Source organism: Panulirus ornatus, chromosome 16, assembly GCF_036320965.1.
Source record: "Panulirus ornatus isolate Po-2019 chromosome 16, ASM3632096v1, whole genome shotgun sequence".
Lineage (NCBI taxonomy): Eukaryota > Metazoa > Arthropoda > Malacostraca > Decapoda > Palinuridae > Panulirus > Panulirus ornatus.
Genome location: NC_092239.1, coordinates 7187311 through 7259399, shown reverse-complemented (window position 1 = coordinate 7259399; position 72089 = coordinate 7187311). Strand labels below are relative to the sequence as shown.

The 72089-nt window shown below is 37.1% G+C and overlaps 3 protein-coding genes and 1 long non-coding RNA gene across 8 annotated transcripts in view; 3 read left to right on the top strand and 1 right to left on the bottom strand.

Annotated features, from left to right (window-relative positions):
- The window catches only part of LOC139754099 (BBSome complex member BBS7-like), a 29519-nt gene extending 17323 nt beyond the window's left edge, over positions 1 to 12196 (top strand). For all 3 annotated transcript variants that reach the window (XM_071671181.1, XM_071671182.1, XM_071671180.1), the window contains 9 exons: positions 588 to 693; positions 1230 to 1347; positions 3368 to 3520; positions 5623 to 5760; positions 6595 to 6807; positions 6988 to 7092; positions 8324 to 8425; positions 9756 to 9903; positions 11219 to 12196. In XM_071671181.1, the coding sequence (XP_071527282.1) occupies positions 588 to 693; positions 1230 to 1347; positions 3368 to 3520; positions 5623 to 5760; positions 6595 to 6807; positions 6988 to 7092; positions 8324 to 8425; positions 9756 to 9903; positions 11219 to 11361 (1226 nt within the window). In that variant the 3' untranslated portion in view covers positions 11362 to 12196. The remainder of the gene's footprint in view (positions 1 to 587; positions 694 to 1229; positions 1348 to 3367; positions 3521 to 5622; positions 5761 to 6594; positions 6808 to 6987; positions 7093 to 8323; positions 8426 to 9755; positions 9904 to 11218) is intronic.
- Positions 12197 to 16530: 4334 nt separating this feature from the next.
- snf (U1 small nuclear ribonucleoprotein A snf) lies at positions 16531 to 24474 on the bottom strand. Of its 3 annotated transcripts, none has more exons than XM_071671177.1 (6): positions 24020 to 24154; positions 22892 to 22976; positions 22478 to 22650; positions 20412 to 20574; positions 17659 to 17830; positions 16531 to 17333 (listed from the first exon to the last, which is right to left on the bottom strand). In XM_071671177.1, the coding sequence occupies exons 2-6, from the start codon at positions 22956 to 22958 to the stop codon at positions 17174 to 17176; spliced, it is 735 nt and encodes a 244-aa protein (XP_071527278.1). In that variant the 5' UTR covers positions 22959 to 22976; positions 24020 to 24154; the 3' UTR covers positions 16531 to 17173. The 3 variants fall into 3 exon arrangements, with proteins under 3 accessions (XP_071527278.1, XP_071527279.1, XP_071527280.1); XM_071671178.1 differs by lacking the exon at positions 24020 to 24154 and adding an exon at positions 24410 to 24474 and having other exon boundaries at positions 17036 to 17333; XM_071671179.1 differs by having other exon boundaries at positions 17036 to 17333; positions 24100 to 24118.
- Positions 24475 to 24518: 44 nt separating this feature from the next.
- On the top strand, positions 24519 to 45387 carry Vps26 (vacuolar protein sorting 26). The gene is made up of 9 exons (XM_071671176.1): positions 24519 to 24641; positions 28188 to 28331; positions 29564 to 29796; positions 32476 to 32640; positions 34840 to 34946; positions 38277 to 38488; positions 39903 to 40052; positions 42219 to 42386; positions 43017 to 45387. The coding sequence occupies exons 1-9, from the start codon at positions 24639 to 24641 to the stop codon at positions 43212 to 43214; spliced, it is 1380 nt and encodes a 459-aa protein (XP_071527277.1). The 5' UTR covers positions 24519 to 24638; the 3' UTR covers positions 43215 to 45387.
- A 23385-nt stretch (positions 45388 to 68772) lies between these two features.
- The window catches only part of LOC139753952 (uncharacterized), a 42407-nt gene continuing 39090 nt past the window's right edge, over positions 68773 to 72089 (top strand). Inside the window, exon 1 of the long non-coding RNA XR_011713792.1 lies at positions 68773 to 69016. This is a non-coding gene — a long non-coding RNA (uncharacterized lncRNA). The remainder of the gene's footprint in view (positions 69017 to 72089) is intronic.

The following is a 72089-nucleotide window of genomic DNA, read 5'->3' as shown; positions in this document are numbered from 1 at the left end:
TCTTGCTGATTTTGTGGCAGTTTTGAGGTCAAGAACATTTCCCTCTAGTAACTCTATTTAACTGATGGTATCAATCCTCTATGCTCAAAGTTTCAGAATAAAAGTGAGTACAACCTTCATATTGTCTTTAGCATGCCCTGCTGAAGAGATTTGAAAGTTGGTTGTTATCATCTGTCGACACCTGAGCAATATGATAATCTTATTTAGGTGGTTCCTTAGTTGGTAACTTTTGACATTCAGATGAGTATAGTAATGGTGGGGCAACCATATTATGATTTTATAGACTGCTTGTCATCTGTTGTTGAAAGGAGAGACTTGTACAGAATCAACCTCTTGTATCATTAGTTTGCCTTTGGAGAAGTTTCTTTGATTCTAAACTTATTCAATACATTTTCTCTTTGTCTTCATGACATTTGCGTGAAACTCACTCGAGATACGAGGAGCTTGGTGTAAGGCATTTGAATTACAGTACAGTAATCTTATTGGAACTGATATTTGTTTATTGTTAGATAAAAGTGTTTGATGCGCAAAGATGGTCTATAAAAGTAAAACAATGCTTCTAATAATAATCAAATATTAACTGCCAGGCTGGATTTTTGGTGTTACATCAGAGCCCATGGACCGCCACATGACCTCAGAGTCAGGAGTTGTTCACATTTCACAAGACTCAAAACTCAAGATACAGAGATTGAGGTACCTTTAATGGATGCATGGCTCCTATTCAATAATGTTTTGTGTTTTATTTTTCTTTGATTGTTTGGTTTTGTTTGTTTACCTGGAAATTCTTTGATTTTTGCTTTGATAGCACTCTTTGCTTGAAGTAGGATTAGTTGCACTTCCAGAATTGTTTATGGATATTGAGATTACTACTGTCATTTTCATATTTTTACCGTTCCTCATCTTAACTGAAATACATTAAGAAATGAAAACCGAATATCTTTGAGATGTGAAAAAGCTTTGATTCAAATATGTGTACAATATATAAAGAACAGGTGGGACTCAATGAGTTAACTGGAATCATGTTAGTATTATAGAGTGATTAAAGAGTAGAGTTTAAAAGTTAGTGCTTGCCTTGTACTTCATCATCATGTATTTTTGTGTTTCCATACCACCTGATGCTTCTGTCAGTTGATTTATTTGAAGGCACTTGTGCTAATAGCATTGTAAAGGAACACTGCTTCTTTAATCATTTTTATCCTATCTCTTCAAGATATAGTACTGTATTTCAGATCAGAGATAGATGATCTTCAACAGCAAGTCCTAAGAGAACGAGACCAATACCAAGCTGCCACTCAGAGTGCCTTCCCTGGCATATCGGCTGTTCCATTCTTCTCTGTAAATGATAAGGTAAAGGAACAATTACAAGAAATGATATGGGAAATATTTCATGACTTTAGTATTTCTATATGCCCCCCCACCTCACTGGCAATGGAGATATTATCTCAATTTGTACTTGTATATGTGTTCATTTATTATTTTATTATTTTGCTTTGTCGCTGTCTCCCGCGTTAGCGAGGTAGCGCAAGAAAACAGACGAAAGAAATGGCCCAACCCACCCCCATACACATGTATATACATACACGTCCACACATGCAAATATACATACCTATACATCTCAATGTACACATATATATACACACACAGACATATACATATATACACATGTACATAATTCATACTGTCTGCCTTTATTTATTCCCATCGCCACCTCGCCACACATGGAATAACATCCCCCTCCCCCCCTCATGTATGCGAGGTAGCACCAGGAAAAGACAACAAAGGCCCCATTCGTTCACACTCAGTCTCTAGCTAGAGACTGAATGTGTTAATATGCTTTCAAATTATTTTTCACTACAACTTACAGTCCAATATCTATTCTGTAGATCTTTGTACCTAGCTTCATATTGTTCAAAGGTTTTCCAGTCATTATTATTTTACCTGTGTAGCATGATAGATACAGGGGAACTCCTTTGTTTGTCATTGCTATCAGTTTACTGTATAGACATCCATCATCCATGTGTCATCTGGAGTCACAAACTGGTTTAGTAAAGGTGACTGTGACCTGATCTGTAAGGTTAGGTCAGATACACATAGTATTTTACTTTAAACAGCTGTTTCTCAATATTTAGATTATTGAAGTGTGTATGACCCATAACTAGTTTGAATTTTGTGGAGTTATGTGCATTATGAAAAAGTTTGATTTGGACCTCAACCTGATTCATGATTTTAAGAACTGACCTGTCCATTATCGGTTAGGTCATACACATCAAACTGTGTATTTTATACAGTTATTTCCCAGCATCTAAAGATCTGACTGGCATAAGATCCGTGAATAATTTTTGAATTTTTTCTAAGCTGTGACCAGTATAAAAAGATTTAATCTGCTGTTTGATTTGGCTCATAACTTGAAGAAAATTCCAGCTTTGGCCATGGAACTTTATACAGTATTTTTGATATATTTCAGACGGTATCTCCACCCATTTGTTTATCACTCCCAGTATATATGCAGTAATGCAGATTACACAAAGTTTTCAAACAGCCTTTTAGTTTAGTGTATCAAATGATGGCATTGTGAGTAGTCAATGTTTTTATGTTTGAGAGGTTTTCTGTCATCAGTTTTGCAACTGATGGCCCAATATACATCATAATAAAACGTGATTAGCTGTTTTTTGACGAAATTTATTTCCTTTGCAATGTTTCCCACAAGCTTCAGAAATATTCTTGGAGAATATAGTGGTCACAACCCTTTCAACCCACATGATTCCGACAAGGAGACACTAACCTTCACATATCCCATACAAACACCCTTAGGGTCATCATAGCCACTTGTTCATTATTTGGGCCTCCCCTTGGATTATCAGCAACTCCTCCCAACTGACATCTTTGACCCACTCTCTACCAAACGTTCAGAGCTCACATTTTTTCTTGGAATACAGCTGATATGCATTTTTGCTTAATAATGATGTTCAGGTTTTTTGACATGAAGAAATGTGCTTCTCAAATTTATTGTGAATTATACTCAGCAGCCTGCAAGGGCCTAGGAAAAAAGATCAACCTTGTATGCATAAGACTACAAAAATTTGTTTACATATCCCTTATTTTCCTTCAGGTTATCACCTTTAGGATAAGTTGGATGATTCCTCTTTATAAGAGAACACTGAAATGATGTTGACATAAGGTTCCATTCTTTGTAATGCAGTAAACATGGTGGATTTGTGAAATATGATTAAGTAAAAATTCTATTGCTAGCCTGAGGGTTTAGGGCTGGAGATCACAGTTTTACAGAATTAATCAATCTTAACATTATGATTTTAGGATTTTTAATTGTTTTGTTATTTGATATTGATTTATGATTGTATTTTACAAGATCACCCTAAATCGCAGTGATGCTTCATACTTACTGAGTCTAGAAGTTCAGACAGCAATAGACAATGTGCTGCTACAGAGTGATGTCCCTATTGATCTTCTAGATGTAGAGAAAAACTCTGCTGTTGTCAGCTACAGTACCTGTGACCCAGATGTAAGTATATTACAGGAAACAAAGTAGGAGCAGGAATGCGTAATGAAACCAATGAAAAATTTGAAAGATCATACAGGCATGTATGCATGTATAAGATACCTTTTTTTAATTCCCAATTAGTGCATATTATTAGGGAGCCTTACATACTAAGGCCCACATCTCAGCCTGATACCTTTATCAAACAGAATTTTGAATTTTCTAGTAAGGTACTCCCACCACTTACTATTAGTTCATTTAGCTTGTCTCGCATGTCTTTTGCTTATACCTAAAGAAGTATTTTCTCATAGCCTTTCGAGTTTCATCTTGCCATGTGAATAGACAAAATTCTTTTTTCATGTTTGTTTGTCCCTTCCTGCATTGCAAAACGGTACCAGGAACAGACAATTCAATTAATTTTCTTAACTTTTTTTTTTGCATTATTTTTTCTCAGACTTAATTCATCTCATAAACTTTTTCCTGATAGCTTTTCATAGTATGATTTATTCTTTTCCATAATTTCTCTTTGTACCTCCTGTTTCCATTGTAAAATAGTATTCTTATATATTCCATTCACTATTTCACATGCTGGAAAAATATTATATACATCCTTCTGCATCTCATTCTCTCTAGTTTGTTTTTCTGTCATATATTCATAGCTCCCTCCTGCTACTTCTCTTTAAGATTTTTACTGAATGTTTAATTGAAAGGGGATCTTTTGTGGTACTTCTTTTTTTATCTGTTAATTTTGATAGAAACATTGGTGTGAATAGAGATGCATTTACAGATTTCATGAATTCTATCTCTCTGTATCTCTGACACCTGATCCCAACTGGAACTCCCTCAATGGGATGGCCATGGTAATAGTGTCCATAACTAGTGAACTCCATTGTTGCTCCTTAGCCTTTAGTGCCTTACCCTAAACAGGCCAGTGGCAGAGGGCAACTCTGGTGCAGTGTTTTTCAGAGGTTCCTGCTTAATATTCCTGCTGAATACTTTTATTTAATGGTCCTGCTTAAAGTTCATGCCTGAATATTATAGTCTCACAAAGAAAAAATTACTGTTCCAAAGAAAAATAGAAGTAGAAGTAAAACTTCTTTTGGAATGAGAAGCTTCATCAATGATTGAGGTTATTTTTAATGTCCTATTAAGAAATAGAAAAATATATATGGGAGCTCTATTCATTTACAGAAAGAATATATAAAAAGTAACATTTTTAGACATAATTGCTTTTCTCTGTCTGTACATACCCATGATATTAAGTCATACAGTATGATGATAATTGTCATATAATGGATCTTGTTGCACTTGTTCAGCATTGAATTACTTCATTTTGTATTTCTTTAAGTGACTGGCTCTTGATATAGGTAAATTGTTAGTACTGTAACACAATATAGTAAAGGAGGTGAGATGTCGGGGTGACATTCTTAGTATGTGATTTAGTTGTTGTTTTTTGCCCAAATATAGGGAGTAGCAATATTCATGATCTTTCCAGGTCTTCAGGTGCTTCTTTAGTGGGTATTATCACATTATACCTCACAATATGCGCAGAAGAAAAAATTGAGAAATTATTTGCCACATAAGCACACCTTGTTCTGTCTTGGAGAATACTTATGTCTTGCTTTTCCCCGTCTCAAGGACTGGCGTCTGTTGAATTGATGTATATTTTCAGATGAATAAGTTTTCAGTGCATTTATTTAAGCATATTGTGTAACGAGTAAAGAGAAAAATACTGTATGTTGTAAGCTTGCTTGTATTTTTGAACATGGAGGGAAGCATGTATTGGTGGATGTTTAAATTGGGTAATAAAGACCCCCTAGAATTTTTGGATAGCAGTGCTGTTCTATGGGTATTTCTGTAATGTCAGTGTATGTAGAGCTGATTTTTGTTTTTCAAAATTTACAGGACTCAATGTATGTAATCCCCCTAACAGTAATAGTGTTGCAGTGATACACTTCCTCATTCAAACTCCATTGCACTTTGTATTGAACACTATTTCACAGTTTGAAATGTTACTCATACTGCATGATTCATTTATCATTGGAATAGAAAATATCAGATTTCTGGCTATATCTCTTTAAGTATGGAAAACAACTATGAAAGCATAATGTTTTTTTTCTTTTTAGAGTGGAAATTTTCTTCTTGCAACTTACCGATGCCAGGCCAACACCACTCGTTTGGAGGTTCGCATCAGGACCATTGAGGGTCAATATGGTACACTTCAGGCTTACATCACTCCAAGACTCCAGCCTAAATGTTGCCAAGTTAGTGTTATGCCTTGAAAATGACTTTTTATAATCAAGGTTATTTTTCGACAGTCTATATAAGGGTGTTGATTACTTGGTCCGAGGTCATGTGGTCACAGTTCCTCCAATACAACTCGGTTAGATATGCTAGTATTAACCTGGACAAGCCACACTTGGCTTGGTGGTTGACCTCTTCCCACTGTCCTAGTAGATCTTCTTCCCTTACTCTCTTCAGCTAGCTTATTATATTTGCTGTTACACCAAGGAGCTGTGTTGCCTGCTTGTCCATTATTATCCTATCTACCATCACTCCCTTGGCAATCTCAGCTCCTTTGTTACCAGTTTATTTATTTCACTTTTCTGTCACTTCTGTTAAAAGCTGTGTGCAACAGTTTTTGCCCATCTATGTTTCCTCTTACCATAGATTTTTATTTTAGTAAACTAGTTATTTAGGATGGGAGATGAAATAAATTTCAGTAAATTTTGGATGAAACTGGTCCAACAGATAGAGTATCATTCTGGTTATCTGTTTAAACATCAGTCCAACTGTTTGTCTGTCCATCTGTCTGATAATTAACTATGTTTCCATTTACATGGAGTGAAATAGTTCCACACATATTTTGTTTGTAGGAGTTGATCATGCAGCCACCCATCTTGCAGTCAGCCAAAAGGGTAGGGATGCCCCATTTCCCATAATAGACTTACTACCCGGATCCAGTTAGTAGTAATGCTAAAAATAGGTGCACATCAAATGTATTTGGTATTCCAGCATATAAGCATATATTATATGGAGTATACATTGCTTGACTTGTGGCTCATCTTTATTTTCATATTATCCTCCTTTTTTTTCAGGTTCGTCAGTACCGGATCAAGCCTTTGTCTCTCCACTCCCGTATTCATAGTTTTGATCCCAATCGGCCATATAACACTTTAACTCTGAAAGGACAATTCACTTTACCAGAAATACATGCATGGGTAGTTTTCTGTTTACCTGAGTTACCTGAGCGTACACCTGCAGAGGAACATGCAGAGTTCACTTTTGTCTCAACATTCCTAGATACTCAGGTACGTGGCAGTGCTTTGTGAACAACTTCAAGTAGACTTATGCTTCAAACTAATTAATTCATATGCTCTTAAGGTAGTGCTTTGATGAATTAATGGGTTCCATATATGAAGCTTCATTGTATATTTACATTTGAACTTCTCCAGATAGCTATATATTTGTAAGCAGTAATTTTTCTACAGCTGCAGTGTGTGTATGGAGCAGGAGAAGCTGTGTTCAAATCAGACAACATCTCCACAATCTCCATTCTTAAGGATGTGCTCACAAAAGAAGCAACACGAAAAAAAGTATGGTTCCCATTATTTTGTAAGTTTTGAAGTTCATTTTGCAGAGCCTATAGCATTACTTGATCAGTTTATGTGTCCTTTTACTGTAGATTTATATGCCAATAAAAGCAAGTTTCTGGATTCTATGAAGGTGATTGCTCTGACATCTTTATTTATTTTTACATATATCATTTTGTACTTGTTCACCATTTCCCACATTTTCAAGGCAGCACCTGTGACAAACAAAAACACCCCAACCAAAGCCTTTGAGGAGGATGAGCTTTTCTTGTTTAGCTCCCTTTGTTCCAACTTTTAGAACTTGAAATACAAGAAAGGGAGGGTTACCAGCCCCCTGTTCCTGTGCCTTTTATTTACCTCCTATGATGTGCAGAAATGAATTGGAAATATAATTTCTCCCATCCCTATGGAGATGTATACTTTATTTTTTCATCTCTTCCCATTGATGGCATGTTGTACCCACATCACTACATTTTGTTCTATCCCTTGCATGGCTCATACCCTGCTCTATGTTCAGGCCTCAAATACTTCAAGCATCTTGCACTCCATCCTTTCACCTTCTTGGTTTCCCGCATTTTCTTGTTTGCCCCACCTCTGATATGTATATCCTGTTTGTCTTCTTTTCCTTGCTCATCCTCTCCATATGTCCACATCATTTGAGCACATCCTCTTCATTTCTCTCCTACATACTCCTCTTACTGTTACACCTCTCTCTTACCCCTATCATTTCTTATTCGGCAAACCTTCCTCACACCATATATTGTCCCATGACATTTAATTTCCAACACATCCACCCCCTTTACATTTTTATTTGAGGCCTATGCATCGTGTCCATACGTAACTGTTAAGACTACTACTGTGGTATCACATATACCCTTCTTTACCTCTCTTTCCACACATTCCTCAGTGCACCAGGACCTTTACTCCCTCACCCACCTTATGGCTCACTTCTGTGTCCATGTTTCCATTTGCTACCATAACTTGCTTACCATAAGATGCAAAATTCTGTTTTTCTGTTTGACATTTTAAGAAGCGAAAGTGGCTCTCTGGCAAAATGTATGAGGAGGATCTTGCATCTGCCACTCAGCTGTGAATCTGGGGGAAAAGGTGTCTTAAATATTAGTTGATTGAGGTCTATCATTTTATCTCAAACAACTTACCATATAACATAATTACCTCAGATATTGTGTTTAAAACCACTAGTTAACGTACTTCCATTGATTTTGTGTTTAAGGTACGGCTTGACATATCATGTGAAGTTAGTGAAGAAAGTGTTGTTCATGCCCTTCATCTCCTCCACCCCCGCCTTGAAGCACAACTAATGCTAGCAAAGCAGGTATTTACTCACAATACTTTGACTATTTGACTTACTGATTACAAGTGGCAATTTGTGATTTATTTCTCACTTACAGAACCAAATGGGTATACAGTTAAGCACTTGCTTGATGGGGGTGAAATTAAGCTCATCCATGAGGATTCACTCCACTTGACCATCATAAAGTGCATGAAGCTGGCAGATGCTCATTCACAGCTCTCAGTGATCATACAGCTACCTGTCTAAGCCTATAATTTCATGGCACTAAGATGAAGTGTAACTCCCATTCATTACCACTTACTCTAGCGATGTGTGGATCTCTTGGCCATGCTGGACATCAATTTGCATTATATGAACTTTTATTGCTATCCATCAGCAATATCCGATGGATAGTGTTGTATTTCGTTCATGGGCTTTCCATAACACTAATTGTATGTGTTTCGTTATGTCTTGAGAACTAATGTATCCAAAGCCACTAATGGCATCAGCTGCCATGATATGGCAGTCACCTTAGATTTTGTTTAGATGTGTCAGCCTGACCACTGCTTTTTGTTTTTCTTGTTTTTCCTCTGTTTTAGAATGGTTCTAGATCTGATTCCATACAAGCATATGTAACAACAAAGTTCAAAATTACTTGTAGAAATGGGTGCCATAATCTGCAGATATAGACCATAACTTGGTTTGAAGGATGCTTACTGGCATATGCCAAACACTGTCGCTCCCTAACCACACAGGAAGTAGCATCCCCCACCCTTCAGTGAGGTAGCGCTAGGAAAAGACAAAAAAGGCCACCTTCGTTCACACTCAGTCTCTAGTTGTCATGTGTAATGCACCTAAATCACAGCTCCCTATCCACATCCAGGCCCCACAGACCTTTTCATGGTTTACCCCAGATGCTTCACATGCAGTTAACATGAGATGGCTGTGCTTAGGGCATTCAGTAGCCTGTGTCATCTTGGTTACCTTAAAAAATTTGAAAGGCCATGTTTCACACTGACACACTGAACTTAGGCTAAGGATCTACTTCATCTATTTCAGAGACCACATGCATCATTAAGCTTTTTGATCAGCAAGGTACACTTCCAATTGAATCAGGGAAAAGGTTCATTTACAACTGGGACTAGAACATATGGTGTAAGGATTGACTATTTTGAGGAACATTTCATTGGATAAGTTGAGCTAAAGGAGCCTTTGGGATCTCACAAAAACTTATTTTCAATAATATCTCTGTTTAGGTCCTGCTGACCTGAACACAGGATACAGTTGCTCATAAGGCTTTGTCTACAAAATCCATATTTTCATCAGAGATTTATCATATATTGACATTCATTGATGTTTCTTGACTCCTCAGGTGTCACTTATAGAGGCTCTTCGGGAATTGGGATCACATGAGGCAGACACCAGTTTCCTGTCTCCAGAGTATCAACACATTCTGGACAATGCCGATGAACTTCAAGCACAATATCGAAAACAGCCATGTCATTTGGAGCGCCTCTATGGTTAGATTTGTTTCTTTTTCTTACTGTATCAAAGTTGAATTGCAAACAGGAGCTAGAGGGGTCTGGCAACAGTGATCCAAACTTCACGCAACTCTTCACCTATATATAGGCATTTAGAAATAAATAACTTTCAGAGCAAAGCTGGTAGATAACCCCACCTCACAGGACACAGCACAAGTGCATGATGGAAAAGAAAAAAAGATAAAATATACATTCTCTCTCCTCATCAACTAACAGATGACTGTGCCTTAAAGGGGAGAATCTTCGCTTGGCCTCCTTCTCTGTTCCTTCTTTGGGAAAGTGAAACAAGAGGGAAAGATTTCCAGCCTTTGCTCACACTCCTTTTAGTTGCCTTTTACGACATGCAGAATAAGTGCCAGGAACAGATGAAGTGGCCTCAATTGCTCATATCCACTCTCTAGCTGTCATGCATAATGCACTAAAACCAGAGCCCCTTATCCACACTTAGGCCCCATAGACCTTTGTATAGTTTCTCCAACTGTTTCATGTGTCCTAGAACATGCATTGACAGCATACACATCATCATTCCAGTTCACTTTATCCCATGCACTCCTCACACCCTCTTGCATGCTCAGGCCTTTAACCTTCAAAGAATCTTTCACTTCATCCTTTCACCTTTCTCTTTCTTCCAGCACAGCAGATTTGAGTGCAGAAATACAATGTTTTTGATAATTTTCCTAAATAGTGAGTTTAAGGAAAAGGCAAGTTTGGAAATATAAGGCACCAAGCCCAGAAAAAAAATTAAAAGAGAATTACCATCATGCTGGGTAAATGCACAGTAAACTTTTATTGAAATATGAATTAACTCTTCCTTCCTACTTTGCCCCCTCTAAGGTTTAGGTAAATTGCCAACAACTTTCAAATATTTTTAAGCCAACAGACTTCTTTTTCTGGGTATTTTCTTTGGTCAAAGACTTGCACAATATTATAGGTTCTATCATACAGCAAAATGTATTTTTGTAATTAGGCTTGTGTTCACTTACTGAGGGTGGAGAAGGGTAGTCCACTTTTAAGAATTTTGACAGCCTCTACCCACCAAGGCCCAGCTTTTGTTCTGCATGGTAGAATTGTGCCCTTTGATATATTGCAGTGTATTTTAATGTTTAAACTTGGCACATAATATTAGGTTAAAGGCCCTGAACTAGTACTGTTCATTAATCTGTTATTGTTAATATCATTCCCTATACTTTCACTTCTCTACACCCCTCTAATGAAATATATGTAAACATCATTAAGTTACCATATATATAAATTGCTCATTGGTTAATTAAGAAGTCATTTGTGTTTGTTTCAGGTATGATCACTGACCTCTACATTGACAAATACAAATTCAGAGGTGTTAATGTGAAAAGCCGTGTACCTCAGCTCCTTGAAATATTAGACAATTATGGAAGCCTCAACATACAACATCTTATAAACTTCTTCCAAGCACAGTAGGATTACAATTACCAGGAACTTCTATATTAAGTATGTGCAGTGTGCTGAGCTTTTATAATTTTTTTCATACTTGTACACTGTTTCCTACTTCAGTGAGATACAGCCAGAAACAGACACAAGAAAAGGCCTCATTCATTCACATCCAATCTCTAGCTGTCACATGTAATGCACCAGAAACCACACCACCCTATCCACAAACAGGTCCTACCGACCTTTCCATGGTTTCCTCCAGCTGCTTCATATGCCCAGGTTCAGTCCATTGACAGCGTTGCCCCATGTATACCACATCACTCCAATCCTCTCTATCCCAGACATGTCTTTGACCCTACTGCATGTTCAGGCCCTGACCACTCAAAATATTTCCACCCTTCCATCTCCAGTTTGGTTATCCACTTCTTTTCTCCTCCACTTCTGACACAAATATCCTCTTCATCAACCTGCCATCTCTCATTTTCTCCACATATTGAAACCATTTCACTGCTTCCGTTTCAGCTCTCAACCACACTTCTTTAATATTACCTACTCAGTTAAACCAATTCGCACCACATATTGTCCTTAAACATTTAATTTCCAACACATTCATTCTTCTTTGCACATACCCATCTATGACTTACCTCACATCCATACAACATTGGGATTACTTTACTGTCAGACATACCCATACCAGTTTATTTGATACATTACTTAACTCTCTTCCTTGTTCTAGAACCAAAATCTAGCAAGGGAAAGTTGACTGTACTTAACTGCATCGCTCTTGCTAAAATCTTATGCTTCATGTTTATGGCAGAAAATGTTTATATATTCTTAATAAGAGTAAAGCATTTGCAGTTTATGACTTAAGCTATTACTTCTGAAAGCCCCTCACTAAGGATTGTCCTATGGAAAGTATTTACTAATAGTGCCAATAATTAGGTGAATTTTGGTGTCTCCATCATATTTTTATTGTTTAAGAATTAATAGTGTTCTTTATATCTTTTCGAGCACAACTGAACTTGAACATTTTTCCATATTTTCTTTTTTTTTTTTATTTTTTTACATTTGATTGCCATTTCCCACATGAGGTAGCACCAAGAATAGATGACGAAAGGTCACATCTGTTCTCTAGCTCTCATGTGTAATGCACCAAAACCAAAATTTTGTATGTGGTATTATATCAAAAACATAACTGGCATATACTGTATGTAGGCAAGTTCTCTGTAGTGGCATGAGAAGAGTGGGAGGTGGGCTGTTTAGAAAGGGTAGTGAGTGGTGGGATGAAGAAGTAAGAGTATTAGTGAAAGAGAAGAGAGAGGCATTTGGACGATTTTTGCAGGGAAAAAATGCAATTGAGTGGGAGAAGTATAAAAGAAAGAGACAGGTCAAGAGAAAGGTGCAAGAGGTGAAAAAAAGGGCAAATGAGAGTTGGGGTGAGAGACTATCAGTAAATTTTAGGGAGAATAAAAAGATGTTCTGGAAGGAGGTAAATAGGGTGCGTAAGACAAGGGAGCAAATGGGAACTTCAGTGAAGGGCGTAAATGGGGAGGTGATAACAAGTAGCGGTGATGTGAGAAGGAGATGGAATGAGTATTTTGAAGGTTTGTTGAATGTGTCTGATGACAGAGTGGCAGATATAGGGTGTTTTGGTCGAGGTGGTGTGCAAAGTGAGAGGGTTAGGGAAAATGATTTGGTAAACAGAGAAGAGGTAGTAAAAGCTTTGCGGAAGATGAAAGCCGGCAAGGCAGCAGGTTTGGATGGTATTGCAGTGGAATTTATTAAAAAGGGGGGTGACTGTATTGTTGACTGGTTGGTAAGGTTATTTAATGTATGTATGACTCATGGTGAGGTGCCTGAGGATTGGCGGAATGCGTGCATAGTGCCATTGTACAAAGGCAAAGGGGATAAGAGTGAGTGCTCAAATTACAGAGGTATAAGTTTGTTGAGTATTCCTGGTAAATTATATGGGAGGGTATTGATTGAGAGGGTGAAGGCATGTACAGAGCATCAGATTGGGGAAGAGCAGTGCGGTTTCAGAAGTGGTAGAGGATGTGTGGATCAGGTGTTTGCTTTGAAGAATGTATGTGAGAAATACTTAGAAAAGCAAATGGATTTGTATGTAGCATTTATGGATCTGGAGAAGGCATATGATAGAGTTGATAGAGATGCTCTGTGGAAGGTATTAAGAATATATGGTGTGGGAGGCAAGTTGTTAGAAGCAGTGAAAAGTTTTTATCGAGGATGTAAGGCATGTGTACGTGTAGGAAGAGAGGAAAGTGATTGGTTCTCAGTGAATGTAGGTTTGCGGCAGGGGTGTGTGATGTCTCCATGGTTGTTTAATTTGTTTATGGATGGGGTTGTTAGGGAGGTAAATGCAAGAGTCCTGGAAAGAGGGGCAAGTATGAAGTCTGTTGGGGATGAGAGAGCTTGGGAAGTGAGTCAGTTGTTGTTCGCTGATGATACAGCGCTGGTGGCTGATTCATGTGAGAAACTGCAGAAGCTGGTGACTGAGTTTGGTAAAGTGTGTGGAAGAAGAAAGTTAAGAGTAAATGTGAATAAGAGCAAGGTTATTAGGTACAGTAGGGGTGAGGGTCAAGTCAATTGGGAGGTGAGTTTGAATGGAGAAAAACTGGAGGAAGTGAAGTGTTTTAGATATCTGGGAGTGGATCTGTCAGCGGATGGAACCATGGAAGCGGAAGTGGATCATAGGGTGGGGGAGGGGGCGAAAATTTTGGGAGCCTTGAAAAATGTGTGGAAGTCGAGAACATTATCTCGGAAAGCAAAAATGGGTATGTTTGAAGGAATAGTGGTTCCAACAATGTTGTATGGTTGCGAGGCGTGGGCTATGGATAGAGATGTGCGCAGGAGGATGGATGTGCTGGAAATGAGATGTTTGAGGACAATGTGTGGTGTGAGGTGGTTTGAGCGAGTGAGTAACGTAAGGGTAAGAGAGATGTGTGGAAATAAAAAGAGCGTGGTTGAGAGAGCAGAAGAGGGTGTTTTGAAATGGTTTGGGCACATGGAGAGAATGAGTGAGGAAAGATTGACTAAGAGGATATATGTGTCGGAGGTGGAGGGAACGAGGAGAAGAGGGAGACCAAATTGGAGGTGGAAAGATGGAGTGAAAAAGATTTTGTGTGATCGGGGCCTGAACATGCAGGAGGGTGAAAGGAGGGCAAGGAATAGAGTGAATTGGAGCGAGGTGGTATACAGGGGTTGACGTGCTGTCAGTGGATTGAATCAAGGCATGTGAAGCGTCTGGGGTAAATCATGGAAAGCTGTGTAGGTATGTATATTTTGCGTGTGTGGACGTATGTACATGTGTATGGGGGGGGGGTTGGGCCATTTCTTTCGTCTGTTTCCTTGCGCTACCTCGCAAACGCGGGAGACAGCGACAAAGTATAAAAAAAAAAAAAAAAAAAAAAAAAAACTTGTTATTTGTATGTTTAAGGCATCACCTGCCTAACTTACCTGTTTGGCATGTTGACTTATTTGCACTACCAGTTAATTCACTGTTTCCCCATGTAAATTAGTTTATTTTTTCTGTGGAGTGAAGAAGATGGGATGATGAAATATTGACAGTTGCAATTAGAACTGAATAAATGTAATATGTATAGTATTCTTGGTTAACTCCATAACATTAGGAGAGTATTGTTCATATAACTCGTGTTATCAGGGGATTTGAGAATTCTTTATTGACAAGAAACAAGAAACAAATTTTCATTAGAAGTTTCAGTAAAATTATCAGTTTAAGAGGTAATGCTACAATACATGTGAATATGTGGTGGAGTGTAGTGGAAGAGAATGGTGTGGTGTTCATGTGAGTTTGGATGGGGAAGGCCAGAAAGAAGTTGGGTGCATGGGAGTAGAAGTGGCAGCAGAAGCCATTGGGTCTGGTTGGTCTGTAGGATAGGTTTTTGGGGTTGGGGGAATGCCTGGGTAAGGGTCAGAGTCTGTTGGAAGTGATAGAAGAATGGACTGCCCATACATCACACTTTTCTCTTACACTAGCAACTTTGTCATCCTACCTCTCATTACCCTTTCTCTACTGCCGAACTCCAACCTTCCACATATCACACACTTCTCTTGCAGATTAGCTCTACTTCCCTTAAGATCTCCTATTTTTCACAGAGTTCCCTAACTCTGTTTACTCACACCTTTAGCCTTTCTGCACTTAATCTCTCCCAATATCTCTTCACACAAGCAGCCTCTTTTGCAAGCTCACTTACTTTCATTACCCTCTTCTCATCCATATCATTTCCTCTTTTCAGAAAGCCTCTACAAATCTTCCCACTACTTAGTTACTAATTATTTCTTCCTGTTATCATTTTCACTGATACCTCTCAGCATGTATCCGTCCAAAATGCATCAAAACTATTGACACAGTCGCTCAACTGCTCCCAAAACACTTGCCTCTCATGATCTTTCCTCTCATCGCCAGGTGCATAAGCACTAAAAATCACCCATCTCTCACCATCCACTTTCATTTTTGCCAACATCATTCTAGAATTCATTTTCTTACCCCCTTTCTCACACTCACAACTCCTGCCTCACCATTGTTACTCCTCTCTTATCTCTTGTCCTATCAGGAACCCGACTTTATTCATAAGACACTTCCAAACCATTCTTCCCCTTTACCTTCAAGCTTTGTTTCACTCAGAGCTAGATTATCCAGGTTTCTGTCCTCAAACATACTATACCTAACTCTCCTCTCTTCTCATCTTGGTTACATCTTTACACACTTAGGCATCCCAGCCTTAACTTTTTTTTAGGAGAATGAGCTCTCCCTACTTAGCTCCTGTTCCATCTTTTAGAAATTAGAATGTAAGAATGGAAGGGTTTTCAGCCCCCACTCCTGCCCCCTTTAGTTGCCATCTGTGATACCGGGGAATATGGAGGTAGAATTCTTTCAACCCTACTCTCAACCACAAGATGTAGGATTAGATACATGGCAGGCAAAAAAGTTGAAAGTAAGTAATTGAAAGGATATCATGGTAGTCAAAGTAAACTAAACTGACTGATAAGGTTATGGAAAATTATGAATGTAGAATCAGTTTGTTTCCATGTTGAAACAAAACTGAAGGTAACAAAATTTGATGGCTAATTTATAATGTTTAATATTTCATGCTAAGCCTCTGATACTTTATTCAAATTCACTCCAGCCTAAATGACCACTTAATGTTAAAAAAATGGTAATTCTATTAATAAATTGTATTTTTAAGATTTTTACAGAAGAATCTGGTTCACAAGCTTATAAGGTACATTGATGGACTGCCACATCAATTTATGAAGGATATTACACCTCTGCAATCCAACTAGACTCCTGAACTTAAAGATTTCTCCCCAATTCATGAATATCTTATTGAAATATTCCATTTGCATTTAGAAGAAATCTATTCTACCATGTTTTGACAACTCATGTGGGCAATCAGGTACATATGTCACTCACAGTTATGGAAGTTTATAGCTTAAAAGAGGATATAAATTAAATTTAATTGAAATACTTGTGTTCAAATTCAAATACTGAACATTTATGCCACTTCATTAATTTCCTACAATATCAGTAAGTATTGGTGAATACAGTATTTTGTATAAAAATATAAATATAAAGCTATCACTGCAAAGCAACCACAGTGCTGGTTGAGGAGTAGCATTAAACTTAATTTCAGAACAATTCATGCAAAGAATACTGATTTGCCCATCAGTACTTTACAAAGATCTTGGCATTACTTCCATGTCCATAAATTTATGATGATTTCTAACAGAAGTCTTCCTGTTGAACTGCAAATGTAGTAAAACAGTCTTTTTTGAAAAAAAATTCTGAGCTGTTGAATCCATCTCACTTCTTTGCAAAAGCAATTTTCATGGCATGCGTGGGTGTAATCTTGAATCCCTGCAGAGCATCCTTAGCTGCAGCAGATTGCATCTCATTCTCAAATTCAACAAAAGCAATATCATGACGACCAGGTACAAGGCGCACCTCCTTAAAGCCAGGAAATCTGTAGGAAAATTTTAACAGATTTTATGGAATGTAACTCTGACGATGCTACAAGTATAAGGGCACAATATGAAGACTTCTTATTACACATCACCAGTTTTGCAGTTTATCTACTTCTAATTTTTTTTTAACAAGTAACAGAAACATGTCTACTCCAATGAACTAGGTTCTATGCCCTTTTGATAACCTGTGGGGTTGAGAATGATGATTCTAGTTATGTAAAACCAACTCAAACAAAAAGTGCTTGTTTCACCCTATGGAAAAGGAAATAACTAATGTTAATAGAGAAGGAAAACACATGAATTGTAAATGGCAAAAGAACTTACTGTGTAAAAAGCATAGACAACATCATTTCTGATGTTTCATCTGGGAGATTTGTAAGGAAAAGAATCTGGTTAGGAGGCTGCTCTGGTACATTCATTCCGCTTACACCATGAACTGGAGGTGGCTGGTTGAAGAGACTTGGGCGTGGAGGTATTACAGTTGCTCCTGTTTTGGCTGAAACATACAAACAAAAAAAAGTCAAGAAATGCTAAATAGAACAAAGATGCTATTAGGTATAATATCCATCAGCCTCAGACAGCCACATGCTTCTGAGGACCCAAAGATTTACAGCAGCTCTCAAGTTTTCTAGAAACCAGAGTCTACGAGTGCAAGGATAATATCATCATTTTATATGTGTATTCTGACTAAGCACATACAGCACTTGAAACAAACAGATGACCTAGTATCCTATAATAAAATCACAAGCTTAGAGAATTGAATATCAGTATTAATTTCTAACCAGTTACTGAATGTAAAAAAGTATTCAAACTCTTACTGAAGTAGTCTGTCATACTGCCATTTATGAAATTATCAAGTAACTTAATCCAACAGTCAGTGACCTTATTTGGAAGGAAGTACTCTCCTATATCAATTGGAAATTTTTTCTCTATTCTCTACACTTCCATCACATTAGTACTGCTATATTTCAGTGATACTGGAACTAGTGTTGTACCACTTCAAGCTGGATTGAGTGACACTCTCCATCCTGTGTGTTACTTGCTTACTAAGTTTAAGAAGCATCAGTGAAATTACTCCACTACTGAGAAAGAATGTTTGGCATCATTAGCAGCCCTAAAAAAACTTGATATGTATTCAAGTAGTGGTATGTATTCCATAGCAGTCTACAGTGATCATAATTCCTTAATGTTTCTGGGCAAGATGAACAAAAACCAAAGATCAATGAGACGGTCATCACTGATACAGCCATTCAATTTAGAAATGACACATTACAGGAAAGGACAGGGTCTTGGCTTATACATTATTGTGTGTATAAAGGGGTTATGTTTGATTAATCTGATAAAACTATTCTCATGGATGAAGAAAATTACTCCAAGGGAATAGTTGTTGAAAACAATAGTCATACGACAAGCAACAAAAGCTTTGAAAAGAAGGAAGGGCAGCTGTTACGAAAAAGTGTTATTCCACAAACAAGGCAAGTGGTGAGTGCTACAAAACAGCCCTACCATTGTAGCAAAATTGCACTGTTGTTAAGTACTCACAGGTAGAGCTCAAGCCGTCTTTCCTAAGCCTTTCATCTTCTGTCCTTTATTTCTTCTTCTAAATACCTAATTAGAGCCTTTCATCTTCTATCCTTTATTTCTTCTTCTAAATACCTAATTAGAGACTATCTAAAATAAAAACCTAACCCATGTGTTAACTGTTGCATGATAGAAGAAGTGAAAAATTATAGGTCACAAAACTAAAAACTGTGATGTGTGGGAACCACCCAAGTGAAAGACCAAAAGTGAATGGTGAAAAGTTTAACGTCTGTGAAAAGAATACTAAGATGGAAGTGAAGCAAGTGGAGAATATGGAAATATTCTTCATATTTCCTAACGTGTAGGAAGAGAGGAAAGTAATTGGTTCTCAGTGAATGTAGGTTTGCGGCAGGGGTGTGTGATGTCTCCATGGTTGTTTAATTTGTTTATGGATGGGGTTGTTAGGGAGGTGAATGCAAGAGTTTTGGAAAGAGGGGCAAGTATGAAGTCTGTTGGGGATGAGAGAGCTTGGGAAGTGAGTCAGTTGTTGTTCACTGATGATACAGCGCTGGTGGATGATTCATGTGAGAAACTGCAGAAGCTGGTGACTGAGTTTGGTAAAGTGTGTGAAAGAAGAAAGTTGAGAGTAAATGTGAATAAGAGCAAGGTTATTAGGTACAGTAGGGTTGAGGGTCAATTCAATTGGGAGGTGAGTTTGAATGGAGAAAAACTGGAGGAAGTGAAGTGTTTTAGATATCTGGGAGTGGATCTGGCAGCGGATGGAACCATGGAAGCGGAAGTGGATCATAGGGTGGGGGAGGGGGCGAAAATTCTGGGAGCCTTGAAGAATGTGTGAAAGTCGAGAACATTATCTCAGAAAGCAAAAATGGGTATGTTTGAAGGAATAGTGGTTCCAACAATGTTGTATGGTTGCGAGGCGTGGACTATGGATAGAGTTGTGCGCAGGAGGATGGATGTGCTGGAAATGAGATGTTTGAGGACAATGTGTGGTGTGAGGTGGTTTGATCGAGTAAGTAACGTAAGGGTAAGAGAGATGTGTGGAAAAAAAAAGAGCGTGGTTGAGAGAGCAGAAGAGGGTGTTTTGAAATGGTTTGGTCACATGGAGAGAATGAGTGAGGAAAGATTGACCAAGAGGATATATGTGTCGGAGGTGGAGGGAACGAGGTGAAGAGGGAGACCAAATTGGAGGTGGAAAGATGGAGTGAAAAAGATTTTGTGTGATCGGGGCCTGAACATGCAGGAGGGTGAAAGGAGGGCAAGGAATAGAGTGAATTGGAGCGATGTGGTATACCGGGGTTGACGTGCTGTCAGTGGATTGAATCAAGGCATGTGTATGGGGGTGGGTTGGGCCATTTCTTTCGTCTGGTTCCTTGCGCTACCTTGCAAATGCGGGAGACAGCGGCAAAAAAAAAAAAAAAAAAAAAAAAAAAAAAAAAAAAAAAAAAAATCCTAACTTGAAAAGGTATAATTGATAAAGACAGACAGACAACCTGTGTTTTATATCTTCTGGCTGATCCTCGAAATGTCATACTAACCTGGAACAGGGGATGCACCCACAGAATTCACAGCTGTTATTCCCTTGGCTTCCTTTCCTTTCTTCTTCTTCTTCTCTTCTTCCTTCCGTTTGCTTCCTCGTTCCTTATATGTTCCCTTTTGTTTTGCAATTAGGTCTGAATCTGTCTTGGCATATGCTATTTTCTATAAGGAATATGAACCAGTTATAATTACATGTCAAAAATGATGTAAGCTGTGTAGGGTAAAAGATCCTTTACTAATAGTTCATAAAAATAATAATTCAATAAAATATTCATAAAATCTCTTTGTATTGCATGTTCTTTCCCGGTATGTTACATGGGTTGAGTTAATGCAATCTACATGATGCTTATGGATACCTGGGCCACTTCACTTCCAACTCTAAAACAAAACACAGTACATAAAGACACTGGAGAATCTGGCTCTATGATTACAGCTATACTCAACAACTGGGCTACTTTACCAAAAGAAAAATTAAATATACAGTTTTGATGTATGGGATAAAGTATTACTGACAGAGGATTTGAATGCAAGAGAAGATAACATAGCAACTGGGGATATAATTGGGGGCATGGGGTACCTAGTGTTGAAAATAAGAATGGTAAACAGCGTGCAGAGTTGTGTACTGAAAAAGGACTAGTTACTGGGAATACCAAGTTTAAAAAGGAGGACCTGCATAAGTATGCATGGGTGAATAGGTGTGATTGTATCAGATGTAATAACTAATAGGTATGCAAAGAAACTCTCGGATAATAATGAGAGTGGCAGAAGGTGGTATGTCCAATCATAACTGTGGTCACAAAACTTAAGAGGAAATGATATGGGTGGGAAGAGGGTAGTGAAAGAGTGTGAGTTTGAAAAACTGCGTTGAGACACCAAGAGAGATTAAGTGCAGAATGGGAAAAGGTGAGAGTAAATAAACCTCAGGGAGATGGGAGGTAGTTGGGGAAGCACTGCTTACATGTTCAAGAGAAGTACGTGGTGTGTGGAAGATGGGAGGTGAATGCATGAGAAAGGGAAGTGAATAATGGGATGAGGAAGTTAAGTTTCTGGTGAAAAGAGGAAAGAGAGGTGCATGGATGTTTTTTGCTGGGAAGTAAGGCAAGTGATTGGGAGATGTAACAGAGAAAGCAGGAAGAGGTCAAGAGAAAGGTGCAGTGAGCAAATGAACATCAGCAAACTCCAGGGAGAATAAAGACGTTTTGAAAGGTTAGAAGCATGAGAAAAACAAGATAGCAAAAGAGAAAATCAGTGAAGGGGCCAATGCAGAAGTGGTAACAGGCAGAAATAAGGTGATAAGATGAAAAGGGTATTTTGAAGAACTAGTGAATGATAGGGTGGCAGATGTGGGATGTTTTGGATGTGGAGCTATGCAATGAGATTTATGGCATGTGATCCATGTTCTGTGGTGGAGGTTAAAGCCTTGCATAAGATGTGATTGCAGTCAAATTTTTTAAAGAAGGGGTGCCTGTGTTGTTCAGTAAATTAGGATATCCAATGTATGAATGGCTTATTGTGAGGTACAGTGCTGCTGTATAAAGGTAAGGGAGAACAAAGTAAATGTTAAAATTACTGAGGTATACATTTGTTGTATGGGAAAGTGGTGACTGAGAGGGAGTAGGCCTGAACAGATCTTCAGACTGAAGAGAAGCATTGTATGTATGGATGTATGGATCAGGTATTTGCTTTGAAGAATGTGTGCAAAACATTTATGAGAAACAGGACAACCCATGTTAGGATTGACAGAGACGTTTTGTGGAAGGTATTACAAATATATGGTGAGGATGAAAGCTCCATGGGTAAGCAGAAAAACTTTAAAGAAACCTTGATAGACTAAAAACAGTTCCAGGGGAGCCCAAGATTGATAATTATACAATAAACATGACAGATGAGAAAAAGTGTTATTAATCAAGCATTTCACACTAGCCCAGGCTTATACAAAAATCTTGCCATGAGTAATTTTAGGGAGGTGGACGAGTACTCTTCAGTGCTTGATACATTTTTTCTTTACATGCCTGAACTATTTCAACACATCCTGATTTGAGATTCCGTAAGATAATATACTTACCATTGGTTTATCATAAAATGGAAAGCCTTGCATTGCTCTCATAGCATTTGTTGCACTTTGAATTTCCTTGAAGATAACAAAGGCTTGTCCACGCATTTTCAAAGTCTTCAGGGCAACTATGTCGAGAATCTGACCAAACTGAGAGAATATTGCATACAAAGATCTCTTCAATTCTGGAAAAGAAATGATAATGCCTGCCCTTTATCTCAAGTAGCTAATGTAAATCTTTCCAATAAACAAAACTTATGTCACAATTCTAAATTACAGGTAAGAATATCAGTAATTAAGAAAATATAGTTTTTCATTTCTATCAACCAGGAAATGGCAAACCTGTAAGAAAGAATAGAGCAGGCATTAGCTACTTGGTTGCTTTGTATACTAATTTTTCAAACATACATAATAAAAATAGCTTACCTTCTTTTTTAACCTTTTCATTAAGGTTGTTAACATATATCGTGTGGTTTGGTCTGATGTCCAACATTTCTGTATATTAACAGATCTGCAAAAGTTATTAAAGTTTAGTAAATACAATAAAACTGGCTTGTGAAACATGTAAGACTCCTGAATCCCATGTCATATCGAGTAACAACAGAATGAATACATAACTCAAGACCTTACAATAATTCCAATTACGGCTGGGTATTTGAAAAACCTGGATAAATAGCTGGATTTCAAGAAAGTTTCTATTTTGTATCATGTCTTCATAAATAGTTTCAGATTTAAAGTTACAACTCCTATAAATCTAGCCCTTTAGTTTTTCATGTTGATGCCATGCTACAAGCATCACACTACAAGTACTTTACATTCCCTTTCTCCGTTTTTCTTCCCTACTACGTTCTTTTAAAATATAAATGCCAGATAAGGAAACTTTACAGCTTAGGTATGATAAAATTAAAATATAAATGCCAGATAAAGAAACTTTATGGCTTATGATTATGATTAAAAACTAAGTACAAGGTATATTCTATTTTCATATTTCAATGAACAATTCCACTCCCTGGGCTAGTACCTGGAAATTAATTTTACGGCCTAAGCATAAATATATAAGATAAATTTCAATAGAATGGTTCTCCTAGTATTACAGATGTATTTCACTGACCCTAAAGCAGTTCTCTTGTGTTTTGGTGTTTCAGGAGAGAGTTTTAACAATTTCAGAATGAAAATTCATGAAAACTGCCAAGATACATTGATTTTCATAGATTTTGTTGATCTTTTATGTTTTGTCTACAGAAAATTATTTTGGGAGCCAACTGTGTGTAGGGGCCATGGTGTGTCGGTAAGTACTTGGGGACGAACTGTTGGTCGAAGCCAGAGTGACTATATATTCAGTTTCCAACCGAATGTAAGGGGGCCAAAGTATCTAGCTTACATTAGGACATTTTGACTAAATGCTGGATACGTGAATCTAACCAAATGAGGGACAAAACACCACTAGACAAATGTTTGTCATCAGTAATCAGATCAGGGTAAACAGCTCGATCCTTTCAGAAAGGTAATATACACCAGTTGCCATTCTCAGCTAGAAATTAAGCGTCTACTTACACTATATTGCACAAATTCAGTCTCTAAATCCTTGAAATTACGTTACTTGCGGAGATTTTGGGGAAATTATTCAGCCCTACCGCTTTTGTGTACAACGTGAGGTCCGCTTGGGTAACGTTTGGATCAACATTTTTTGAAAAAGTTGACAAACATAATCATTTAATTTTTTCAGCCACGTTTTAAAACACAGTTCAAAATATTCCGGAGTGTAATTATTTCTTTTCTTTCGTTAAACTAATTGAAATTTACAGTAAACTTGAATGACAATGTTTACAAGAACTTTTATTCTGCATCACTGGTGTGCAAAATGAAGGATCCACTCAGTGTTAGATCTCTCTCCATACTATAATATGAATTAGTTTCTTTCAGTCTAAATGAATTTTTTATTACCTGTCTTTTTCGATGTAAAATAAGAAGATTGTTAAGCAGTGGAATGTTGATGGATGTCAGAATGGACATAAAGAGATTACAAAACCATTGGTGGTCGGTATAAGGGAATGAAACCCCTGGTGGTGGTATCCGGTCTTGCGGGAGGCGGGTACACACATCAACAAGTTCCTTCGTCTATACTTTCATATGATTGTTGAGAGCTGCCAGTTGGAGGAAACAGGCTAGAGAAATGGTAAGAATGTAATTGTGTTTGTTAACGAAGCTTTATATTTGTTTGCGATACGCTATAAAAGGATTTCTTTATTAACGAGTTCCAGTGCAGAGGATAACACAGCGTAATTAAGGACTTCCGTCCCCCAGTGGTGGAGTCTGGTCTTCTCCACCCCCTTTTAAGTTTGACATGTAGGCCGATTTTAAGTTAGTTTTTAGGATTATGACCTGCTTTTCGCTCAGTTCAAGAATATTGATTCATTATGACATTGTCTATAACCATATGGTATTCCAGAAAGGAAATTGGTAATGTCCTGTAAGCTGTCCTCATTCTAGACTAGTGATCCCTTTCGTTTCAGAAATTTAAATAACAATTAATAGAAATAGAATGCTTTTTATTTATAAAATCCTACTGCATATGGTAGAAACTAATGCATTTAGATAGTTAGATTCCATCAAATAATTGGGTACTTAACTAGTGATTGCTTACCATCATTTTAGGACACTTGGCCAAAGAAAATCACTAGATTGTAATTGGTTTATTTGACCCTAAACTATATAATCATGAATATTGACAGTCATTATTCGCTGATTGGCTGAATCTGGTACTGTAATGGCTTATGAAATAATCACTTATGATTTAACTTGTATTTTGCATTGTCAGCAGCAGAGTAAGACCAGGAAAGGTTTTGAACAGTGGAATGGAAAGGTAATAAAGCACTAGTATAATGCTGTCATTCTTACTTGTAGACTATGAGGAATATTGATAAAAGAAAGCAGTACAGTATCAGGTAGGGCTATGGAGTTTAGAGTTAATGTGGGGATAGTGAAAAGATTGGTTAAGCTTGTAGATATTGACATAACCTGTGAAAACCTCGTTAAAGATTCTGTTCTAGCTCAGCGTCAAGTTTTGGGAAAAGCTTATTAATATATTTGGTGCTCCATATAATTCATTATGATAAGCGCAGTTCCTTTGGAGGATCAATGTAATCTTTTGGACTGAATGTTGTTAGGTAGATAAGTTTATAGTATTTTACCAGGGTTGATTTTAGGTAAAGTAATGTTTAAGTATGTAAGACACATGTAAAATATCAACAGAATCATTGAAAACTTCACCTAACTCCCTAGCAGTCAAGATTGATTTTAAAAGTTTGGCACATTACACAAAATATTTACCCGTCATACATGAAAATGCTTTGCCACCATGGTGTCAGATGTCTGTAACCTTGATACAGGGAGCAGACATGTGATCTTCAGGAGGAGATGAGTATCATGTTTCCACTGTGTATTTTTACTATCATTTTAGCTACTAGGTGAGGTTTTTATAGTTTCTGTTAATATTTTGCAAGTGTATTACATTGATATCCCATAACACAGAAATTAGCAAAATACAAGATTTGAAATATGCCTGCAGTACTGAGATGACCCATTTGACTACTGGAATTCATATTTAAACATGCAGGTTATAATGTTACTTTATTGTGCATATTTTTATGGTTTTGTTTCATGATCTCTGTTTTCAGTGTACTTTTAGTTCATATCATGAGGAGTTTCTGTGTTATATCCAACATCATGCCGAGTTTGCACTGTTTAATAGAGCCATATATTGATTTTTTCTGATCCATAAGAAATCTGGTGAATTATATGAGTACACTTTATTTTGACTCCTGGTGATTGCTGTCAAATTATCGAAAACTGTATTATGACATTCACTTGGCATGATCACCCAATAGAGTTATGAAAATGCCCACAGAAAATTAGAGTGTTGGTATAATTGATATATCATATCAGGTTGTAGACTCAGAAAAGCAAAATGCTGGTGCATATAATATTATATCAGGTTTTAGACTGTGTGTACCTTATCTCTGACACTTTTGCATTCATCCGTTATTTTGTTGTTTGGTAATTAACTCTTAGATTATGGCTGTCGGAAACCTTGACTATCAAGACGTGCAAAAATCACAAGAAAAGATGATTTTGGAACATTAAGAAATAAGTCCCTTTCAAACTTTGATATGTTGAATTTAATGAGTGTTTATGAATGTTACTTCTGGTGCAAAAAGAATCGTATGAATATGTCATGCTTTAATAGGATTATGGATATGCATGCAGATGTAGTAACTATTAAAAAAGTAAATCTTTTTATACCTTTGTTATGCTGAAGTGGCATTGGTTTATTACTACAGCATATGTTGAGCAATCTAATACTGATATAGAAATCATCTCAGGTGGTATTTTTTGAAGTTGATTGTAATCTGACGAATGATGTATGTTATAGTTGACTGTATGCTGACAAATGATGTATGTTTCTGATGGTTGTGCTTTAGCAAATGATGTATAATCCTGATGTGCTCTAACAAATGATGTATGCTACAATTGAAGAGACAGGCTATGTTTCATTGTTTAGGGAAACCCTTTTAGTGTTACCAAATAAAGTAACCTACATTTTTCTTGAATGCACTCATCATTTACTGCATTATTTGATATGATTTGATGAAGTACATGGTATTATGGCACAGATTGTGCTTCCGAAATTGTTAATGTATTCACAAACCAACATATCAGGGAACCTGCTTGGAGGAGAGGGATTGACATCATCAATCATACCAGCATGGCTTTTGATGTGATACAAGCAAGCTAAAAGAGCAGAGATGAGGGAAAGCTCCAAGATGAGATACGTTATGGAAGCTGCACAGAAGTTGAAAAATATGATGGTGTTATGATTTGGAAATTGGAGTCTGGTAACTACAAATCTGGTTATTGCACTGAACTTTTCTGTGAAATTTACAGTGAATACCCCCAGCTTTAAATGTAGAGAAAAGGAGTAATGGTTCTGTGAAAGATATCAAAGAGCATGGGATCTTGGGATGTGCTGAGACAAGGACATAATATCGGTGGCACTCCTGTCAGCCAGCATTTGTAAGACAAAATATAGTAAAGAACTCCAGCAGGATAAGTAAGGAGCAAATAAGAAAATTGGAAAAGAATATTGTGGACAAGTTAGGAGAAACTCTAAAAGTTTTCCATAGATTTATCAGATATAACAGTCAGTAAAAGAGAAGCTAATCAGGTGAAGAGATTCAAAGCAAGAATCATGGAGGATGATGTTAGAGTGCTAGGAACTGAACAGCAAGCTCAAAAGTGTTTCCACTTTGGAAGATGCTGAAGATGACACCAATTAGAGGGTTTGGGAAAGAGGTTCTAGAAAGTGTTGTGATGTCTAGAAAAAGTATTGATATGAAAGGATTTTGACCCATTTTGTACTCATAGTACTGATGTCATTTCACCATATGTGCTGGATAAACCTCTCAAAATAGTTAAGGAAGTTGCTGAGAAATAAATGAATGATTCTGAGTGGGTTCTATCTACATTCAATCAGTGTGATCATACATTTTTGTAGTATTCACGTATGAAGAGATAGAGGTGGGGAATTTTGCTTGAGATGTGTATTTATTTTTATTTAATCATATACTTTATGTTTGTGAAAATTCAGAATGCAACATTCACTTTATGTATAGAATTATGGAAAGTTATGATGATAACTTCTAGCATGAAACTGTACTTTCAGAGTTTTTTTGGGTTCGGCCAGAGTGCCGACATTGAAATCCAGCTAGATGGAGCTGACACTCGCAAAATGGCAGAGATGAAAATAGAAGATGGCAAGAAGGAACGCTATTTTCTTTACTATGATGGAGAAAGTGTTTCTGGCAAGGTGTGTAGCTTGATGTTTAATGTATGAATGTTTGAGATACTGTTTGACTTCCACACTTTTTGATGCTAGTTATATAGTGAAGAAAAAAAAGAAAATTTAGTAAATATTTTCTATGGTACCCTGCCTCTGACCATTATTTCACATCCACTCTGTAACTTAAAAGCCATGTTTTGGTGTCATTCAAGGTATGTGTTGATATAATACAAACCTTACCCTTTCAATTTGTGTTGAGGTAAAGGGAGTAAAAGCAATTTCAAGATGTAAAGTAGGATAGCAATAGATTTTGTGTCTGTTGTCATATTTGTGGTATCATTTCCTTCTCCTCCTGCATTTTCATTATTTTCCATACTGGCTTTTGAATTGTATTCCTGTTCCATTGATAATGGATGTTTCAACTACAGTTTTCCATTTTTTACACCCTTGATCATTCCAGTAGTAAAATCAATGTCAGCTAGGCTTTGTGGGTACATGAACCTGCAGTCATGTCCCCTCTTGCATATATGAAATTTTTTGCATTCATATCAAAGGTTTGGGTGTGTATAATCATATTTATCTTTATTTTATCAAAAGTTCCAGAAAAAGATTTCTTGCACATTTTTAGTGTGTATGTGATTGTGTGCCTACTTACAAATTATATGCCATGTGAGTTATGTGCTTTCAAATGTTTTGTGTGAAATGGAGATTGTATGTTTGTCAGTGGAATACCAGCAGCCCACATGTGGTTGAGGGAGAAAGACAAGATAGCTTTCAGGCCAGAGGAGTGACAATTAACAGCCTCGAAGAGATTGAAAAAAGAATTGGTTTAGGATGTTTTTGTATGCAAATAGAACATTAATGGGATTGAAATATTGCATAACTGAGGCCAGCCTGCAAAAAGATTGTTCAAGATGTGTGTGTAAGTAATTAGGATTTAAAGAATTAAATAAAGTTCAGAATGGATGATTAATTTTGAGGACTACTAGTAAAACATTATAAGATATTCTAATATTATGCATCTAGAAGGAATAAGTTTAGGAAGTCTGATGAGCATTTTTTGTGTACATGGAATATTGTATTTTGACAGGAGAGTCTGAAGATGGAAACAAGTTTCAGTGATAATGTGGATTTTTTAAGCAACTCCTTTGGAAATGCTGGAAATCCATTAGGTCGGGATGTTGTGTATAACTGCATTAACTATTTCATCAGAAAGTTCTTTTAACTTTTTATTTACATGCTGCTGAACTTGTTTACAGGTGAACATCTCGCTTAAAAAGCCAGGAAGCCGTCTAGAACACCAAGGTGTGAAAATAGAATTTGTAGGTCAGATTGAACTTTATTATGACCGTGGGAATCATCATGAATTCACATCTCTGGTAAAGGAGCTAGCAAGGCCTGGGGAACTCACACACAATACCTCCTTTGAATTTGAATTCAACCAGGTTGAGAAGCCATATGAGTCATATTCTGGAACTAATGTAAGACTTAGGTAAGTGATTGTCCCTTGCCTGTCTAAGGAGACATATTATATAAGAGCAATGGGTAACCCATCTGCATCTCCACAGGAGTCTTCAGTTACTCTTTTAACCACAGAGAAACTCAGATCTAGCTCATACCCTCCAGTCACCTTGAATGAATGGTGACTACCAATGAACAAAACACCAACCATTTTTGGATTCACATACAGTACATACTTGACACTCACTCCTCACACCAATAACATCAGTGCGAAAGTAACACAAAAACTAAATGCCCTGAGAACAGCTTTTGGCATCAGATTTGAATAAGGGAGAGTTCTTTAGCATCCTCTGTAAATAACTCAAATGCTTCACTCTGACTTATGCCTCACCTTCTTGGTCTTCCACTGTCTCAAAAGCAAATATATAACAAAGTAGCAAATTACACAAAATAGAAAATTCAGGACATTTACAGGCTGCATGATAGCAACAAAATTTCAACAAGTAACATGAGGAAGCTAAGATACTCTCAGAACAATCCCACCTTAGCATGATTAGCAATTAATTCTGCAGCATAACTTGACTCACTCCACCCAGACCATTTCATAGCAAACCTCCAAACCCCAGGCTTTTGTGTTGATGTTTTTGTAATGGGAATGAATGTTATTTGTGTGTTGTATTTGATGCTTAGAATGGTCAGCGTTTTGCTCATTGAAGAGACAGGCAATTCATGGTGATTGGAGGGAGTGAGCTGGATTCATGTCTGTCTTGGATAAAAAGATAAACTGAAGATTGTGGTGGATATACTGTGATTCTGTTCAGGGTGAGTAATTGTTCCAGCTATGTAATGTAGTGCTGCATGTTTGATTACTTTGGTGTCAGAGTGTTCTGATATAATTGTGAGGTCACCTGCATACAAAAGAACCATTTTGAGGTTTGCATGACGTAATGGAAGGAAGTGTTGGAAAAGATTGAAGCAAATTGGAGAATTATACATTTTGAGTAGTTCAGAGGTGAAGCCATTGTAAGTGGCATTAGCTTGGCAGCTGGCTATGAAATTTACCAACGACTGTTGTGGAGGGTAGAAGTGACAGGTATTGTGAGCATGTATTGGTGATAGTGTGAAGGGCTTCATTGAAGTCTGTTTCCAGTAGTACTCTGCAAGATGTGGGTTGTGGTTGGTTAAATCCATCTAGGATATGTTGTGTGAGCACAGTTTGTATTGTGGTGGTAGAGTGTTTGGGTTATAAGCCATGTTGTGTAGATAAGAGGGGATGTTTTGTTGGATTTTGTCACAGATAATTTTTTTCACAGTTTGGATATTGAATCTAAAGTGTTATAAGATGATAGGAGGAGGGGGAGTTCGTTGGTTTAGAGGGCTTTAGGATTGGTATTATGTTGGTAAGTTTCCAGATTTTAGGAATTTTTTGTGTTGCCAGGAGTGGCTGAAAATATGTGTATAAGTACTTTGATTGAAAATGTGCCACAGAGTTTTATGTAACAGTTTGATATGTTGTCAGGGCCTTTAGCAGGAGAGTTCTCAAGGTTTTAATTGTAGTGCTTGTATCTGTTGGGGTGTATGGTGGGTGTGTAGGCAGGAGTAGATTAAGATATCTGTAGGGGCTTGGATTGTAAATGGGCCACTGTTTTATGCGAAAGTTCGATGTGTCGTCAGTGCCTGTAACTGGAGCGTTTTTAAAAACTTTAGTTGCATCGTATGTGTCAGCAGGGGTGAAGGCTAGGTGGGCAGGTATTTCTAGATGTATTTTGTTTAGGTTTTTCATGATGTTTCAGTTTAGGGATGTGGTTGTTTTGTGGTTGATTTTTTAGTGGTGTCACATGACAATGTTTATTTGATCTTTGGGAGAAGTGATTTTATTGGAATGGGTCTGGTGTGCTTCATGAGTTGGGGCTGGATTGGTTCGATAAGATTGGATTTTCTTGAATGTGCACCATAATTGGTTGCTGTGCATGTGATTCACTGTGTTGAGAAAGGAGTGCGTTTTCAGTTTGTATTTCGGGGATTAGTTTTGTAATGGTTTTTATTTAGAGTGTGGATTTGATCTCTGATTTTTGTTGATGGAAAGTGGTTGTGTCTTAGCTGGTTTCCTTTTGAGGTTCTTTTTGTTGGCCTTGTTGGAGATGCTGATGAAGTGAGATTGTGTGATATATTGATGGAAAATCATCTACACTGAAATTTTGAAGCTTTGTTTCCATGTACTGTGTAAATACTAAAGTTTTAGAACTTTGTTTCCACGAAGTGTATGAGGGCTGGTTAGTGTGTTTTCCTGTAGTTTTTTATTTTTTCCAGTCGATGTACTGTGTAGAGAAAATAGTATGAAGCACTTATGTTGGTTTTAAAGTTCATATTCCTCTTCAAAATATTGAATATTTGTAAGTTCATTTTTCTCTTCAAAATGCTGGATATTTGTTGAGGTTGTGTATGAGCAGTTTGAGAGTCTTCATATGCACCAGGTGGAAACAGTAATGGAACTGTTGATAACAGAAGAGATAATATGTATAACTTACTTGGTAATCTTGTTTCTATTATTTTTTCAGTTTTTCATGATCATATGATACTGTTTGGTGGGTGGTTATTAAGTACAGATTTGATCAGTTGACCAAAAGATTTAATATATTTATACTTAGAACCTCTTCATATACTGCATAGGTATTCTTTGGAATGTATTTCATGTGATTTTGATTTGCAGGTACTTTCTTAGAGTTACAATTGTAAGAAGACTGTCAGACATTACTAGAGAAATGGATTTGTTGGTACACACACTATCATCCTATCCAGAGATGAACAACTCGATCAAAATGGAAGTTGGTATCGAGGATTGCCTGCACATAGAGTTTGAATATAATAAGTCCAAGTAAGCATTTATCATTTACTCGAGTTGAAATTGCACAAGTTAATATAACAATAATTTACTTGAAGACTGAATTTTTCTTGCCTAAAAGTCTCTTAGTCCCTTAACTTAGTTTATATGTTTGTGTCACATTTTGTGTCTCCTAATTCAGTAGCTAAAAGTCATGCATTTGCTTTTTTATCCATGCAGTAGATATATGAATTTCTGATTCTTTGTTTGTCTCTTTCTTTATCTTTTTCTCTCATTTGCATTTTTTCCTGGAAAGGAAACTTTAGTTAAGAGTTAAGGCATTGACAACTCTGTTTTTTCTTGTTAAGAGGCTTGTAAATTCAATGTATCAGTAATCACTAGTATAGTGTTACTAAGAGATGTCATGATAACCCTGAAATAAAAGAAATCTGTCTAATGTGTGGCAAGTATGTGCCAAAGAACTTGTTGAGAGTGCATATAACACATGTTTGTTCCCAGTGGGAGCTCTATGAATATTGAATTATGCACTTACATGAAGTACAGTTATCATTGGGGGAGGAGAGAAAGAATACTTCCCACATATTCCATGCATGTCACAGAAGACAACTAAAAGGGATGGGAGCAGGGGGCTGGAAATCCCCCCATCTAGGTTTAACTTTTCCAAAAGAGGGAACAGAGAAGGGGGCCAAGTGAGGATTTTCCCTCTAAGGCTCAGTCCTCAGATCTTGATGCTACTTCGCTAATGTGGGAAATGGCAAATATGAATGAATAAAAAGATAGAATTAGATTACTTTTTTCTTCTTTTCATACATTCCTTGCTCATGTACAGAAATTTGAAGGTACTTCCTTTTACTTTCCCTACTGCAGCTCAATCCCTTAAGACTCACATGGAGGCTTTAGATTTGGAATTTCTTCCAAAGTTTCAGTGTATGAAATCATCAGTCATTAGGTAACTTAAGGAATTAGATCATGATCAAAGGAATTAGTGTCCTGTCTATCATTTTTCTCTTATTTAGTAACTTCAGAAGTTGGTGACTGAGTTTGGAAAAGTGTGTGAAAGGAAAAAATTGAGAGTAAATGTGAATAAGAGCAAGGTTATTAGGTTCATTAGGGTTGAGGGACAAGTTGATTGGGATGTGAGTTTGAATGGAGAAAAATTGGAGAAAGTGAAGTGTTTGAGGTATCTAGAAGTGGACTTAGCAGCGAATGGAACCATGGAAGCAGAAGTGAGTCACAGGGTGGGGGAAGGGGTGAAGGTTCTGGGAGCAGTGAAGAATGTGTGGAAGGAGAGAAGGTTATCTTGGAGAGCAAAAATGGGTATGTTTGAAGGAATAGTAGTTCCAACAGTTGTATGGTTGCAAGGTATGGGCTGTAGATATGGTTGTACAGAAGAGGGTGGATGTGTTAGATATTAAATGTTTGAGGACACATATGGGGTGAGGTGGTTTGATCAAGTAAGTAATGAAAGGGTAAGAGAGAGGTGTAGAAGCAGAAAGAGTGTGGTTGAGAGAACAGAAGAGGGTGTGTTAAAATGGTTTGGATATATGGAAAGAATGAGTGAGGAAAGATTGACAAAGAGAATTTATGTGTCAGAGGTGAAGGGAACAAGGAGAAGCGGGAGACCAAATTGGAGGTGGAAGGATGGAGTGAAAAAGATTTTGAGTGATCGAGGCCTGAACATACAGGAGAGTGAGATGTGTGCTAGGAATAGAGTGAACTGGAACAGTGGGTACACTGGGATCAACATGCTGTCAGTGGACTGAACCAAGGCATGTGAAACGTCTGGGGTAAAACATGGAAAGATCTGTAGGGCCTGGATGTGGACAGGAAGCTGTGGTTTCGGTGCCTTACACATGATAGTTTGAGACAGTGTGAATGAATGTGGCCTTTTTGTCAGTTATTTTGGTGCTGCTTCGCTGAAGCACGGGGTAGCAATGCTGATTCCTGTGGGGCGGGGTAGTGCCAGGAATGGATGAAGGCAAGCAAGTATGAATATGTACATGTGTACATATGTATGTGTATTTGTATGTATGTGGGTGTGTATGTCCATTTATGTATATATATGTGTATATGAGTGGATGATCCATTCTTCATCTGTTTCCTGGAGCTTCCTCGTTGACACAGGAAACAGCAATTAAGTTTGATAATAATATAATAACAAAAACAAAGGTAGTATTACACTGTCCCATTATTTTGAATGCCTTCAATTTGACTTTTGTTGTATCAATTTAGGTACCACCTAAAAGATGTCATTGTTGGCAAGATATATTTCCTATTAGTGCGCATCAAGATAAAACACATGGAGATTGCTATCATCAAGAAGGAAACTACAGGCTCTGGTAAGCTGCACATAGTTTATATGATTTGATTCCCTCAAGTTAGTCGAGATGTACTCTTTCATTATTTAAGTTATGAATTCTGAGGAGTTTGATACCATATGCTGTAGTCATCTGTTACTATTAGCAGAGTTTTGTGTATTTGTATTTTCCTGTTTTTTACGCTGCTTTGTGGATAGGGTATTTTGACATACTCCCATTCATGTTTTGAACTCAGTTTTTTTTTGTCAACCCCTTGTAGACTGCTTCATTAATTTTGTCACTTGACATAATTAGACTGAGATTATCAGAACTTTGAAAGTGGAGTTTTTTTTTATTTTAATAGAATTGAAGGAAATATGTTACAACTTTAGAAAAACATTGAAACTTTTCACACTCGCTGCTGCATTCAGGTATGAGGTGTCAAAAGCACCAGTGGACTATATATTTTCACCAATGTTAGTCAAGCCAAGTAAGGTGAAGAGATTCAAGGCAGTGTCATGCAATTGCCAAGTATGTTTTTGCATAAGTGTATTACTAAGTATTTTTGGAAATAGGGAGAACAAGAATGTTCATGTTGCGTATAGAAATTTATATTTATTTGATTTATTTTGCTTTGTCGCTGTCTCCCACGTTTGCGAGGTGGTGCAAGGAAACAGACGAAAGAAATGGCGCAACCCACCCCCATACACATGTATATACATACACGTCCACACACGCAAATGTACATACCTACACAGCTTTCCATGGTTTACCCCAGACGCTTCACATGCCCTGATTCAATCCACTGACAGCACGTCAACCCCGGTATACCTCATCGATCCAATTCACTCTATTCCTTGCCCTCCTTTCACCCTCCTGCATGTTCAGGCCCCGATCACACAAAATCTTTTTCACTCCATCTTTCCATCTCCAATTTGGTCTCCCACTTCTCCTCGTTCCCTCCACCTCCGACACATATGTCCTCTTGGTCAATCTTTCCTCACTCATTCTTTCCATGTGCCCAAACCATTTCAAAACACCCTCTTCTGCTCTCTCAACCACGCTCTTTTTATTTCCACACATCTCTCTTACCCGTACGTTACTTACTCGATCAAACCACCTCACACCACACATTGTCCTCAAACATCTCATTTCCAGCACATCCATCCTCCTGCGCACAACTCTATCCATAGCCCACGCCTCGCAACCATACAACATTGTTGGAACCACTATTCCTTCAGACATACCCATTTTTGCTTTCCGAGATAATGTTCTCGACTTCCACACATTCTTCAAGGCTCCGAGGATTTTCGCCCCCTCCCCCACCCTATGATCCACTTCCGCTTCCATGGTTCCATCCGCTGCCAGATCCACTCCCAGATATCTAAAGCACTTTAGATATAGAAATTATTACACTCAATTCTTCTTGTGCTGATGTGAGTTTTCCTTGATGTGACTGGCGTTAGAGCAAGAATGATTAAATCATGATAGGAGTCGGAAAGGTATGGTAGGAGAAGGGATATAGTTGGACTTTCTCTCATGAGAGACCTCAAAATTGTCTAATGGTGAAATTATTAATGTAGAATCATATAAGTGGATCATTAGAGAAGGAAACTTCCAGACAGACTCACTGATTTGTAACACTTGGGGCTATGCCCTAAATGAAATACTGAAAAATCTGAAATACCAAAAATTGCAAATGTATTTCAAGATTTGGGATATTTCATAATTTTTGTTCACCATTTCATGAAAAATTTGTGATCAATACTAACTTCAGGGCATCTTTATATAGTTCACAAAAAATATATGACTTGTATGACTTAAAATAACAATAAAGTAGACTGAAGTATCGTTGCACTCATATATTTCAAATGTCTTAGTTCTTATTTCTTTGAAACGCCACACTGTTCAACCAGTAATGTATGTGATACTAATGTACAGGAATTTACTCATTGGACTTCATGCACTATTACCATACAGGAGCTTGTACTGAAGTAGACTTAGTATGTACTATATTAGATGCACTAAACACGAGATGCTTAGATAGCAAAGGACAGGCAGAAACTAATGCTTTGGGTTCTGGTGCACCATGAGTAAGACAAGCAGGGAAGGTGATGTTCCCCACATATTACCACAAGAGCATGCACTATGAGAGATGAGAAATTTAGATCACAGATTGGGATATTCTATGCATTGCATGGATATCTTGTTTGCTAATTTGCCACCATGTCCATCTGGCCATCACATGGGATGTCAAATTTGAATCACCTTTCACCATATTTTTTCCCCATTTCTATGAAATTTTGATCAGTATTTTGATGCAAGCAAAATTAGTGAATTACTGAATTTTTCCCAATTCTAAATAAAGGATTTACAAGGTTGTACTGTATACTATTTTCTTTATCAAAATTACTCATAGTCTCATGGACATTGAAGATTTTTCTTCCTTAAATTCTTATTTGCTGTTTTCCATTTTCACAAGGTATTGCTAGGAACAGACAAAGAAAAGTCTCATTTGCTCACATTTGCTGTCATTTGTAAATGAGCTGAAACCACAACCTGCTATGCACAACCACACCCCAGAGACTTTTCCATGGTTCCCCTCGCTGGTTCAGTTTATTGACATCTCATCAGCCCCTGTATACATTACTCCATTTCACTTTTATCACATGCATGCCTTTCACTCTCCTGCATGTTCAGGCCTTGAGCACTCAAAATCTTTTTTACTTCACCCTTTCATCTTCAGGTGGGTCTTCCTCTTCTTGTCCCCTCCGTTTCTGAGGTGTATATCCTCTTTGAGAAAATATATATGTTTGATATAGATTTGACCCAAGCTATTACATGTTTCACCAGTTTGGTCTCCACTTGTGAGAAAATACACAGAACTGGAGGGGAAGATCCAGTGGAATGCAGTGAGGACGTTATCAATATTAAGTGAAGTGGGTCTTGACAAGAGGAGGGAAGTATTCAGTCTGCCTACATTTTACAAAAATTGAGGATAGGTATACATGATCACCTATAAATTCTTATGATAACAGTGATTCTAACAAAGATCAATTTTTTGATATTCAGAAGAATTGAAAATCAGACTTCATTGCAGGATGCAAGGTAATACCATTGTCTTTTGGAACATTACGAAACCATTCCTCATCAGCAATACAAGCAAAAGGGATAAAGACGAAGTATTTATGAATAACACAAGAAAATTCAAGTCCTTTACTAAGATGTCTGAAGTTTAGCTGGGGCCTTACAAATGTAAAATCCTCTCACGGTATACAGGAATAGGCAATAACAGAGTGGTAATCTTACCCACAAATACAAAAGTTTCATCATTCATAATGATTTTGAATATTATGTATTTATTACCCACAGGTCCTAACACCTTCAATGAAAATGAAACCATTGCAAAGTATGAAATTATGGATGGTGCTCCTGTTAGAGGTGAAAGTATTCCTATCAGAGTGTTTTTGGCTGGATATGACTTGACCCCAACCATGAGGGACATAAACAAGAAATTCTCAGTTAGGTACTACTTGAACTTGGTGTTAGTTGATGAAGAGGAACGCCGTTACTTTAAACAACAGGTAAGATATTTTACTGTTTTATCTTGCATCAGCATTATTTTTATTATTATAAATGGGTATTTTTTTTTTTTTTTTGCACACTTTATCACAGTTTCCCCTGTTAGTGAGGTAGTGCCAGGAACAAAGAAAGGCCACATTCACTAACATCCATTCTCTATCTGTCGTGTTTAATGCACTGAAACCACAGCTCCCTGGTCACAACTAGGCCCCTCAGACCTTTCCATGGTTTATTCTAACCACTTCACATACCTTGGTTTAGTCCACTGGCATTACATCGTCCCATACCTCATCATTCCAGTTCACACTGTCCTATCCCCTGTACCCCTTTCACTCTTGAGTATGCTCAGACCCCTGTCACTCAATTTTTTTTCACCCTGTCCCTCCATCTAGTGTAAAACTCCCTTCCTATGTTGGACAAATAGGCTATGGACGGGGATTCTGGTTTGAGTTCATTGTACATGACATCTAGAGAATAGAAATGAGCAGTTAAGGCTGTTCTTTGTTCATGATGCAACCTCTCTGTATGGGAAACGGCAATCGAGTATAAAGAAAAACTTGTCAAATTTAGAGTTTAAGAGTTGCTATACCATGGATGTTTTTTGATGTGAAATGAGGTCATCACTTCCTTATGGAAATATGTAAGTAGATGTGATTAAAGTATGCCTCAAAAAATTATCTGTAATACATATACGTCTTCAATCCAAAGATCTAAAAGCTGTATGCCCCCACATTCAAGATTCTTACCAAGATGATGCTTAGATTTCTGAGATTTACACTTAAAGTGATAGTACTCAGTGCTTTACTCTGTTTTGTGTGTGGTTTTTGTCAATATTCTGTCCCTTCAGTGGCATTCAACAAGCTTTTGACCCTTGGCACCTCATCCTTTTAATTGCCAAACTCTTAGTCAGCTGTACATGTGTTAGAAGCAGAGACAAGGAAGAATTTTAGATAATTACGATAAATGTAAAGTAGAAAGCCCCACTGTATAGATCAGTGTTTTACCCTCCCACCCCACCACCACCACACACACATACACACACACACACACACACACACAAATCTAGTTATCTATATCTGTGATGCCTGTTCCCTCTGGGAACTCCCATCAAGGGATGGCCACAGCAAAAGGGTCTCCATTTGTCCCTGTCCTTACATGGCTTCCTTGCATACACCATTCCTCATGTTCTACCGTTTCTCTCCCTCCAGTATTCTTCCACTCTATTCTTGAAATTTGAATACTGCTGGGTCCCAAGGAATTTGGACTGGAGACCCTCTGCCTATATTTGTATATTAACTAATTGTGTTTGTATTTAATGAGTTATGCAAACTTCATTTCATTTTATCAGTTTATGTTGTGGCATGAAATTTTCTTAAATGTTGGTGATCAGAGTCAACCAGTTTTACCTCCTTGTAGGAAATTACACTTTGGCGCAAGGGAGAAAGGGTGCGACGTCCCCTCCAGCAGCAGCTGATGGCACAACAGCAGTCTCTACAACAGATATCAGTAAACAACCAACAGAGCAAATTCCCACAGTCACACCCTCAAGGACAGCATCCAGAAGTAGTGAGTTCCTTTGTTTAATTGGCAGTTTCTCAAGTGTATTGATGTGTACCTGTAGTTATTATTAGAATACCATAGAAGAGAACAAAAATGAGTAATGAAATGAAAAAAGTTGTCCTTTTTAAATCAGGTTTTTCCAATCACCAGCCCTTTGTCAGTGCACAGCTCCAGCAAGCGGTTTACCATTGTTTTCACTGTACTGAATACTCTATGCTCCTCACTTGCACTCTCAACTGCCATAATACTCACTTCCACATTCATATCACCAACCACAAATACCTGATCCCTCACATCACAGCTGCTGACCCATCCGCTCAGCTGCTCCCAAAACTCTTGCCTCTTTCATCATTATTCTTGTGAGAACGTGCATACAAATAATCTCCTATCTCTCGTAACCCACTTTCATTCTTCCCTACATCAGTTTGGAGCTCATGCCTTCTATACTCTTACACACATATCCACAACTATACTTCAGCAGAATTGCTACCCCTTTCTTAGCTCTCCCTCTCTTGACTTTACCACTGATGTAGTCTCAAACCATCCTTCCCCATACTCTTGAGCTTTGTTTCACTCAGAGCTAAAACATCCAGTTTCATATCCTCAAACATGCTGTCTCTCCATTCTTCTCATCCTTGCTTTGCTCCTGCTTCTCTTTCAACATTTAGAAATTAAAGTACAAGAAGGATAGGGTTTCCAGTTCCCCACTCTTACCTCTCATAGTTGCTGTCTAAGATGCTCAGGGTATATGTAGGAGGTATTCTTTCTACTTAAACAAAACATTAAAGATGAGATCGGATGATGGATTGAAGAGTTGTCCTATCTGGGGTACCACAGGGGAGGGTATTAACTTCCATACTCCTTATTATAATGATTGTATCCGAAATTTACAGTGAAGGAAACAAAAGTATAGAAAAGTGTTTTGCTGGTTATACTAGCTTAAGCAAAATGATTGGATCAGAAAATGATCGAATTAGATGCACAAAGATTACACAATTGACAAATGGGCAGAAGTGAACCTGATGAATTTAATGAAGTTTGATTTAAGCATTTGAGGTATGAAACTAGGAAGAATGCATTGTTGGTACCATTTAAAGGTTCAATAGAAAAAGTGATTGAAAGTAAGAAAACTCTTTAAGTTTTAGGTTTCATTGTAGATGAGAAACCAAATTTCATCAAGCATAAATAAGATGGAGCTGTGGTTTCGGTGCATTATGCATGACAGCTAGAGAATGTCTATTTCTGGTACTACCTCACTAATATGGGAAACAGCGAACTTTATCGATAGGAAATAGAAGCCTATTGATGAGAATGCTTAATGTATCTTTTTTGAGCAAAATTGAATATTTTTGTGTTTTATGGCCACCAACCAAACAAATAGAAATTAACAGATTAGAGAGGATTCAGAAGCATTTCATTAGCAAAATCACATGGATTTTACTTTCCATAAAAAGATATAGAGGAAGAATCCTTGCACGCATGTTTTATGTAATTTTAGATTAGGTTAGTCATCTGTTCCTGGTGCAGTCTCACTCACACAGGAAATAGTGAACATGCATAATTAAGAGTTTATTGCTTTTTTGTTTTTGTCCTGATTAACATGTTTTGCAATCTCCATCCAAATGAATGAATGCCATGCATTCCAGTCTCTGAAATATTGGTGGTTTTCAAGTAAAGTGAATTGTTTTTGTGAAATTACAGAACGGCTTACAGAAATATAAAAAAAGAAACAAGTGATACAGGCCTCATCTTACCCTGGAAGAAATAGATTTGTGGTGGGAGCATATCACCTTGACAGCCTAACTTGGAGATCTTGAAAGTTTCACAAGAATACGGCACACGCAGAAAAGCAATAGAATGATATTAACATAGCTTTCACTATTAGACTGGATGTATCAGAAGTTGTAAGTAAGTGAAGGAGTGCACCAAGATATGTTCATGTGTTGATATCAGCTGAGCTTTGATCACTTTCTTCCATCTTTTCCTCTCACTTCTTGTATTTCACCCAAGATAGCATTTGATTTGGACATTTTTTCTCAAAAAAATTTTTATATGCCAAATGTGTTGTAAATTTTTTTCACTCTGTCACTTCTATTCTCTGTATCCTTTTATTTATATTATTATTGTATATACTTATTATATTTATTTTCAGTATTCTTCTTTTTTTTACAGGCTCCACCGATGCCTTCCACCGGAGCTGAACCTCCCTCTCCACAACAGTCCCAGTCTCCCATGCATGAAGAGGTCCCAGAGGAAATACCTGCCAACCCATCTCCACAGCCTCATGTTAGACAACAACATTCATCAGCCACTCCCCAGCAAACAGAACCTGAATTAGAGGTAAGATAGATTAAAGCATGTTGTAGAAGGCAACTAAGAGGAGTAGGAGCAGGGGGCTGAAAACCCTCTATATCTTGTACTTCAGTTTCTAAAAGTTTAAAGAGAAGATGGAGCAAAGCGACGGGTGCTCATCATCTTTAAATGCTCAGATTGGATGTCACCAAGATGAGAGGAAAGGAGAGGTAAGCAATGAGTTTGGGGTAGAAAGAGAAAACATATGGTGTGTGTAGGTATGGCCTTGGAGACAAATAGAAAAAATATGAATCTATGAAATTATGAAAGAAATAGAAATATTAATGATCATCTCTTGTCATTTGTAATAATTCTGTATTACATGTAAGTAATTACACACACACACACACACACACACACACACACACACACACATTCATTTAGGAATATAAGAAATATAGTAATTGGGAATGAGGAGAAATTCAGTTCAGTGGAGGAGATTCAGGAGGTACATGATCAGAGGAAAGAGATTGATTTCATTGTAAAGGATATAAGAGTTAATGGGTCTTTTCTAGATGCCTTAGCTGGAGTACAAATAGAGGAAAGGACTGATATGCTTACAGAAGTATTTAGTCATGAAATCAGAAATATTTTTGAGATGATATTTTTTCTTTCCAGCCAACAGAAGATGACCTAACTACTCCAAAGCTTCCTTCCCCTCCCACGGAGCCCCCAAACAGCATTGACTCTCCAGAGGAGGAATTTCTGGAGGCTCAGGCAGGTTCACCTTCAGAGGAGGAAGATGTGGAGGAAGAGCAAGAACCAGTCAAACCTTCATCTGGGATATCACAAGAGCCAGTTCCAGTCGCTCAGTAGTAGACAATCAGTCTCATTTCCAGGTAGACACGGTTAGGTTGAGGGTGGGAATGGGGTAATTTAAGAATGAATAACAGGGTTTAAATGGACCTGTTTTACTTGCATTCATTTGGATATTAATTTATGTTGTTTTCCATCGTATTGCTGTAAATTTTCCATAACTAAAGCAGGTATGTTTACTCGACATATTATGATGAAAATTAATTATGACCCTCAGATAATATAGTCCAGCCTTAAAATGTTGTAAATAAGGAATCCTACAAAAAACATTCATATTGGAGAGTTGGAGAACATTATGATTGGTATAATGGATTATCACCATTTGAAATAACATGAAAGATATATGTATATATATATTTTTATGTATATACATATATATTTATTGGAATTCATGGACCTTACCGACCAAAGAAGCATCATACTTTTGAAATTTATGTCTGTGATGAATTTGTCAAATGTATAGGACATAAATTATATTTGCTACTATCTCCCAAGATCATTATGGCAAATTAAATGTAGGGAAATTGAGACTTTCGTACAACTCTTTTCATCTTGGTGAAAGTTTGTGCTGTGCTAGGAGTAATTTTCTAGCTCTGCATATTGTTGATTATTTCCTGTATAGTTTTAGAATATTCAAGTAATGTTTTGCTGCTACTCTACAACCAGGCTGATTAGTTTTTCATCAAATTCTTTCTCTGTGAAGGGGTTCACATTACTCAGTCGTGATTTGAGCATAGGCCCAGAGTATAATCACAGGTATTGCAAAGCTTGCTATTACCTTTTATTTATTATTAGTATCAGTTTATTCTCACCAGGAAAGATGAGTCCTTGATTGTTATTGTATTTATGAGTAGTGTTATTTAAGATCTGACTTCATGATTGAAGCCTGCTGTATTTCTGTAGATGTATATGCATGTATATATGCTAATACACATTTACATATACATATCTGAACAAGCTTATAGACTTATGCAGACAAAAGTCTTCAGATTCTAAGTCTTTTTGTTGAATTAGTGAAAAAGTATTAGTGATTTCTGTAAGGAATTGAAGTTTCCGTGATAATGCAGTTTAGATTTTTATTGATATTGATATTACAAATACTCTTCTTAGAGTTTTAGGGTGGGTGATTTCTGTTGTAATGGGTCTTTTGTAATCAGTAAGTTGTAAATATGTTTAAAATAGAAAAATTTTTATGCAATCTACAAATTTAAACTTTATCGTAAATGAAACTATTGCCCAGTGTAAGGAGAAATTGTACAGATTTTAAGAATATCCATAAGTGTTTTATTTTTCATTATGCATAATAGATGAACACTTCTCTTTTGTTATGTGCTTGTAACTTTTCTAACTTCTCCCTCTGATCATCTTTCCTTTTGTTTTTATCTTTGTTTATGAATTTTGGATATTACAAACATTGGGCTCTTTTGCTTGAATTACGACTCTTTTTCATTCTTGGTATCTTTTCACTTATTTTCTCATTTTTTTTTATTAGGGATGTACAAATAAACAAGGGGATCTTGTGCTTGAGTCACCATAAAAGTTAGAAACTAGGTGATTATCTTTGAAACAGTATGAGTAATGACATCGTAAAGCTTAGGATTACTGATTTAACTGCTTATCCAGACATTAAACTGATTCGTTTTGTTTGAGAATTATCTTTGTTACAGAAATTTACTAGCACACAACTTAGCTAACTATTACTATTTCTTGCTGCCTTTCTTAGAGATCAGGTAATATTCTGATGTAGTCATTCCATTTTAGTTTGCTCCATATGTTCTTGATTGCTGTTATTATGATTGAGTTTGCTGACCCAGTTTCCATATTTAGGTTCTGGTTTAGATGTTAGGGTATAAAGGATATATTGAATGCTATGATGGGATTATATATTTTTCTCCAGTGCAGTCCATTGAAATGGAATATCTGTTTGCCCAAGATAATAGAACTAATACTTTATATTTATGCCTATGAACTTAGAATATGTAGTGTGGTATAAGATGTCACTTTGCTCAACCTCTTTACAGGATCAGATAAAGCTGCAACATAAAATTCAGATACAGACATTGTTGGTAATGCTTCCTCATTTTACATGTTCTTATTTATACTATATGTTCCATGAGGTTATAAAAGATTTATTTTAATATGATTATATATCTAAATATACAATTTTTCTAAACCCTTTGACTTTTTGAAACTAAAAAACTAGGCATATCTCGTGTTTGAAGGATTAATGAACTGCAAACTGATAACTGTTTGAAATTTTCAGAGAAAACTGTTAAGGTCTTGTCATTAAGTTTTGTACAATTGTCTCTTGTGAGAAGTTGAGTTCCAGTGGTGTGTATATTTGATATATTTCTTATATTGTTAAGAAAAGAATATTTCATCATACTTTTAGAGTGCAGTGTGTGTGTTTTCTAAAGGTTAAATCCCTGACACAATGGAGCTTTTCACATTTGAACCAGTTAGAATTTTGGCGGTCAAACTGTCATTGTGGTATGCATGTCTAAAGGTGCTTTGAAAGCAATGGTATTAGGAAAGTGGAGAAATTAATTGTTGAAAGGAGGGATTCTTTTTGTTTTCCTAAGACTACTTGTTTGAAAAAAATTTGTCGAGATGAATTTTGAGGCCTTTTCTAGACTGCCAGATATAACATGTACATAAATTTGTATCCTCAGGATTTTTAAGATAGTTTAAAAACAAATCTTTCAGATGTCGTACAAGGTCTTAATGCAAAGTTATTTTGAAGCAGATTTTGAATTCGATGAGCAAGATAAGTACTAAAAACACTTTGAAAATGGGAAAAGGGTATACTTGTTAAAGATATTTGTGATACTGGATATCAAAGCTTGTATGTATGAGAGATTATGCTAGAATAAGAATTTGTGAGAGAGAGATTAAATGAAAGTTTATTACTAAGGAATAGATAGAAGAAAAAAGAACTGAATTTTGTGCTGTTGTTATATAAGTCTGGAAAGCTAGATAATTTCCTCAACTTTTGATTGGTGTAACTATAAAGACATGTTTTCTCTCTTGAGGAATGTTTCATATGGACAACATTTGACACATGTTAGTCTAATCAAGATGAAGTAAAAAGATGGCTCTAACTTAGCTCCAGTAATTCTATGCACTCTTTTTATTAATGATTTTTAACTTCACTCTGTTGAATTAGAATTGGAAAGTTGAAATGCCCATATTAATATTTTAGTCTGATATTTTTTTTTTTTTGTGTGTGTGTGTGTGTGTGTGTGATTCAGATAAATGTGTTTATGGCCAAATAGACAAGAATATCTTGGAGAAGATTGTTGGTGTAAGTTATCATGTTTAGTTGGGAAGAAATTTATATTATACCTTTGAGACTGACAGTTACAAAATATTCCTTTCCATAGCATACCTCATTCATTATACACAATTGATCTTAACTGATCAGTTTTTCATTCCAATTTGCACACACAAATAGGCCTATTCCATGTACATTGAATACTTTTTCATCATATCCACTCACCTTTCCTTTCTTAGTAAGGTTGCATCAGGAATAGGCAACTAAGCCTCTGAAGAAAATCTTCATTTTGTCTCTTACTAAAGTGATTGTACAAGAGGGGTGAACTTGCAGTCCCTCTTGCCAGCCTTTCATTAGCTGCCTTTTGTGACTTGTTTGAGATACTCGAGTAACATTCTTTCAGCCCATCCCCTCTATTATTATTATAATTTTGTTTTTGTTTTTCATGTTTGTATTTCCTGCCTTAGCAAGTAGTATCACAAGTAGACAAATGAGCTTTTAAGGAAATATCCTCTCCTGATTCTCTCTTTTGTTCTCCTTTTTTGAAAGTTGATACATTGGTGGAAGTATTTCAGTTGGTGTTCGTTCTTCCCATCCTCATGGATGATATCCCCTGTTATGTTGTTCTTGATATGATTTTCTTAATCCCCAATCAGTTCTCTCCCAAGTTACCTTTACCTTATGTATTATTTCTAATTGACATCTGTATAACCATGTCATGCATGGATGCACAAGTACTGGAAATCCTGGAAAGTATTGTAATATATGAATAAGATAAGAAGTCAGATATTTGAATGTACTAACAGAATCCTACTTTGGATGAAGCAATCCAGAAAAAATTAATTTCCCCTTGACTATTTTTTTTTTACTGATGTTTTGTCAAAAGCAGATGGAAATTAAGTACTGACTTGGAGAATTTTATAGTTTGATTAAAGGAACTATAGATTTGGACAGATTCAGGGTGTTTAAAAGATTTGTTTTTATCAGATACTAATTTCCCGAAGTACTAAACCTGAAAATATCATACATAGTTTAGATATTTTCATAATTAGGTACAGTCATGAACAGAAGTCCTTCAACTCGCTTAATTGCCAGATTGAAGCTGTACTATTGAGACGGAAGATTCAGAACAGCTTTAGTATGGCAAGTTGTGGCTTATAGATTATTGGTACGATAAATTTTAAAGTTCCATGAGTTTTAATTTTATTGGGTAAGGTTATTATACAATCAGCACTTCATTTAATGATACTAGATGACATTCCAAATTAATGACATTAAACTTCTTATATTTGTTCATACACTTGCTGATGATTTTTGTTTTTCCTCAGCATTTTGCTAGAGAAAGTAGCTAAATGATACATTAAGGGAAGATGGATTAAAGTGTTTCTGACTGACAGAAAGTTCAAAGTGGTAACAAATAGAAGTATGGTTGAGGAGGAAGATATCCTGACTGGGGTACCACAGGGACCAGTATTAACCTCAGTACTCTTTATGATAGTGTTGTCACATTGACAGCAAAGTAAAGGAAAGTATGATGAGGCTGGCTGAATTATTGGATCAGAAACTGATCACAAAAAGATGCCAAAAGATTAATACAGTTTACAGATCTGCAGAAATGAACCAGATGGAATTTGGTAAAGGTAAAGATTAGCAAATAGTATATGGACCAAGTAAGAATGCTTTGGTTGTACCAAATAAAGGCTAACAGCAAAAGTGAAACATATATCAAAGATTTTGATGTCATTATAAATAAGAAACCAGATGTCAGAAAACATATGAGAAAATTATTGAGTAAAGTGACAAGTGGTATGGTTGTGAGAACTTTCACTACAGGAGATAGAAATCTATTGATGAGAATGCTTAATATATATATATATATATAAGAAGCAAAATTGAATACTTTTGTATTGTATGGTGACCCACAAAACAAATAGAAATAAACAAATTAGAATTCAGATATCTTTCATGAGCACAATCAGATGGAAAATATAAGTTACTAGGAAAGAAACTGAAACAATACTCTTGTGTACAAAAAAGAAAAAGATATATGATGTATACATTGCATCAAATTGAAGGTAAAGAAAAAAGATGCATTAAACCCAATAACCTCTCAGCAAATCTTCAAGAATACCATGGAACATCTTGAAAATAAAAAAAAAACAAAAATATGTGGCATCCAACAAGGGAACCAGAATGACTGTTCAGTATACTGCCTGTAGGAATAAGAAACTTGCATGGAACAGCCATAGAAACATATAAAAGAATACTTGACAAGTTGAAATCAGTCCAAGATTAACCGAGAATAAATGATTTTGTAATGTAGGTTGCACCTGAGAAGAGTAGTCATATTCACCAACTAAAATGTGCTTGAGTGCTCAGCACCAGCCTTGTCCTCATGGCAAATCTTGTCATAGGTAAACTCTTTCATAGAAAATCGTACATATCCATAGGTAGTTCTATCTCTCACTCTCCCATAGGAAAAGAAAAGGTTAACAATGAGAAAGGTAAGAATAAAAGAGCATGAAAGAGTAAGGAAAGCAGATATAGAAATAATGATATTGCATAGAACAGACAATGAATGAATAAACAGTTCTACAAAACACGAAAGGAAATTGTAGTTACTCTTCATGTACATGAATGAAGCAGAGAGCAAAAAATCAGAGAATGAACCCATTAAAGTGGGAGGAAAGTATGAAAATGACCCTGAGGAAATATGCTATTTTCTGTGTGGTGGGGTAGTGACAGAAATGGATGAAGGCAGCAAGTATGAATATATACATGTGTATATATATGTATGTGTCTGTGTATGTATATGTTGATATGTATATGTATGTTTATGTCCGTTTATGTATATATATATATATATATGTGTATATGAGTGGTTGGGTCATTCTTTGTCTGTTTCCTTGCGCTTCCTCACTGATGTGGGAAACAGCAGTTGAGCATGATAAAATAATATATATATATTATATATATATATATATATATATATATATATATATATATATATATATATATATATATATGTAATGGCCTTTGGTGTTTTTCCTACTACCTCGTACACATGAGAGGGGAGGGGGTTGTTATTCCATGTGTGGCGGGGTGGCGATGGGAACAAATAAAGGCAGACTATGAATTATGTACATGTGTATATATGTATATGTCTGTGTGTGTATATATATGTGTACATTGAGATGTATAGGTATGTATATTGTGCGTGTGTGGACATGTATGTATATACATGTGTATGTGGGCGGGTTGGGCCATTCTTTCGTCTGTTTCCTTGCGCTACCTCGCTAACGCGGGAGACAGCGACAAAGCAAAATAATAATAATAATAATGATAATAATATATATATATATATATATATATATATATATATGCTTTTATACATATTCGCCATTACCTGCATTAGCGAGGTAGCATTAAGAACAGAGGTCTCTGCTCTAGAGGGAATATTCTCACTTGGCCCCCTTCTGTGTTCCTTCTTTTGGGAAATTAAAAATGGAAGGGAAGGATTTCCAGCCCCCCGCTCCCTCTCCTTTTAGTCACCTTCTACGATACGCAGGGAATACGTGGAAAGTATTCTTTCTCCCCAATCCCCAGGGATATACGTGTGTGTGTGTGTGTGTAAACACAGTCCTTCAACATCACTGATAGTACAAAACAGCTTATGAAAATATCAACTCCTTAGAAATATAGTCTCAAAAACAGTTCACAGTACTAATTACAGAATAGTCAACACCCACATACCTCCTCCTGCATTCTTTCAGTATCCTGAACCTGTGCATTGAGCTAACCATACTCTCAACCCCTCACCTTCTGCAGTCAACCATTTGGATAATGCTACATGCACTGTCTTCTTACTGCTTACCTATCCTGATAACACTCCACATTGGCCTCCCATCTCACATAGCCACCAAGAACACACACACATTAAAGGAAAGCAGACTGGTCAACCTTCATATAGTACATGGAATGGAAGCTCTTAAACTTCAATATTGATGATTTCCCATCCTTATATTATGCAGTCCTGAACTACATCAGTATCACCAATTAAGCCAGCAAAAAGTGCTACCACAAGGTCATTAAAGAAGTATAATCTAAACTTCTCCCCATCAGTTACATACCTCATAAACAAACAAACGAGCTCATACAGAACCACATGCCATATATAGAAATCACAAAACAAAACTTTAAACACCACCATTAACCTAATTGCTGAATAGCAAACTGCAGATTGCAACTCTTTCCTCAACACAATGAACTAAAAGGACCAACAGAAACATACTCTGGTGCACATTAAAGAAAATCCACTTCTTTCACACCATCCTAGTCCCCACACATGGAACACTTCTGACCCAATCCAACTGTATCAGACATATTCATGAAATGTTTCCCAAGAATAAGCCATGAACCAACAACAAAAGTCTTGAAAAACTAACCCAAAAATTGCCTACGAACTTCTCAGTTTTTAACTTGAATTGCAGCACTGTTACATTGGTAAAACTGTATATAAAAGTAAAAGTGCCATTCTTAAAATGTACTCCAGGAAAAGTAAAAAAGTATTAGTACTATGAAGTATTCAAGATGTAAATGCATTGGCAGTGATTCGAATTACATAGCAAATATTTATAAGCTGTGAATTAATCATTTATTAGGGAAACACAGGTATATTACTTCAGCCAACTTTATTCTGAACAAAACTTTTGATTCAGCTTGAGGAGCAACGTATTTTCAAAATTCCAATTTTCAAAGCTTGTTGTGTTTGACTGAACGTTTGTCAAGCAACACTGAGAAATAGACACAGACAACAGAGGTAGGCAGTAGGGTGTTGATTCAGGGTCAAGTCCGGTAGAAAAGGGAATGATTTAAAGATCTCCGTTCCATTACTGCAGCATACCAGGTACCCTTCATTCTCCATGAACATGCTTAGATCTGCTCATTTATGAAATGTAACGTGAAAGGATGAAATTATAGAGAAAGAGAAATTGAGTTTTTTCATGCATTTGTGTTTTAGGCAGATAGACGATGGTACTCAGATGCATCATTTTGTAATATTTTTCAATTTGTGCCAAATTTGGTTAAAATCAACTGTAAATCAATTGTTTAAAACAGAAAACCTTAAAAAATAGGATTTTAGGAAGTGATAAGGTTAGGATAAGTTTAGGTCAGTGTATGGCTGGGTTTCCTTGGGTTAGATTAGATTAGATTAAGACTGTGTCATGTTAGGTTAAAGTTAGCATAGGAATGGATTATGATAGGGTATAACTTGAATTAAGGTATCTTAGCTTAGCTTAAGTTAGTTTAGAATAGAGTTAGATTAGGTATTTTAAGGGCATGTTTGGATTAGGTAAGTGACATTCACTGAGTTTTCTTTTTTTTTTTTTTTTACAATTCTTGTTTTAGGTTGTACTGTCAAAACTCCAAAAAGCACATTTGCACAGGAAATTATCATCATCTTAATAACCAATATTAAAAATGCTATAAAGTAGGATAAGAATAGCATTATTTTGACCATTAATGGGAAATTTAAGGCAATAAGCATTGCAATAATTATGTTAGGAGTAATTTTTATTGCGGTTGTAAAAAACAATGAACCTAATGGCCAAAGTGAGATGATTCAGTAGCTGCCTAATATCCTGTAAGGCATTTGATTTGTAAGCAGTTGATTTCTTGTAGTCGTTTTGAAATAGCTACTCAGAGTGCTGTTTTGTATTGATGGCTTCTTTCCTTCATTTTCATACTTTTTGTGACAGGGAAAGATTGTTCACAAGATGTATGGAAGAAATATTTAATATTTCATAATAACTTTAATGCTATGTTGTTCATTTTATTTTCACTTTAAATTAGAAAGTATAAAAAGCAGATAGGCTAAAAGGGAAAACATTACTTATCAAAGAGTGCAATATTTTGATGATTTTATTTGAAAGAAAAGGCCATAAAAGACACTAAGGCAATACAGTATTTTCATTATTACAAAATATTTTTGAAGCTCTGTGTCCCACTTAGATGCCCCTTTACATTCCAGCAATTGGGGAACACTGCTCTAGAACACATTTAATCATTTTTGATGATCATACTAGTACAAAGGCTGTTTGCATTGACCAAAAAGAATCTAATTCTCTAGCAATGTGTGGCATGATTATCCCTTCGTTTTTGCTTTTGATTAAAAGTCAGCATATCTGGGAATATGCTTTAGAATGGAAAGAAATGTAAAGGTGAGGAAATGTGTCTTGTTCACAGCTGTAAAGCACTGATTTCTTTCGGAAACTTTATGTCTCACATTTAGCACCCTTTTGCTTACTATAGCTTCTCTTGCAGTCAAGAGTTTTGATGAATTGAATGACTGCAAATTTTAGAGATATCATACATGTAAATTGAAGTCAGCATAGATTTATTCATTTCCTTGTATTTTTAAGGTTTGATGGGGGGATTTTAGTAGCCCATCACCTTTATGAAATTCAGGAGACATGGCATGCATTTACAAATTTACCCAAAACCTTGAATTTGAATAATGCATCCAGGTAAGGCCAAGGACTGCTTTTACCTTCAGAAGCAGCATGCAACATCTTGCTTGTACAAGCTGCAAAACTTGTGTAAGTGGAGGCCTCTCAACTGCCAAAGTGAACGCACATGATTTGTTGATTTCAAGGCCTGTGCAGCCACAATTTCTGTGGTTGTTTCGGTTCAAGCTTCAAGATATTTTGAGGAATGTAACATGGTTTCGTGAAATGCAGTGGAGAAAAAGCACAATATATACTCATAAAATTTACTTATGGTAAAGTAATAGTACATAGAGATAAAAGTACTCTAGAAATTAGATACTTGAAAAAGTTACTCAAGTACAGTAATAAAGTATGCATACTTTGTAACTTTACAACACTGTACAACACTGCTGCCCGTCCTCATTTACATTCGCTGACACGGTGCAATTAACCTATTTATAGCTGATATCCCATATATGGGATGCCCTGCCTCTGGGAGTTGACTATGAGCTTCCCATTCGTGGGAACTCTTTTAAAAAAGTCTGTACACTGCAGTAGGGATATTGATTCATCAGAATTAACTTACTGGCATGTCAGAGGGTACTACCATACATTAATCCATGTTTTTGTTTTCAGTTAAGTGGCCAGTACCAACACAATGCTGGAGTGTAGGTGTAAAAGTTTGCCATGTGCAAGCCACAAGAAAACCCAAATTATTACATGGACGTATTAGATATTTTTGGCACAAACAATTTAGAGAAGAGTGATAGTGAATCAAGTGGATGTAGTTTTCATGGAGAAATGGAAAAATGAGGGAAGATTCAGAAGAGCATGATATTGAAGGTAAAGATGATCCTGGTTCCAGTGTGAGCAGGGTTGGTGTTAGCAGAAGGAAGTGGCAATTTTTGCATCAGCATTTTGTCTTGTGGACATGAACAGATGTTGCCAACTTCACTGTAACATACTTTTTTTTTGACAGAAGCAATGCAGGCGTAACAGGTGTTTGTTTTGTCATCGAGAATTCTGAGGTGCTGGAATATTTTCAAGAGTATTTTGAGTGATTTGGTGGACATGATAAGTAAATGAAACAAACTGTTATTATGGTTTTGTGAATGACATTAGACTCCAAGAATCCTTGGTGCAGGTGTCATGTTTATGCTAACACTACTCAGGGGGATTGAAGAATGCAGAAAACATGCTACATGTGTACTGCATCTGTGCATGCACCCATATTTAAGGTGTGACACACAAAAAGCATTTATTGAAAATAGAAAACAGGATAGTTTGTATATATATATATATATATATATATATATATATATATATATATATATATATATATATCTTTTTCTTTTCTTTCTTTCAAACTATTCGCCATTTCCCGCATTAGCGAGGTAGCGTTAAGAACAGAGGACTGGGCCTTGAGGGAATACCCTCACCTGGCCCAATTCTCTGTTCCTTCTTTTGGAAAATTAAAAAAAAAACGAGAGGGGAGGATTTCCAGCCCCCCGCTCCCTCCCCTTTTAGTCGCCTTCTACGACACGCAGGGAATACGTGGGAAGTATTCTTTCTCCCCTATCCCCAGGGATATATATATATATGTATATATATATATATATATGGTAAATATTGAAACATCAGTCATTTGCACTAGGAGAATAGCGTTAACACTCGTATGGCATTTACTCCCCAATCTAAGAACATCAACACTAATGCAATATATAGATTAAATGCCCTCAGAACACTGACTGGTCAAAAGAAAGAATCTTTAGCATCCAATACAAACAAGCCCTCCACTCCACTAAACTATGCCTCACCTGCATGGTCATATGCCCTTTCAAAAGTAAAATATAACCAAGCAGCAAAGCACACAAAACAGAGCTTCAGAACAATCACAGGCTGTCTAACAGCAACAAACACTCACCATTTACTCAAGAAGAAAACGATCCTGTTAATCCAACATGCTCGCCACTCAATTCTGTGCATCCGCTAATCCCCTGCCATCGAAACCACTCCTTTTAAGTCAAAGAAAATGAATTATAAAGCAAATTGTAAATGATAGCCATATAGGATGTATGCTATTATATATTATGCCAAGAAATATCCATGGTAATTATGAATTTTATAGTGATGGTGTTTTAGGAATCTTTTTTTTTTTTCAATTTTTTGAGTCATTGACATATGTATAGAATCTACAAAAGTTTAGGAAAATGTTAAAGACTGATGTAAGAAAGAAAAGAAGAAATCGGTTTACCTGATCCTTGAGACAGTTGTTTTGCCTAATACCCCTTTAAAAGGGATGCAATTTTGATTTATTCTGTTAATTACCACATGATTGTTTTCTGGCATTTGTATTAGTTTTCAGTCTCACACATCGAGAGAGATCTTTTGTAACTTCCTCTGTGCATATACGTCCTTTTGGTCACATTGTGGAGAAAAACAACTGTATGATCATATGTTGAGACACAGTCATCACAGGGGAAAAGACCTTAAGAATATTATTGCATACGTTTCAGACAATTCGCAAATCTGATGCCCGCAATACATTGATGATTGATGTGCTTCTTCATTTCCATCATGGGCAGCCATGAATCATGGTTCTTTGAACCTTTTCATTCTGACCTGCAGGGAATGGTTGTTTTTTAGATAATATCTGATTGATAAGTGCATGAATGTTTGTTACAATATCTGGAAGAACTAGGAAGCTCTACAGGGTTTTTTTTTTTGAAGCAATGAAAAATCACGCATTTAAGTTATCAATCTGAGAGATCCATCTTTCCTCCTGGCAGTCTTTTTGGCTTATATTCTAGCTGTCTGAAATCTTCCCTCAAATTTCTCAGCAGGTGGAAAAGCATGCTTTGTTTTGTACTTGTACAAGTTACCTGCTGTTGATGTTGAGACTGATTTTCCTGAGGTCATTTTCAACAGACTCAAGTGCCATGTACGAATGATAGCCTGCACATTAAATAGTCAAGATATTCAGCATTTTTCTCTAGCATTTGCTTACTAAGCATCAGTTTTTACTTCATAAAATGTAGTTAGGACTGTTGATGTTGATGTTGAGGTTTGACAGCAGACTTGATATTTTATCACCCTTGCAATGACAAATGTTTTGTGTTTGGTGATAACTCAGTTTGTCATAATCTCCACAGAAAAGCATGTACAACTGTTAAACTTCCCTTTCAGTTTCTTTTTCTAAAGTTCTCCAGTCACTTGTAGCATTTCTATTGTAGGGAGTGGATCATGAGATTGCAATAATGTTTCAGGAAATGGGAAGGGAGGAAGAGGAGCATCCCAGATATTTTGTGATTTATGTGAAATAATTTGATTTGTGCATTGAATGGATAAAGTATCAAACAAGCAACTTCCATGCTGATGTTTCGATGAAGCAGTCAGTTGAATAATTTTGTGTTCTATAATGACATCTTGGTTAATTAGATAAAACAACTGGAGATGCCTACTTGAAGAAAATTCATGAATGACTTGCATCCTCTGAGTTTCTTTAGTAGCCTCATGTTTAAGTGAATAAAGGTGTTCAATAATGCAAGAGAACTTTTTCCCATTTGCTGTGACTCCATGTGCCTTATGAACATTGCTGTTGGCAGATGTATGCCAGCAGTCTTCACTTGATCTCTGAGTTTCTCAGATCACCACTACACATGCCTTTGAGCTAGTTTTGATTTGGTTCTTCTTGAGACATGAGTTGTGCAAAATGAACCAATCAAAATCTAGCTTGTAGCTTTTGTAGTATGACTCGTGTAGGATAACTGCATCATCTTATGAGGAGATAGTAGCAGGTGTCTTCATAAGTAGACCTGATTTTAACAGCATTCCTTTTAACAGAGAAGGTTGGTAAGGGACCTTGTGCTACATTATGTTCTCATTCTGGTGATATCTGCTTTGAAGCCTCTTTGTTTGCAAGAGATTCCAATGTATTTTACTTTATGTTACATGAGACAGCACAGGCAACTAAGTGCCCTAATCAAGGCCAGCTCATTAATACATATATATATATATATATATATATATATATGTATATATATATATATATGGAAAGTTGTGTGGGGCCTGGATGTGGAAAGGGAGCTGTGGTTTCAGGCATTATTGCATGACAGCTAGAGACTGAGTGTGAACGACTGGGGCCTTTGTTGTCTTTTCCTAGCACTACCTCGCACACATGAGGGGGGGAGGGGGATGGTATTCCATGTGTGGCGAGGTGGCGATGGGAATGAATAAAGGCAGACAGTGTGAATTGTGTGCATGGGTATATATGTATGTGTCTGTGTGTGTATATATATGTGTACATTGAGATGTGTGGACGTGTATGTATATACATGTGTATGGGGTTGGGTTGGGCCATTTCTTTCGTCTGTTTCCTTGCGCTACCTCGCAAACGCGGGAGACAGCGACAAAGCAAAATAAAAAAAAAGATAATATATATATATATATATATATATATATATATATATATATGTGCAAAGTGAGAGGGTTAGGGAAAATGATTTGGTAAACAGAGAAGAGGTAGTAAAAGCTTTGCGGAAGATGAAAGCCGGCAAGGCAGCAGGTTTGGATGGTATTGCAGTGGAATTTATTAAGAAAGGGGGTGACTGTATTGTTGACTGGTTGGTAAGGTTATTTAATGTATGTATGACTCATGGTGAGGTGCCTGAGGATTGGCGGAATGCGTGCATAGTGCCATTGTACAAAGGCAAAGGGGATAAGAGTGAGTGCTCAAATTACAGAGGTATAAGTTTGTTGAGTATTCCTGGTAAATTATATGGGAGGGTATTGATTGAGAGGGTGAAGGCATGTACAGAGCATCAGATTGGGGAAGAGCAGTGTGGTTTCAGAAGTGGTAGAGGATGTGTGGATCAGGTGTTTGCTTTGAAGAATGTATGTGAGAAATACTTAGAAAAGCAAATGGATTTGTATGTAGCATTTATGGATCTGGAGAAGGCATATGATAGAGTTGATAGAGATGCTCTGTGGAAGGTATTAAGAATATATGGCGTGGGAGGCAAGTTGTTAGAAGCAGTGAAAAGTTTTTATCGAGGATGTAAGGCATGTGTACGTGTAGGAAGAGAGGAAAGTGATTGGTTCTCAGTGAATGTAGGTTTGCGGCAGGGGTGTGTGATGTCTCCATGGTTGTTTAATTTGTTTATGGATGGGGTTGTAAGGGAGGTAAATGCAAGAGTCCTGGAAAGAGGGGCAAGTATGAAGTCTGTTGGGGATGAGAGAGCTTGGGAAGTGAGTCAATTGTTGTTCGCTGATGATACAGCGCTGGTGGCTGATTCATGTGAGAAACTGCAGAAGCTGGTGACTGAGTTTGGTAAAGTGTGTGGAAGAAGAAAGTTGAGAGTAAATGTGAATAAGAGCAAGGTTATTAGGTACAGTAGGGGTGAGGGTCAAGTCAATTGGGAGGTGAGTTTAAATGGAGAAAAACTGGAGGAAGTGAAGTGTTTTAGATATCTGGGAGTGGGTCTGTCAGCGGATGGAACCATGGAAGCGGAAGTGGATCATAGGGTGGGGGAGGGGGCGAAAATTTTGGGAGCCTTGAAAAATGTGTGGAAGTCGAGAACATTATCTCGGAAAGCAAAAATGGGTATGTTTGAGGGAATAGTGGTTCCAACAATGCTGTATGGTTGCGAGGCGTGGGCTATGGATAGAGATGTGCGCAGGAGGATGGATGTGCTGGAAATGAGATGTTTGAGGACAATGTGTGGTGTGAGGTGGTTTGATCGAGTAAGTAACGTAAGGGTAAGAGAGATGTGTGGAAATAAAAAGAGCGTGGTTGAGAGAGCAGAAGAGGGTGTTTTGAAATGGTTTGGGCACATGGAGAGAATGAGTGAGGAGAGATTGACCAAGAGGATATATGTGTCGGAGGTGGAGGGAACGAGGAGAAGAGGGAGACCAAATTGGAGGTGGAAAGATGGAGTGAAAAAGATTTTGTTTGATCGGGGCCTGAACATGCAGGAGGGTGAAAGGAGGGCAAGAAATAGAGTGAATTGGAGTCATGTGGTATACAGGGGTTGACGTGCTGTCAGTGGATTGAAGCAAGGCATGTGAAGCGTCTGGGGTAAACCATGGAAAGCTGTGTAGGTATGTATATTTGCGTGTGTGGACGTGTGTATGTACATGTGTATGGGGGGGGGGGGGTTGGGCCATTTCTTTCGTCTGTTTCCTTGCGCTACCTCGCAAACGCGGGAGACAGCGACAAAGTATAAAAAAAAAAAAAAAAAAAAAAAAAATATATATATATATATATATATATATATATATATATATATATATATATATATATATATATATGAGATGTTTGAGGACAGTATGTGGTGTGAGGTGGTTTGATCGAGTAAGTAATGAAAGGGCAAGAGAGATGTGAGGTAATAAAAAGAGTGTGGTTGAGAGAACAGAAGAGGGTGTATTGAAATGGTTTGGTCACATGGAGAGAATGAGTGAGGAAAGATTGACAAAGAGGATATATGTGTCAGAGGTGGAGGGAATGAGGAGAAGTGGGAGACCAAATTGGAGGTGGAAGGATGGAGTAAAAAAGATTTTGAGCGATCGGGGCCTGAACATGCAGGAGGGCGAGAGGCATGCAAGGAATAAAGTGAATTGGAACGATGTGGTATACCGGGGTTGACGTGCTGTCAATGAATTGAGCCAGGGCATGTGAAGCGTCTGGGGTAAACCATGGAAAGTTCTGTGGGGCCTGGATGTGGAAAGGGAGCTGTGGTTTCAGTGCATTATTACATGACAGCTAGAGACTGAGTGTGAACGAATGGGGCCTTTGTTGTCTTTTCCTAGCGCTACCTCGCACAAATGAGGGAGGAGGGGTTTGTTATTCCATGTGTGGTGAGGTGGCGATGGGAATAAATAAAGGCAGACAGTATGAATTATGTACATGTGTATATATGTATATGTTTGTGTGTGTATATGTATGTATACATTGAGATGTATAGGTATGTATATTTGCGTGTGTTGACGTGTATGTATATACATGTGTATGTGGGTGGGTTGGGCCGTTCTTTCGTCTGTTTCCTTGCACTTCCCACATGTCCAAACCATTTCAACACACCCTCTTCTGCTCTCTCAACCACACTCTTTTTATTACCACACACCTCTCTTACTCTTTCATTGCATCACACACTCTCCTCAAACATTTCATTTCCATCATATCCACCCTCCTCTGTACAACCCTATCTATAGCCCATGCCTCATAACCATATGATATTGTTAGACTACTATTCCTTCAAACATACCCATATATATATTATTATATTTTATATTTTTTATATTATACTTTGTCGCTGTCTCCCGCGTTTGCGAGGTAGCCCAAGGAAACAGACGAAAGAAATGGCCCACCCCCCCCCATACACATGTATATACATACGTCCACACACGCAAATATACATACCTACACAGCTTTCCATGGTTTACCCCAGACGCTTCACATGCCTTGATTCAATCCACTGACAGCACGTCAACCCCGGTATACCACATCGCTCCAATTCACTCTATTCCTTGCCCTCCTTTCACCCTCCTGCATGTTCAGGCCCCGATCACACAAAATCTTTTTCACTCCATCTTTCCACCTCCAATTTGGTCTCCCTCTTCTCCTCGTTCCCTCCACCTCCGACACATATATCCTCTTGGTCAATCTTTCCTCACTCATTCTCTCCATGTGCCCAAACCACTTCAAAACACCCTCTTCTGCTCTCTCAACCACGCTCTTTTTATTTCCACACATCTCTCTTACCCTTACGTTACTTACTCGATCAAACCACCTCACACCACACATTGTCCTCAAACATCTCATTTCCAGCACATCCATCCTCCTGCGCACAACTCTATCCATAGCCCACGCCTCGCAACCATACAATATTGTTGGAACCACTATTCCTTCAAACATACCCATTTTTGCTTTCCGAGATAATGTTCTCGACTTCCACACATTCTTCAAGGCCCCCAGAATTTTCGCCCCCTCCCCCACCCTATGATCCACTTCCGCTTCCATGTATATATCTTTTTTTCTTTCTTTCATACTATTCGCCATTTCCCGTGTTAGCGAGGTAGCGTTAAGAACAGAGGACTGGGCCTTTGGAGGAATATCCTCACTTGGCCCCCTTCTCTCTTCCTTCTTTTGGAAAATTAAAAAAAGCCAGGTAGTCATTTTATTAACCATCTCCAAGGGGAAATATGAACAGCTTGGTTGACTGTAGACAGACTGCTGCAACCATGATTCAAACCTATGCACTTGACCCTGGGTGGCCAGTGAATGCGTTATGTTTAGCAACGCTAATTGCTACACCACGGAGGTGAAACTGCAACAAAGAAAAAGGCATATTCTTTCTTACTGATTTATTGCTTCTTTTCGTTATTTAAAGTGTAAAGAATGTTGAAACTCACTTTAAAAGATATGAAAGCGAGAAGCATATTCAGTATAAGATTACCCACTGCTTGAGTTAATAAGAATGTGTTGACAAACCTAGCATTGAGAAATCTAATTTGAGATTTATTCCAGATATTCAGAATGGTGATTTTTTTTCAAACATGGATACAAATATCATAAACTGCAAAGTTTACTCATCATAGTACTTGTCTAGGATCAGATCCTCATCAGAGATTCCAGAAAAACAAATTGTTAAGTACATCTAACAATCAAAGAGGGAAGTTGCAGAAGGATTAATATTATGTTGCAAAAATCCTACCTTAAATGTGTTTATAAACCTCCATCATATGCCTTGGTTTTCTGGAAGATTGTGAAGGGCATTTTTTTTCCTCCATTGATAATTACAATAATTTCTTTTCTATTCTTGATGCTTATTTTGTAACAAAAATGTTTTCAAAATAAACAGTGAAGCTGCAGGTGCCCAACAGATAGGGTTCTGAGGTTGTAATGACAATAATGATACACTAATGTTATTACTGTTATTATTATAAAACCTTATGACTCATTTTATGCAGCTCATGTAGCTTCAAGGCTGCTTTCCACACACAAGCAGGTAAGTTAAGGACTCCTATGAATACCAGCAATGAAATTTTGCCATGACAACAGGGCTAGCTTGTAGTGCTCACCACTTGATGAGTATGTTGGAGAGGAGAACAGCATTTCTTTGAACCATCTTTCCACAACCCAAAACTTGTCTTGGTTGTTGGTTGATGTTATTTTTTACAGCAGCTACACTAATGTTGTTATCTATTCTTGGTTTATCAGGTACCGTCTTCAGCCATGAGTCTAATCTTCTTTTGTGTAATCTTCTTTGAATGTTTCTCTATTCATAACTTAGAAAAATCCTCTCTCGGCCATCTTCTGTGTTCCTTCTTTTGGAAAAGTAAAACAGAAGGGGAGGATTTTCAGCTCCCCACTCCCACCCAATTTAGTTGCCTTCTACAATATGCAGGGAATGTGAAGAAAGTATTCCATCTCATATATATATATATATAAATATATATATATATGTATATATATATATATATATATATATATATATATATATATATATATATATATATATATATATGTGCTGGAAATGAGATGTTTGAGGACAATGTGTGGTGTGAGGTGGTTTGATCGAGTAAGTAATGTAAGGGTAAGAGAGATGTGTGGAAATAAAAAGAGCGTGGTTGAGAGAGCAGAAGAGGGTGTTTTGAAATGGTTTGGTCACATGGAGAGAATGAGTGAGGAAAGATTGACCAAGAGGATATATGTGTCGGAGGTGGAGGGAACGAGGAGAAGAGGGAGACCAAATTGGAGGTGGAAAGATGGAGTGAAAAAGATTTTGTGTGATCGGGGCCTGAACATGCAGGAGGGTGAAAGGAGGGCAACGAATAGAGTGAATTGGAGCGATGTGGTATACCGGGGTTGACGTGCTGTCAGTGGATTGAATCAAGGCATGTGAAGCGTCAGGGGTAAACCATGGAAAGCTGTGTAGGTATGTATATTTGCGTGTGTGGACGTATGTATATACATGTGTATGGGGGTGGGTTGGGCCATTTCTTTTGTCTGTTTCCTTGCGCTACCTCGCAAACGCGGGAGACAGTGACAAAGCAAAAAAAAAAAAAAAAAAAAATATATATATATATATATATATATATATATATATATATATATATATATAAATAAGTGTGTGTGAGTGTGTACGTATATGTGTAAAAGAGTGTAAGGAAGTGAGGCCCATTTAATGTGGGTAAAAATGAAAGTGGATTATGAGAGGCAGGTGATTATTTTGGCTTATGCACCTGGCCATGAGAGGAACAAGTAAGAGTAACCCATTCAAGGTTACACTGGGAGTGGAAAGTCACCCTGGTGAGTCTGTATCTTCATCAGTTGACAGAATGGAGTACTTCTCACTTCAAAATGAAATCATTGTCCTTGCTTCTAAGTGTAATGTACCCTTTGCAGGATGCCCTGAATCACTGGGTAGGGGGTCCTGGTGTTATATGATAATGATGATAGTAATAATGTTAACAGAATTAATGATAAACATACTAATGATAATGACAGTTGTGATTTAAACTGTAGCAGATTCTGTTTACAGACGGTAGTACAGCAGGTAAAGAACCATCCTCAAGCAAGGCTGCAACATAAGTGTATAGAAAATAGTACATCTTTAATGAGACTTTCTCACCTCAAAGGAGTTCTAAGGATATTTAAGAACAATAATTAATGATAATGATGAAAATAGTAATGGTAATAGTGGTAATGGCAATGAAAATGAGAATAATGATGATAACTTTTTTTAGGAATTTCTTAATTGTACATGATGGAGATGTAGATCTACACATGTGATGTGCTTGTCATTCACCAGTCCTAAGCTTGGTGTAGCCCCTTATTTTAAGATGGCCTGTCTTGTTGACTTCCCAGTCCCATCTCTTAAGCTTTGTTTACTGTTGTGCAACTTTTTTCATTCTTATGTACTGTGATGTATGTGTGTGTGGAGAGAGTACCTAAGTACAAGTACCTCCTTTAACCCCTTTATGTCTCCAGATGGATATTTACACAAGCTTAATGATACATTTGGATGGGTACTTTCATATTTAGTTTCTTGCCTCATTTTCATGGTTGCACACCAGGCCTGGGTGGTGACTGAATTGGCAGTGCATCATGATTTCTCCCCATAGTTAGTCACCCTCTAGCCATGCCAATGAGAGGACATTTGAGTTTCCTTGAAACAATATTGAGGTGCTTTTAGCTTGATTTAGAGGACCAGTTAGATGATCCTGGATCATTCATATCATACAGAGAATGAAAGTTTACGAAGAAGAGGCAGGAGGTTTGTTTTTAGCAATAGTGGAGCCAGTATTGCCATCATTCCATGACATTTACATCACTGTCTGACTGGTATAGCTTTAATTTTTGCAAACTTCTATAGCTTTGCTGTTATAAAAAGTGTCAGTATATCACATTGATTATAATAAGAAAAGATCTGTTACATAAAACATTAAAACAATCACAAGATATCCAGTGTTCGCAAAATGAAATATGAAAGTAGCGCAGTGGCAACTTAACACTCAAGCATATTTTAGAGCATTGTGCTGACTCATCTATAAAACATCTACACTTTATTAGGATGAAAGTAGTGAGCAAAACTACATCTGAAGTGATTTATTTTTCCTTGTTGAATATCATTGAAAATGTAAGGTGAAATGCATATTAATACCACCCGAAAAAATTTAAATTTTAAGAATTAGAAGGAATATTTAATGAGACATTAAAGAATTCAGATTCTGCCCAAATCTTAGGTGCTGTTTGCACTCACTGTACGTCTTAATGCACAATACAGTGCTGCTGTTATCTGCAGTCACAAACATAAAATAGTTGTTGATCCCGAGATCATCTAGAACTGCTTTCAGCCACTTGTTTCATCTTGTAAAGGTTTCAGAGCTCACTCCATTTAACTAATTACCTCAATGGGCAAAGCATTGAAGAGGCTCTCCATCTTTCTTACCGGGTTTTGAAATATTTTAGTTTTGCGAGTTCTTAGTATGTTTATAGGAATATTTGCAGATTTAATTCATCCCTTTCTTCCAATATGTGAATTGTTGACTCTGGATATATAGTCTTTAGGAGTCTTATATATTGCCATGCATAATGTACTAAATATCATTCTCTTCTTTCTATACTGTTTAGTTCAAGTGCTTTCACTTATGATATTATGTGTTCCACTTGATCAGTTTCACTTGTGAAATGTTTCTGAATTCTCTCAAACTTATTAGTTTCAGTTTGCTTAGTTGGTGGCTATGCAGTGCGATGGTATTGCTTCTTATATATACATTAAAGATTTTCTTTACTAGGTTTTTATCTCTTGTAAAGTTCTCATTATCACACTGTTCATTACTTGGCTTGATAGTGGAATCCTTCCTATGTTGTTTTTGATTTCCAGTTTCTCATATATGATTACTCCTAGACCTGTGATGTTTTATTCACTATCAATCTCTTTCTCTATTGGGCTCTTATCAGTTGACTCCATTGCATTGTTAGTTGTTTCATTGCATATTGTTTCAAAGTTATTTCTATTGAATTCCATCAAGTTTTCTTCTGCTAGTTTATCATTTATATCAAAAAGTCTATTTGCATTTTTCTTTGCCTTTCTCTGGTCATATCATTTTAATGATGCTGGTGCCATGTGTCATGTGCAGAACAGGTGATAATACCTTTTTTCTTTTTTTTTTACTTTACTAAGTCCTGATATCATTACAAATAGTACTTAAGCTACTATCTGAGAGAGGGAAAGAAAGAGAGATTTAATGCATACAAACACTGAAAGGTATGATATCATCATCAATCAATTTTTCTTAGAAATACTTTGAAATGCTGCTGAATGGAGCATGATTAAACAACTATACTTTTTATGGTTACTTCTAAGGGAATTAGTTTTATATGGAAAGTATTGTTTGCAAAGATTGTGTATTGATTTGATTGTCAATGTTGTCCCAGCCTAATGTGCAGGTGAAATGGAAACTTCGTTGGGCTAATAGAATGCAATTCAAGCCTTTTAGTAATTGTTTTTCTACCATATTTCATCCACATTGGTTTTCTTCAATATCTTCCAAATACTTCATTCAGAATTATGGAATTTTTACTCTTAATGCACATATGGGTAGTAAATGAAATTAAAGTGATTGTCTAGTCAACAAAGAAGAAATAAAATTCACACATACTGCATATCTTTACCGTACTATCGCAGGGTTGTAGGGTAGCAAATGTACCCAGAGAATTGGATGTCCTTGCCCATTTTCTGGCCATTCTCAGAAAAGTTGAATTTTTATTCCACATGATCAACCTCAAATGAATGGAAGAGGAGTTGAAGATAATAGGTATTATTTGTATATGGACATATTTTCACAGAATACGTGCATAGCATTATTGGGGGTATTTCACCCAAATCAGTCCCTGTGCTTGCAGAGGTGTACACTGTCTAAACTGAAATGTTACCTTTCGCATATCAAAATATATATTTAATGGAATTACTTTCCAGTACCTGTGCATATATTCCATTTAATTTACTTCACTGACATGCATCAAGATTGCCATGAAGCCTTTGCTCAGGGGAGAGAGAAATATATAGTTTGCAGTATAGGAGAACTGTGTGTACAGGAGTGAACTGTAATAGAGAGTGAGAGACACAAGTCTTACTCAATGAATTTTCCTCTTTGTACTAAACATGAAAGTGATTCCACATAACCAATTACAACATTTGTTCCTAAAGAGTTCAGCAGCTATCCTTCTTTAGTAGGCAAGCTAAGCATATAATTTTGAATGTGCTATCCTATATACTCAGTTAATCTGTCTGTAGTTTTATGTAATATTTTATGACAGCAGGTAGGACCATATGCTATGCCATAACTTGCAGATGATGAGTGCCATTCTTTAAGGACAAATTTTCTACACATTTTGATGTACAGTATATCACTTCAGTCATTCTGATATCTTCAGCCAACACTGTTTTGTAAGGGATTAGACTTCAAGTGAAAATTTCACTGTTTGTTACTCTAACTTTCTGCTGTCAGATTTCTTCTATATTCTTTTTTGATGCATTATCCTTGTATAAAGACCTTTGTGTATAGATACATTTCCCTGAAGAAAATAATAAATTCTTATATATATATTTATAGTATTTTATTATCTCCCATCTTTAGCCTATTTACTGCCATAGAGAAGAGTAGTTCCTACAAAATCTTCTTACTCCATAATTACTATATATCCCTTTGTCATGTTTGTTCTCTCATTTTGTGATTCAGTGTTAATATTGGTCTTCTTATATGTTAGGTATGCTGTTTCCTACCATCCAGATGGTTATTTCTGGCAGAATCATCAGAACTTCATTGCTAACATCCCTTACGTGTACATACATCATTCACCTCAACCTTGCTCTCTCTCTTCCCCTTTCTCTTTTGTCTGTATACTAGCTCATCGTCCATCTTTTTAACTACAATTTCTCTCTTCTATAATTTTACGTATTTATTTCTCGTTGTTCCTTTTTACTTTAAACTGAAATTTTTAAAAATCTTCAACACTGCTTTGTACACTCAATGTTCAGCTGCTTCCTTGTTTCTCAGCTTTTCATTGTTTAATCATTAACTTCTTTTTCACTGAAAATGCTACTTGGCATTGGGATTTTTGTTATTTTCTCCTCCCCCCAGCAATCCATCAGTTTCTTGAAATCAAGCTCTGGGTATTCCAAAACCAGTACCATGCATTTTGGTACATGCATTTCTAGTTTCTGTGTGCACATATTAGTTTCCATAAAGTGAAGAAGCTCTGCGATATGCTTTTGTAATGATACAGGTGAAACCTCAGCAAGCCAGGATTTAGTTTCTATACGAGAGCATGAAATGATCATAGAAGGATGAGAAAGGAGGAGAGAGAAACTTGGAAACTTTTGTGAACAAGGCAGAAGATAATTGGAATTTTTCATAAGTTCACCAGGAGTAAATTGTAAGCAAAAAAGCAGCTAATCAGACTAAGGATTCAGAGGGAAGAGTTGTAGAGAACGATGTAAAGACATGCAAGTAACTGTCAGAATGACAAGTTCAAAGCTGTTTTCACAGTGGAAGACAGGAGATCCTAGAGTGCAGTGGAATATATAACAAAGACATAAACGGAATACCGTAAGGTCTTGATCCAATTTTAGGCAATTGATCGTGAGGATTATCCTAATGTGTTGAAGATCGGTTGCCTGGGTTAGCGCAGGAACAGACAAAGAAAGGCCACTTTGCCCTAATCTATTCTTTACCTGTCACGTGCAATGCATGGAAATCATAGCCCCTTATCCACAACCAGGTCCTGCAGCCAACCAGTCTATACAAAGAAGACATGGAGGAGGTCTCGTTTACAAGTATGCTTTGTAAGATATTGGAAAAGGTAATCAGGAAGCAAATGTACGATTTCTGCAGAGAGGTAAATGCTCGAGTGAGGGAAAACGTTAAATGGGAAAGGAACTCATATGGAGCAATCAAAGATAACTTGATAAATGATCTACAGATGAAAAGTATAAGAAAAAATAAATATTACAAGTTCACAATGTAAAATTGCAATTTTTTTCTGTGATATGATTATTGGTTAATCAACTCCTTGCCATATGATATCCCATTTATAGGACGGTCCGCCTTTGAGCACTCACTGCGAGTATCCCACTAATCGGATCCCAATTTAAAAAGTCCGCGCATTGTCGTAGGGGTTTTTAATTATTCTAAATTTACATATTGGCATCCCAGAATATTGCCACACATTAGTTCATATTTTTTTCCTGCTCCAGTAACCATCACAAGGCTGGAAGGTGTACTGTGAACATATTAACTCGTGCGATACGTATGATAACTTGATTATTACGTCTTTTTTCTTGAGACGCTTGACTTGGCCATTTCAGATGAAAGTGATAGTGAATCAAGTGGACGTAGTAGTCGCGAAGATGTGGAGGGAAGGCAGAAGGAAGAAACGCATGAAGTTGCCAGCAGTGAGGGTGAAGATAATGCCGATCCCAGTGTGCAGAGGGGAGGTGCTTCCCACGTCCTCCATTTGCATCGTGGGCATGAACGTACGTTGACAACTTCATACATTTTGATCATGATGAATTTGGTAAAAACAAGAGTATGTTCTAACTACGATAATTCTGATGGGTTGATTTATTTCTTAGGGTATTCTGATAATGATTTGATGGGCAGGCCAGTGCTAGAACAAGTTATCATGGTTTTGTGGTGTAAACAATAGCCATTTTTAAGCAGCAGGCTATCCGTGTTTACTGACACCACACGAAATGACGTATTTGTGGTTTGTAATGTAGTAGAAAGTGACTACACACATGATTTCATTTTATATTTAGTGGGAAAACGACAAGTCTATCGTGATGAGGAATTTGGTGTTTCATGATTCCTGCTTTGAGGTGGACTTCGAAAAGCAACCGAAAACATTGAAAATAGAAGTGTGTTGTGTAAATATGTGGACATGCATGGTGGTTTATGCCAAATATCGAAACAACAGTCATTTGCACTGGGAAAAGTATCATACTTGTGTAAAGAAATTGCATATACATATGAGTGAAGGAAAATTATAGAGCTCGTTATATGGTGGGGGATACATCGTACGGGTGGCAGAGGCGGCCGTTTGTAGTGGTCTTAACTTGCCTGAAAAAAAAAAATATAAAAGTTCTTTCATATGACAAAGGTTTTTTTTTTTGTAAGTCCCCCAGTGTGTTCTTATATAAAGGGCCGCTACAGTCAGTAGATTGATTAGACAGGCGATAATACTGGAGGGAAGTGATGCACCCAGGTATCAGAAATGAGACTCAGGGCATTTTTTTCCCCTGTTTTTGATTTGCTGGGAAATACGTTGTCAGGCAGTTTTGTACCAGAATGGGCTATTTTATGTGTATTGAATTCTGTTTTTCTAATGTAGAAGATTACATCTCTATAATCAGGTAATGACAAAACCACGCCCTCTTTGTATGGCACTGATACCTCACACCCAAACCCCAAGAATGATCGTTATGTTGATGTAATTACGTCTCCTTATACTTGATACATCAAGAAAATGTTGTTAGGTTTGTGAGTCTTTACTCTCCAAACTGATATCAGGTCCACAAGCCTCCGGAGCTTTTGCAGTGTTTTTAACTCTGCCTCGGCAGCCACAAGTAACTGTGCATTTCAGAAACTAATCTTTTGCACACTGCTTCGATGTTCTGTTAATGGGCAGTAGTGTGTATTCGCTGTTTCCGTGTGTCGGTACTTGTTCAGAGTGTTTGATACAGAAGTAACACTGTGTACTCGTAACCGTTTACAAATATACCTTTGGCCAGTTTTCAAAAAAGTTGCATGTAAATGCATTTACCAGACCCCTGAAGTCGGATGGCCAATTTCAGGCCTGGTTGTGCAGGAGCTAGAGCGTCTAATGAGAGAGAACTGAATGGTGGTGATTAGCTGGGACGGGTTATGTGGTCAGTTGAAGCAAATTATGGCGAAACAAGTGGGAGTGTATAAATATTTTTGTTTTGTTAGAAGCTTGATTATAAGCGATCATTTTTATGTTATGAAAAATAATGAGTATTGGACTTTAGTACTTTCGAGTATTTCAGATGATACATGTAGATGGACATTATTCATACATGCTGGGAATTTAGAATACTTGATCCTGAATCATTATAAACATTTCCGTGATAAGATTGGGTTACATTATTAATTTTTAGATTGAAATGTAGTTTGACTCAAACGGTAATGCTGTTTGGCCATTCTATCCATAATGTCATTCATATGCAACGTATGACAAAATGAATGAAATTGATAATGCAAAGTCCATAAGAGAAGTGAAAAGCGAGAGGGATTGCATAGCTTCAGAAGGGGACCTTGACACACCGAAGTTGGTCTGTTACGTGGTTGATGAAGTTCAACCCGAGTAAATGTCAAGTAATATGATAGGTCACGGTGAAAGAAGGTCTTCGATATGATCGTTACCCAGCAGGAAATAAGGTGCAGGACAAAGTGTATAAGAAAGACATCGTCCCAGTGTCCGTAGCTTCTCGCCAGGTCTTACCTTAGGAGAATGGTTAAGTTGTCCAACTGTCTGCAAACAAATAAACATTAGAATAACATTTAAGTGCATGGATAAGGAAATATTCAGCAAACTGTTCACATACAAAACACCAAAAGCTCTTCAAGTTTGGTTACCGCACTTAAGCAAAAAAGAGACAAAAAAGGAAAGCCCAGGGGAGAGGAACGAAGAGAGTACCAGAATTAAGAAAGCTAAGTTGCAGAGAAGGGCTGAAGGCTTAAATTTGCACACCTTGGAGAAGAGTGAGGGGTGGCCTGATCACAAGTATTAAAGTTTTAAAACACCGATTTCGTAGACTGAACAGTTTTTCGAAAGATTACATAACATGATATTAAACAAAAACTTTAAACAGTTGCGAGGAAGTACTTTTGTAGCAGAGTGGTGGTTGAATGGAATGAAGTTACCGCAACCATAGTTAATCGAGACATCATACAGAATATCAAGAAATTGAGTGATAGAGACTTTCGAGTTGGGGCCCCACGAGTGTAAAGCTCCCTTCCAATGTAGTACAAATAGGTAATTACGCAACTCTCCCTTTGATATAAACATTGAGAAAGCTATGTTAAGAGGAAGCGTACGAGTTAGAAAATCTTACCGCCTGTATGAATGGAAGGATAAGAGATAGGACCTCAGGAGTGTAAAGTTCCTTCTTCATATGTATAGACTGACGATAATACATACACATACACATGCACGTTAGTCAGACTGCAATAGCTCCGCGTGTTGCAAGTGGCAGGATGATGTCCGAATACGCCACATGTGAGCCACATAAACATATATCCACTGGACATCGCTGAAATGGACCCATTCAGGATCCCCTCGGCTGTCGGTCATTATCTGGTCCTCAAGCACCCCGGCCGCCTTTCACGTGCGGCAGCCGTGAAAAACAATGTGTCCCTCAAAATTGAGGGCGGTGCAGGGCGGAGGGAACGGGTAAACACACACAATACGCAATCACACGCTCAACATGTCGCCATCAGGAAGAACCAGCGTCACTTTCGTGTACACCCAAGAGCCAGTGTGCCTCCTACACCCAGCCCCTGAAGTGTTCCTACCAAGAGTTAGTG

Coding starts and splice junctions, on each gene's coding strand:
- Vps26 (XM_071671176.1), top strand. Junction 32,641..34,839: donor TTTGAATATAATAAGTCCAA/GTAAGCATTTAT, acceptor GTATCAATTTAG/GTACCACCTAAAAGATGTCA. Junction 40,053..42,218: donor AAGGACAGCATCCAGAAGTA/GTGAGTTCCTTT, acceptor TTTTTTTTACAG/GCTCCACCGATGCCTTCCAC.
- snf (XM_071671178.1), bottom strand. CDS start 22,958: ATGTTGGACATCAGACCAAACCACACGATATATGTTAACAACCTTAAT. Junction 20,575..22,477: donor CATTTTATGATAAACCAATG/GTAAGTATATTA, acceptor TATTCCTTATAG/AAAATAGCATATGCCAAGAC. Junction 17,334..17,658: donor TTGTCTATGCTTTTTACACA/GTAAGTTCTTTT, acceptor ATTTTCCTACAG/ATTTCCTGGCTTTAAGGAGG.